We start from the raw sequence: 72089 nt of genomic DNA on the forward strand, positions 1-72089 counted from the left end.
CAAGTAAAATAAATAAATGACTGTAAATAAACTTTTGGCAATGTATGAGAAATTAGAGGTCCTATCCTAGCTATCCTTATCAATGATGATGAGAATTGAATCTTAATTCCACTTTGTTAACCTTTACTAAGATAAAGGAAGGTCAAGGGATTAATTGGTTTGATCTTCGAATCCTATTTATTTCCTAAGAAAAGATTGGGATTATTGAAGTTCAGTTTAATTAACAAAGATAACAATTATCAATCATGTTTGAGTTTGATAACTCCTAAGTTACTGATTTCTTAACCAAGACCAAAAAGGAGAAAAGTAAATCTACTGGAATAAAAATGTCTTTAGATGGGAATAACAATAATGTAAATAAGAGAAAGCAATATTAAACTGAAATACCTCAAATAACATTAATTCAAAGATGTAATCTGTAACATGGAAGAATTCATAAATTAAATTGCAAAAGTAAATAAAAAGGAATATTGAACCTGGGATTGAGAGTCACTCCTAAAACTAAGAGAAATCCTAAATCATAATCCTAAGAGAGAGAAGAGAGAGGAGAGAACCTCTCTCTAAACTAAATCTAAATCATGAAAACTAACTAAAGTGGAGACTCTCCTTGAACAGATGCATTCTCTCACTTCATAACCTCTGGTCTATGCCTTCTGGACTTGGATTTGGGCCAAAAAGGGCTTCAGAATTTGCTATGAGCATTTTCTGTAATTTCTGGTGCGTGGCCTCTGTCACGCGTCCGCGTGGGTCACGCGGTCGCGTCATTCGGAGTTTTTCTTGTCACGCGGTCGCGTCAGTCATGCGACCGCGTCATATGTGTTCTGCTTAAGGCGCGCGGTCGTGTCAGTCATGCGGCCGCGTCAATGCCTTTCCGCGCTGGCATGCGGCCGCGTCGCCCATGCGATCGCGTGGATGCCAGTTTCTCCAAAACTCCGTTTTGTTCTTTCCTTCCATTTTTGTATGTTTCCTTTCCATCCTTTGAGTCATTCCTGCCTTAGAAGATCTGAAACTACTCAACACACTAATCACGGCATTGAATGAAAATAAAGGTAATTAAAATAACTAATTTTAAAGTATAGGAAACATGTTTTTCACATACATCACATAATAAGGAAGGAAAAGTAAAACCATGCAATTAATATGAATAAGTGGGTGAAGGATTGGATAAATCACTCAAACTAAGCACAAAATATATCATAAAATATGGGTTTATCAGGGGGAGAGAGGGGAGAGAGAGAGAGGAAGAGAAAGAGAGGGAAGGGGGAGAAAGAGGAGAAGGGGAGAGAGAGAGAGAGAAAGAGAGAGAGAGAGAGAGAGTGAGAAGGAAGAGAGAAGAGGAGGGGGAGAGAAAAGGAGAGAGATGGGAAGCAGGAAATAAGAAAAAGTTACTCGTATCATTTAGAAAGAAAATTATTTATATTAGAAAAAATTATTTATAGAAAATGCTGAAAAGAGATAAGAAAGAAAAAGGAACAAAAGCAATGGAAGGGATTTCATTAGTTACAAATGTTACTCGTATTATTTAGAAAGAAAAAATTAGATTAAAAAAATTCAATTAAAAAAAGGTTTAAAAATTTGGAATTTTGTATGTAAAAATATTAATTTTTGTGTAAAAATCTATTTTTACATGTAAAAACCGGTTTTTAGTAAAAATTGGTTTTTTAATATGAAAATCGATTTTTCTATATAAAAACCGGTTATTTTTTAAAAATCAGTTTTTAATTTAATAACCGGTTAATAACCGGTTTCATCATGTAAAACCAATTTGGTTAATTAATCAATACTATATTTTTGATTAACCAAAAAACTGGTTTGATTTTTGGATTAACCAAACCATGAATACCCCTAGATAAACCCCAACATTGATGAGATGGAATTGCATGAAATTATATTGAATATTATGTTTATTGAAGCCAAATTGGTGAATTGGAGCACTTGGGAGAAAGCTTTGGTGGCTGGAACTTATTGGAGTTGTTTGGAAGTCTTGGAAGTTTGAAGTTTGGTATTTTGAGATTTGGGAAGAATCAGCCAAGATATGATTTCAGTTGTCTTTGGTTAATATGTAGTGCTTTGTGAAAATTAGGCTAGTTATTTTAGGATAGGTTTGAATGATATGAATTGGTTGATTTGGTTGATTAGATACGATATATGCATGTGATGTGAAGTGTTGATGCTTGATGATAATAAATGTTGAAATTGGTGGAATACATTTTAATTGTTGTTGTTAATAATGATTGATGTTAATAGTGAGAATTGGTTGATTTATAAGGGGAAATCGTTGAATGAATTGAAGATTTTAATTGTTGGATTGAATGTGAAGTGATTAAAGATCATGTGGTGAAAGTGTAGAAGTATGAGTATTGAATTGGTCGTGAGTGGTTTGGTTTTGAATTGTGAGTTTTGAAGATTTGAGGAATTGGCAAAATTTGGTAAAAACAGAATTTTAACCAATTTTGGCGGGTCATATCTTGGCCCTCGGAGTTTGAAATTGAGTGAACTTTGTTTCAAATTAAATATGATCGTGAGAGCTTTAAAATGGTGTAAAGATTAGGGAAATTGGAGTTTTTTAGAGAAAGTTATGAACGTCGGAAGTTAGGTATAAAAAATTGAACTCTATGATGTAGAAAACTAGAAATTCAGGTTTGTGTGCCCACTACCCACGCACACTATCGTGCACACGCACTGATAAACCACTATTTTATGGTTTATTTTGTCTTGAATTGAGTGGATTTTATCTATTATTTACACACTTATTCATATAATTCGCATGTTTTACATTTTCCTTTCTAATTTTGTGCTATGATTGAAAACATGCTTCTTTGACCTTAAATTCTCTAATTTTAATCTTCTCTTATTACCATTCGATGCTGTGATATGTTTGTTAAGTATTTTTAGGTTTTATAGGGCAGGAATGGTTTAGAGGATGAAATAAAAGCATGCAAAAGTGGAAGGAATACAAGAAATTGAGAATTTTAGAATCTGGTAGCGACGCGCATGCGTGGACGACGCGTACGCGTGACTGGTGCAGAAGACAAATGACGTGCACGCGTGGCTGACGCTTACGCGTGACGAGCGTTACGTGCTGCATTAAACAGAAGACGCTTGGGGCGATTTCTGGGCTGCTTTTGGCCCAGTTTCAAGCCCGAAAGTGAAGATTAGAGGCTGCAGAGTGGAGCTAGAAAGGGGGATCATTCACTTCTCATTCATACATAATTTTAGATTTTAGATGTAGAATTCTAGAGAGAGAGGCTCTCTCCTCTCTCTAGGTTTAGGGTTTCTACTCCAATTTCTTCTTAGATTTAGATTTAATTTCTGTTTTTATTTAGCACTTTATTGTTCTAGCACCTTTGTTCTTCAATTCTACTTATTCATTCCTTTATTTTGCTAATTTAGTTTATAAGTTCATGTGTTACTCTCAATTTTCATTAATGCAATTCATGTTTCATGTTTCTTATTGTTCAATTGCTTTGTTATGGTTATTTCTTTGCTTTGGTTAGTCTTAGAATTTCCTATGTCTTGTCAATTTTCTATGCTTTTATTTTGTGCCTTCCAAGTGTTTGATAAAATGCTTGGTGGGATTTTAAATTATATTTTTATATTCTTAGCTTGAATTGAGTAATTTGGAGACTCTTGAATTGTCAAAGTCTCTTGTTGGTTGGTGATTGAAAGTTGCTAGTTGGCTTGAGCTTCACTAACTCTAGTCTTTGATTAGGTCTTGTGAACTCAAGTTGATTTGCTCACTTGACTTTTCTTCAATTACTAGAGGTTAACTAAGTGAGAGCAATTAGCAATTACCACCACAATTGACAATGGTAATGAGGATAGGAATTCCGCTTCTCAACCCTTGCTAGGACTTTTCTTAGTTATTAATTTATTTTCTCGCCATTTTACTTGCTTGTTTCTTATTACAAAACCTAAAAAGATACAATTTCATAACTAATAATAAATACACTTCCCTGCAATTCCTTGGGAGACGACCCGAGGTTTAAATACTTCGGTTAATTTTATTGGGTTTGCTTAAGTGACAAACAATTTAAACATTGACTGAGGTTTAATTGTTGGTTTAAAACTATACTTGCAACGGGACATTTTTATGAAAATCTTTACCGACATTTTTTCTCCGTCACGAACAGAGCAGAGCATGTGATTAGACTTGTGCGTACATACGAGGGGTGTACGCATGAACTCCCTGGGATTTTTACAAGTTGTGCGTACGCACACTATGATGTGTACGCGCACGCTGGGAATTCATTCTGATGCGTGCTTACGCACAGCAATGATCCATACGCATAAGCCCTGTTTTTCACACGAAACCCTATTTTTAATTATTTGACCTTCATGTCAAGCTTATAAACTTCCGTAACACCTGCTTAAGGTACGATAGCTAGTGTTTAGGCCTTGGGACGAGCAAGAGGGTATGGAGTTAAGTAAAAGGGGTAGTTTTTGTTATGAATATAGAGCCGGTGACTTAGGACTGTAAAGCACTGTGGGTAGATTAACTAGAGTGGTTTTGTAGAGTGTATTCAGTGGATTAAAGAGAATACGTCGGAGTATAGTAGAGATAAGTTTGAAGAACTATATGTTAATTATAAATACAAATTTGGACGTGATTTGATTATAAATGTGACTGTTTCATCTTGAGAACTCTTTCTCGAAAGTGTGACCCCAGAGAGACGGTAAAAGGTGAAAATTCCCTTCTTTGTTTCTCGTAGTATTGTAAAATTGCCTCTAGTGAAATAGTGGGAGGTTAGGATCCCCTTATTTGTTTCTCATGGACATATGAGAACGTACTTCCTGGGTAGATGCAAAGATTGTGATTTCATCTCACTTGCTCCAGGTTGGTTAGTTGAGGCTCTCTGAGTAGATGCAAGGGTGTGGTTCACCCCACTTGCTCTGGGTTGAGATGCTTTGAGCCCCTTGGGTAGATGCAAGGGTGTGGTATGCCCACTTGCTCCATGTTAAGGTGATTTTGAGCTTCGTAGGTAGTAGCAAGGGTTGTGGTTCGCCTCACTTGCTCCTGGATGGTAATTATAAATTATTTGCATCTCCCTGGGTAAATGCACTGGCTTGCCCCCACTGCTCCAGGTTGAGATTGAGATTCCTTTGACCCTGCCTGCACGATGAATGATTGAATAATTATATATGCATATGCTTTTGAGAATACGTGCCGCGGGGACTGTCCAGGGTTCGCTGCTGGACTTGTCGAGCTTGGCTATATACCGACAGATGATATCATTGGCCATAGGGCAGACATGCATCATGTGTATTTGTATGATTGGTCTGAGTATGTATATTTTTTGTTTGTCTAATTGTTTAACTATGACTATATGCTAGATGACTTAAATGTTGTATCTGTTTCCTTAATTGTGTATTACTTGTATGCTTTGTATGTGTTTGACTTCAATAGATCCCTCAGGTGGTGGAAGAGATCTGAGGGTTGTTTCACCTGGCAATTAGGAGGTTTGTAGAGAATTGGAATAGAGGAAATATATTAGAATTCTTAAGTAGAATTACCATATTTCTGGTTAGTGAGAACTCTAGGCTCGGATATGGGTTGTAGAAGTTTAGGATTGCCTTCAGTTTCATGGAGCCTTATATCTTATCTATTGGGTACTACTACCATACAGAGAACCGTTGGTTCTCATTCCATATATATTTTATTATTTTTTAGATGCAGGAGGTGAGGCACTTCGCTGAGCATGCTGGAGACTCTTTTAGAAGCAATGATATACTTTTGGAGTTTTCATATTATGTACTTAGCTTTTATATATATGTACGTTCTCCAATGTTGTATTAAAATGTGTATCGTCCCTCTAATGAGGTAACCGTACCTGTAGGTAGTCTGACTGACTTCGTAGCCGTGACAAGGACGTGGCTGCTACCATTAATACTGCTACTATTGCAACCAACTGAGTAGTAGGTAGGATGGGACAGCAAGCTGGAGATGGAAATGAAGGTGGTAATGGACATGAGGGTGGAAATAATGGTCGGAGTGTAGCGGTACCAATAGAGATAGCGAGCTTTCCAGAGTTGGTTAAAACGAGTCAAGTAACGGGAGAATTCTCAAGAAGGACTGTGGTGGCAAGGAGTGACCTCCAGAAATCCTACAAGAAGCAGAAAGGGAAGAATACTACACCAAGGAGCCATAAATTCAAAGGGAATGGTTATATCCCTCCGTATCCTCAGGACAAGAATAATGACTGGAGGAACGACAACCGCCATCAACCTGGCAAGGAAGAGGAGGCGAGGACTCAACTAGATAATTTAAAGTATCCGAGATGCAAAAGGTATCATCAAGACAAGCTGTGTAGGGCTAGGCTAGGTGTATGTTACAGGTGCGAGAAATCAGGGCATATGTCTTGGAATTGTCCACACAGGAAAAGTCGGATGCAGTTAAGTCTGATTCTCTAATCCAAGGTAATTGTGAACTAGTAACTAAAATTTTACTCTCTTGCATAATATTAGAGTGAGGCATTCATTCATATCACGTGATTAGGTTATGAGAATTGTGATTCTTCAAATGAATTATCGGACGATGACTTTCAGCTAATAAGACAAAGCAATTTTCAGTTACCATAGAGGAATGGCTAGGTTCTCGGGGCTAACAATCAGAGTGACATAGCAGAAGCATGTTGGATTGTTTTGAATGATCAATTTGAGTTATATCTAAGGGATCAAAAGTCTTGATAGTTGTACAGAATTATTATCTAAAAATCCAGTGATGGTAAACTACAAGGAAGAGGAATGACACAGATTTAACCTTTAGCTCCAATTGGTTAGGTGGCGAGAGAAGTTGAGGTTCTAATAGACTTAGTGCCAGGAGCCGGACTAGTTTTGATTGCATTACATAAGATGACCCCGTTATAATCGGCAGAGCTTATAATCTAGTTGAAGGAAGTAATAGAAAAGAAATCCATTCAACCAAGTGTTTTCCTGTGAGGAGCACCGGTTATGTCGGTGAAGAAGAAAAACAACAGCAGTAGGCTTTATGCGAGAAAGAGAGTGTGCTAACAAATCTTCGCGACTCGATCTAGCCTCTCTTTTGTAACTTGCATGGGGATTTTATCTCGGATTTCTTCTTGAAAAATGAATGGATCATCTTCCCAATTCTATTCCTTACTTGCATGAATCTTGTCTCTTCTGGGATGAGCCTGAGCTTGTCTTGGTATAATCACGTAATTCTTGAATCTTGGAAACTTGCTGTGAGTGGAGTTGCTCTCCTTCACAAACTGTATTCTTCTAAAATCAGCTATGACTTACTTGACTCTATATGCTTTGTTCCTTCTATCAAAGGTTTTTTATTTGAATTCCTTTCTTGAGATGCACCTTAATTCTTCTTCGTGTGCATTCCGTTATTTTTCTACAACTTTTGTTTGACCGTAATACAAGGCATCCTTTTGATTTCTCGCGAACACCCTTTGTGTTGTTTGTTCTTCTTTTGAGCTTGGTATTTCTTTGAAAATTCAAATCAAGCTTGACTTAGCAACGCATGCGATTCCTAGATATGACCATCGAGACGTTAGTTCCATAAAACGAGACTTTTGAATGCGGGAGATGAAGCGTGTAAATATCCGACGTCATGAGGAGTTGAGAAGCTTTTATTCTTGTAGACCGCATTGCCTATGATTAAGTTGACTCGCAAGGATACGCCGTTCGTAAGGATATCATTGGCCATAGGGCAGACATGCATCATGTGCATTTGTATGATTTGTCTGAGTATGTATATTTTTAGTTTGCCTAATTGTTTATCTATAATATATGCTACATGACAAAAATGCTGTCTCTATTTCCTTTAATTGTGTATTACTTGTATGCTTGGTATGTGTTTGACCTTGAGAGATCCCTCAGGTGGTGGAGGAGAGCTAACGGTTGTTCCACCTGGCGATTGGGAGGTTTGTAGAGAACTCGAATAGAGGAGATAGATTAGAATCCCTAGGTAGAATTACAATATTTCTGATTAGTGAGAACTCTAGGCTTTAATCTGGGTTGTAGGAATTTAGGATTGCCTTCGGTTTTATAGAGCCTTATATGTTATCTATTGGGCCCTGTTACTATACTGTGAACCGTCGGTTCTCATTCTATACGTATTTTGTTATTTTTCAGATGCAGGATGCAAGGAACCTCGCTGAACGTACTGGAGACTCTTTCAGAAGCAAAGATCTACTTTTGGGATTTTTATATTATGTACTTAGCTTATATATATATATTCTCCATTGTTGTATTAAAACTTGTATCATCCATCATTAATACCAAACCTTGTGTAACCTAAATTCAATGCCCACATGTAAACGGATGCAATGTCAAATGCAGATCAAGAAAATGTCAAGCCAACCAATATGGCATGAATTTGAATAATTTCTAAATGAATATGAGCAAAAATCTAGCAACACATCATGTTTTCATTTTTAATAATAATTAACAAACCTGTATGGTATAAAGGGTGTGGCTAAATCATTACGTTTTTCGGCATCATCAAACAAAGCTTGCATCTAAAAGAACAAAATCAAAGATGTTAAAACAATACAGAGACAACAAAGCATGGACGCACTTCAAAGCATTAGTCATCAATGGAAGCAAAACGGTGTGGATTACTACTACTAAAAGAAACACATACGTTAAAGAAAGCAAAAGCAAGGGATACACAGTTTTAAAAGCTCATTTGCTGACGACTTCTATATACTATTACAAAAGCAAAAAGAATTATTAGCTTGGTGCACCAATAATATGCTTCTTTATTTGTCTCCAAAAAAACAAAAATAAAAATAAAAAAAGGATAGAAACACCAAATTAAAGAACTGCATTACCTCATCTTTGAGCATTTGAATTGGTAACAAAACTTGTGCTACTTCAAAAACAAAGAGAATAATTTAAGTTATTACAACATTAATTATAAAATGAAACTCTTTCAATTTTTCTGGATTTATATAGAATCTAGGCAAAATTTTCATCCCTAAAATGCTGCTGGTCCAGTATTACAGAGCAAGACTAAAAAGAAGAAAAAATCAAATTTTTCTTTTATTATTTTATAATTTTGTTTGTTCATAAAAATTTGAATATTTTATTATTTTATTATTTTATTATTGTTTACTGTTGTGCCACATGTCTATTATATAAAGTTCTATTTATCCATCACACAAACTTCCACTTGTGAAGTAAAGACCACTGCTATACTACTATTATATATTAATAGATAATAGATAATAAATTTTCGTTTATGACACCCACTAATTCATTATTAACAATGTAATAATAATGAACACCATATAGAACTAGAGAAAAACTGAATGGCAAATACAAAGCCGGCACAGCTTATACTGAAATAGGAGATTGAAGTTTACTAATTTCGAGTGAGGTTATAATAAACATTGTGCATAGGCCGGCAGTTACTTTTCTAAGAAATAATAATGCATCCGGCGATAGCAGACTCGCCAACTAATTAAAGTGGATCCGTTGGAAGATGAGAAGAGCAAAAGTTGTATTTATTTAGCCCAAAATTGTCACAAGAAAAAATCTGGCAGACAACATCAAAATCAGCTAACGAATTATAATTGGTATTTTTTATTTTAGAATCTTGCTAATATATATTTTACAAGTATATTTGAAAAAAATGATTTCTAACTAATTTTTTCATATATAGAGGATAGATTACTTGTTCAATTGTTACTTTTCTAACTAATTAGTAATTATCTTTTTAACTTTAGGTAATTAAACCAAATTACTAAATCATGGTAAACTCATTTTCCGAATTATAATAGTTTTCAAAGAGAGATCATTTTCAATTTTTCAAAATTTCTACTCTACCTAATTGTTTTAATATGTTCCAGCCATAATAAAATAAAATCAAATCAAAAGCTAAAAATAAAAATTGAAACAGTTAAAAAAATGAAGTAGAAATTGAAAATGGCAAACACCTTCAAATGACGGAGATGTGTATAGTTTGAATCAGATACTTAATTAGTTATGATCAATATCTCAAAGATGTTCATCACTCCTATCCCTTTTGTTTTCACCATCAATTTGTTTTGTTTTTATTTTTTTTAACTTTTATTTTCATCTTTTAATTTTTTTTTTTTTTTTTGGGATTAGAACACGTTAAGAAAATTGGTTGGATTGAGAAATTAAAAAAATTGCAAAATGATACTTTTTAAAACTATTGTAATTAATTTACAAAATGGATATATCATGGTTTAGTGTAATTTTGTTTAATTAACTAAGGTCAGAGACGTGGTTAACATTAATTAGGATAACATAAATAAATTCTTTCAATAACAATTAAATAAGCTATAGAGGGTATTTAAACCCTTTATTTATGATAGAGTTGGCTGCAAACCACCTTTAAAAAATATCATAAAAAATAAAAAATATTTTACAAAAAAGTTGTTTAATTAATAGATAAACTTTTTTTAACTTTTCAATGCATTAACTAGATCAAAAAGTTAAAAATTTTCTATTATTATACATTACTAAAAGTGCAAAAATTCTCTACCCCGTTATTAATTATTTTTACCATTTTAATATATTTATGACAATGATTGATATTAATATTTAAATAATTATCATTAAAATAGTATTTGTATTTATTGCTTAAAATTTATTCCATTTATTTCTCTTTTTTCTCGTCACAGTTGCTTTATAATGATTCAATTTAAAAATTATTTTATGTTTATATCTGTGCATATATTTTAAATGAACTTTAAATACTAGCTCTTTTAAATAAATATTTATTTATGTCTAAATCGTTCATTTTGGTTTCAACTAAGAGTTTAATTTGTAGATTAAACATTTTAATATATTTTACATTAGTAAGTATTTTGGATGCTCATTTTTTTTATCTCCAAAATTCATTCAAATAAGATAAACAACAATATTACTCTCACCAATATGTATGTTTGCTATGCTTTAGATTCTAAGGCAACATAAAAATCACGTATCTCCAAAAAAAAATTGTAATTAAATTTGATAATAACATAATTCAACTGTCACACAAATGAAATGCTAGACACAAAAATCGTATAACATCCGATATTAAATGTTTGGAACATCTAAATAAAAGATATCAATAATAATATCCAAAATTATCAAATTGCACAATCTCTTTAATTTCTTTCATCTTTATTTTGCAGATGACTTAGTCTTTTTTGTGCAAGTTAACCGAAATTAACACTACAAAAAAAAGGTTTTTAGCGATAAACTTTTAGTGGCAATAATATTATTGCCATAATTTCTCTCTTTAAAATAATATTTTAGCGGCAATTGTACATTTGTCATTAATACTATAACTTCTAATGGCCATTTAAACTATTGCCATTAAAATAAATACTAAAATTAAAAAACTAACAAAAGCAACTGCCCCTGAAACTGTGAAACATCTCCCTCTCTCAATGACTGATTGCTTACCTTCACTCAAACTACTCTCTCAGTGCCTGAGTGCTTACCCTCACTCAAACACATTCTCTATGGACTTTGAGAACCATGCACCGATCTCGTTCTTTTTTTCTGGATCTTGCTCTCACATCTCCATCATTCCATCTTCTTCATTGCTCGAATCTCTTCTCACTTTTCATCTCAGTCTTAATCACGATTTGAATCTTTTTCTCGAACAAGTTTGTGCTGATTTCGATTGAAATCTAAATCGCTCTCTAGTCATAAGATACAGGTTCCTTAATCTCCCTCTTAATTATGTTCTTGTACTCTTAATTTGTGTTCTACTGCAATCTTTTTTCATATCTTATCAATTTGTGATTTTATCTAAGTTAATTGTTCTTCCAGATTGGATTCTGCTTTTTTTAGTTCCCTATCGCATGCGCTTATTGTAGGCTAAACCCGTAATTCAGTGATTTAGAAATTCGTTATCAAAATTTTAGGGTTTTCTTCTCTCAGTGATTCAACAATGCTTTATCAGTTTCTGATTCCAGTAATTTGTTTTTTGTTTCGACTTTATCACTTTCCCCTGCGATTTTCCAAACTTCCTTCGAATTCATCCTAGTCGTGGTATCCGCCATCAGTGATGAGCACACCGAGCTCATCAAAGCCTGCCACATCTTCCGGTCATTTCCTCTGATCTCTTTTCTGAGTGACAGATCACTGTACATGAGTCACTGCACCAAGAACAACTCAAGGTATGCTAGAATTATGAATTAATTATTCTTACATTTAATTTTGTGTCTCCCTTATATATATGTTGCTGTGTGAATTTGGATAGTGAGGATTGTGTTTGGTGAATTGTTCGAAATTTGGACCAATTTGTGCTTCGCTCCCCTGAATTTTGAAGATAGATATACACTAAGCTTTTTTTACTTCACCAACTTAAACCTCTTCACAATTTTAACTTATAGTTTGATGTATGATTTCTACAGGTCTCATTTTCATATCATTAGTGATTGATAACAGTGAAGAAAACGCACCAGCAAGATGGTCAGGGCTCAACCATCTATACAGAGCAGCAAGAGATACATGCAGGTTGTTGGTGGTTTTTCGAGTTTCGAATCAAAGAGTGCTCCATAGGAGACATATAGTGATGTATGATAGATATTATTGCTTTTTTAATATTATTGTTTTTTAGGAAAATTGTCAGAAGCCAAGGCCAGTTGAAATCCTATGAAGATCCAGGAAGCACAAGTATATATGGATTATATTTATAGGCTTGTTCATGGTTAGGTTATTATAGTTAATACATTTTTATGTTGGGTTTCATTTTGTTTGATTATTTTGTGATCCAGGACATAGTTGTATTTATGATTCATTGCAACTTGCTCACAAGTGTATACTTAAGAAAAATTTGTGTATCAATATTTTGAGTTTAATGAAATATCTCATTTTGTAGTAATTAATTTCAGTATATTTATATTATGCATAATAATAATAATTAGTGGCACAAACAATTAAGATTCTAGAAAAAAAATAGTTCGTTGTTTCTAAGAAAATGAGTATAATATAACTAAAAAAATCTTAAGATTTTAGCGGCAATAGTAATGGCAACTAAAAGTAAATAATATTACAATTTTAGAATTATTTTTAGTGGCCATATAAAATGCCGGTAAAATGGATTTTGGCGGCAATAGTAATGGCCGCTAAAAATGAATAACATTGTAATTTTGGAATTACTTTTGGTGGCCATATAAATTGCCAAGAAAATGGCCGCTAATAGTTATATACTTTTTGCGGCCATTAAAAAGGTCTTTACCGGCAAATGTTATAATTGCCACTAAAACCTTTTAGCGGCGAAGCATAAGACGGCTAATGTCTAATTGCCGGTAAATGTATTAGCAGCTATTTTTATTGCCGCTAAAAGCAAAATAAATGGCCGCTAAAAGTGATTTTTCTTGTAGTGTAAGCTGATATTATCAAAGAGACGCTAAAAATTTTCTATGAATTTTCAGAACAAAAAATCAACCTCAATAAGTCATGCGTCTTCTTTTTCAAAAATATGAACCATAATATCAGAAAAGAGCTTAGCCAGGAGCTAAGAATACCTCTCATTAGTAATTTAGAAAAATATTTAGGTGTCTTGTTGATCCACGAAAAATATGGTAAACAACATTTTTAGCATATCATTGACAAGATGAAAATGAAACTCTCTAGTTAAAACATGAAAACCTTATCCATAGCAAGAAGAGCTACACTTGTTCAATTTGTTTTGTCTTCTATTCTAACTATAAAAGTTTTGAATGAGGTCTGCAATAAGATTGACAAGATTTGTCAGGACTTTTTTTGGAGTTTGAGTGATCAAGATAGAAAAATTCACCCTCTTAACTAGGACAATCTGTGTAAATCAAAGGATCAGGGACGGCTAGGTATTTGCAAAGCTCAATAAATAAATAATATTTTTTTTATAAAATTTGCTTGGAAATTATGACAAAATATGATACTTTATGGGTTAAAGTTTTTAAAGCCAAGTACGGTTGTGGTAAGAACCTGATTTCCAAAGTTCATAAAAGAGCCAACTGCTCAAATGCTTGGAAAGGGATCGTGAAAGTTTGGAACCAATTTTAAAGGAATATAATCTAGAGAATTGGGGATGAACAATCTATTGCAGTTTAGACTGATCACTAAGTTCTTGGAATTACCAGCCTAAAGGATGTTTTTTGTGTCCTATCGCTGCAGAAAGAACATCTGAGAAGCTCTCAAGTTTTACTAATGCGGATGGCGAGTAGAATTGGGAGATGATAAACAACTATTTTTTGGAAGAAATTACTAATATAATTTGTACTCTGAAAGTCTCTCACTATTCTCTTGGTGTAGATTGTATTAGCTAGTTACCCTCTACTAACAGGGAGTTTTCTATTAAATCAACGTATTCTACTTATTACAATGGAGATGGAGAATCAGACACTAATTTTAAATTGTGTTGGAAAATAAAAAATTCTCAAAGACCAAAAGCTTTCGCTTGGCTAATCTATCACAATTCACTTCTTACAAATGCTAAGGAATGACAAGAGGTCTTATCACGGTGGAAGTTGTCCTAGATGTTCGAATCATGAAGAGGCTCTGCTCCATGTGCTCGCGACTGCCTTTATGCCCGCAGTGTCTGGACTAACAAGTCAACTAATGTTTTTTCTCGAGATTTTTTTAATCAACCTTTACAAGATTGGTTAAGGATAAAATTCTTCAATATCACTTAAAAAAATTAGTAGGACTCCTTGGGTTACCTTTTTTGTTACTATCTGCAACAATATTTGAAAATCTCAAAATTAATTAATTTTCAATAATGAAAATTCTACCAGCTTTCATGTGCATAATAATCTATCCAGTTATTTGACAGAGCAGTATAAAAATAGGATGAACTTTACAGAGAGCAGTAAAAAAATTCTCAACCCCACCAAAATTTATCTAGTCAGATTGGAACCTCCAGCGAATAAGTGTATAAAGCTCAATTTGATGGCTTAGTCATCCAATCTACTAGTTCAAGAACATGTGGCGACCTCCTTTAAAATGGAAATGGTAATCTTATAGCGGACTTCATGATGAAGATTGAAAAAGTTACCATAATATATGCAGAATTTTGGACCATCTACACTGGGATGAAGCTAGCATTTAAGATGGGGATCAACAGATTACAGATTAAAATGGATTCTTCCAGTGCGTTGAAGCTAATTGACGGGTCGTCTAGCAGCCACCGTCACACCCTTTTTCTGATAAGGGCCATTAAAGATCTTCGTAGCAAAATGACTTATTGTCATTCGAGCACGTGTTTTGTGAAGCTAATGTCTATATAGATGCACTGGTGAAACAAGTTCAATTGATCTCAACTGATCTTCAATGCTTTGAAGCTCCACCCCTTTTTTGGTGCCACTCATTGTTGATGACTAAAGTAGAAAGAAAAGTATGAAAGTATTGTCTGTGTAATTTTTTGTCCTTAGACCTTTGTCCCTCCTGTCAATAAAAAAAATATTAATTAAGGCATAATCTTTCTCATTTATATTATTTAAATAAAATTTTAAACATAAATCAATAAAATTATTTTATTATTTTCGTTACATGTTATGAACACGTAATAATTCTTCAATGACATCAGAACCTAATTTCTTATGTTTAAATTTTATTTTCAATGATTATATTTAAGAATTAATATTATTAATTTAGATTTTCTTGATATAAGATAAACAATATAGTTAAGGCATAAGATGCTATGACTACCATCAAGATGGTTATTGAATGGACCCAGAGTTCATTCATTCTTATTTTTAATAAAGTTGAATTTATGTATATATTGCTTCAGTTATGCTACACATACAAGCCTTTTTGGGTTACAAGTCTTATAAGTTGGGCCAAATCTAACAGAAGTTACTCTCACCCACAAAAGCGTGTTAACATGCGCATCACGTTTTCAAAGCGCTCTTTCACCATTATGAACGACTCTTCTTCTTCCTCAATGAAAACCACAACTGTCATTTTTTATTTGTGTTTTTTCTCCTCCTCCTCTTCTTCCTTCTTCTTCTCCTTCTTCTTTGTGTGTTCTCCTCCTTTTTCTTCCCGTGTTTCATCTTAATCGTCGTGTTTTTCCTCCTTCTTCTTTTGATTTTGCAACATTATGCATTTTTTTCTTCTTTGTTTGATTTTTTCCTCTAAAAAAGAATTATGAGAATATGAAATAAGAAAATGAAGAAGAAGAAACAGCAAAAGATGAGGAGGAGGAAGAGAAAGAGTTCTGAATTATGCAGAACTTATCAGAATAACAATACACTTAAATATCTTCGTTTTACACCCAAATTTGCTGCAAATACAAAAATGAGTTATGCTACATGTACACTAAAATCAAGCACAAAAGTCAGCCACTAGTATAAAATATATACTGGAATACAAATATACACTGAAAATAAATTAAACCAAACATGTATTTATACACAAATACATTGGTGGATAATTTTAGTGGCTGATTTTAGTGTACAAATAGCATTTTTGTACAGAAAAATATTTTCTCTAAAGCTGCATTTTTCTTCTTCTTCTTCTTTTCCTTATTTCTTTCTTTCTTTTAGTTAAATGAATGTAAGTTCATCCTCTTCCAAGTAATTTTGCAGTATTATGTGTTTTTCCTTCTTCTTTGTTTGATTTTTTTGTTTTTATTCTTGTTAAGAGAGTAAAACAAGAAGAAACTTGAGAAGGTAAAACAAAAAGAAAATGATGAATAAGAAAAAAAGAAGAAGAAGATGGTGACAATGATGAAAAAAAAAGAAGCAGCAGAAAATGAGGAGGAGAAAGAGAAAGAGTTCTAAATTATGAAGAACTTATCAGAATAAAAATATACTAAAAATTTCTTAAAATACACACAAATATCTTCGTTTTACACCCAAATTTACTGCAAATACAGAAATGAGTTATGCTATGTGTACACTAAAATTAGTCACCAAAGTTAGCCACTAGTACAAAATACATACTGGAATACAAATATATATTGAAAATAAATTAAACCACACATGTATTTATACACAAATACATTGGTGGCTGATTTTAGTGTACAAATAGCATTTTTGTATAGAAAAATATTTCTTCTAATGCTACATTTTTTGCTTCTGAATTGAACCACACCTCAGCCAATTGATTGGATTCAAAACAATAAAAAGAGGAGAAGACTTGTAAAGACTTGTATGAGAAAAATGCTTGTATGTGGAGAACAAACTGCTCATCAATACCATAGAGAGGCTGCAAAATACACCCAAAATACACCATATTAAAACAAGCATAAACTATAGAATGCAAATAGAACTATAAAACAATCATAAAAATAAAAAAAATTAGATTCATGAATCATCATTAAACATAGAAACTAAAACAATTCAACTAAAAGAATAAGACAATTCACCCTCAATGAGATGAAAAGTCATAAACTGTAAATACACCCAAATATTTCTGATTTACACCCGAACGTCTGATATAAAATGCAGAAAATTTATCAGAACTAGTACATTATATTCAATTCAAACAAGGAACAATGAACAACAAATTTCACAGGCAAAGTCCATGCATTATTCAGCTACACAATCATAAACTACTAGCTGGATTCAAATTCAGATTCAATTATTAACTGGAATTAAAACACACCTCAGGAACTTCATTGGATTCAAATTCAAAATCTACTTCGCTCTAGTTCAGATGACAATCTGAAGTTGAATCATCCATTATCTTCAAAACAATTTCAAAAATAATGGAAAATGAGAAAATCGAAGAAAGAAAATAGAGAGAGAAACTTACGTAAACGGCGAAAGAGAAGACAAAGAGAAATGCACAAAAGAGATCGAAGAGTGATGCCAGGGCATCATAGGCTAGTTTCACTAGCATGTTTCTGTTAGTTTTAGTTGTTTTATGCATTTTCTTGAGCTTAAAGTAACCAAAAATGGTTAAATGAAGAACAAAGTAATGAACCATCCAAACAATATGATTTTGATGCAAATTCCATGAGTTTTAGTTATATTACTTAAATGCTATGAATGAAAGATTTCTCATGAAATTTTGCAGGACTTTGATGCAATTGTTTGGATGATTTCAGGGAAGAAGAGGCTAAGCAAGGAAGCAACAAAATCAATAAAGGAAGCTTGAATATCTCATGTGGAGTTTAAGTTCCAGTTTAAGCCTAAACTGGAGTTTAAACGCCAAAATCATGAAGGATAAGAAATGCTGGGATTGAAGTTTAACCTCCAGTTTGACCTCAAACTGGAGGTTAAACGCCAGAATGAAAAGCCTCACTTAAGGAGCATTCCACGTTTAACCTCCAGTTTGACCTCAAACTGGAGGTTAAACGCCAGAATGAGTATGCCACCCAGGGAGGAGTTCCACGTTTAACCTCCAGTTTGACCTCAAACTGGAGGTTAAACGCCAGAACCAGGAAGAGTACCAGGGGCCATTCCACGTTTAAGCTCCAGTTTGACTCAAACTGGAGCTTAAACGTGTTCGATAGTTTTTTCACTCCAGGGTTGCTCTCTCCATCTCCACGTTTAACCTCCAGTTTGACCCCAAACTGGAGGTTAAACGTGTTCGACACCTCCAGGGCCACCATTCCAAGCTTCCACGTTTAACCTCCAGTTTGACCTCAAACTGGAGGTTAAACGTGTTCGACTTCCAGTATGCCTCCACCCTTTTCCACGTTTAACCTCCAGTTTGACCTCAAACTGGAGGTTAAACGTGTTCGACCTCCAGGGCTGCCCTTCCTATCTCCACGTTTAAGCTTCAGTTTAACCTTAAACTGAAGCTTAAACGTGTTCGACTACATGACTCTCCAGGGCTACCTTCTTCCATTTCCACGTTTAAGCTTCAGTTTAACCTTAACTGAAGCTTAAACGTGCTTCTACAAATGGCCTCACTGGAAGTGTCTGGCGTTTAAGTTGCAGTTTAAGCTTAAACTACAACTTAAACGCCACTCTTGAAAAGGGTTTCTGGGCCAAAAATATTGTGATTTAAGTTAGTCTTTGAGCACAATTATTAACTTAAACTTACTTTGGTATGAAACCCAATTGAATATCATGGTTTATGGGATTGGGCCTGAAGGATTGATGAGTTTGAAATCTCAATTTATTGAGTCATGTGTCATTATTTGATTATCACTAAGTTGGCTCAATAAATGTTACAGGATCTGGATCAACAACCTCATCAAGATTATGGATCATAAACCCAAGGCAAAAGGAAAGCAAGGAGAGGCCTCAAAGCCCAAGAAGCACAACTGAAGCTCAATATAGAAAGTGTATAAATAGGATAGAAGTTAAGTTAGAAAAAAAAAAAACTTTTACTTTGACGTTTAGCTAGTTTCTTTTTCTTTGTAATTGAATTCAGAGCTATGATTCACTAAACCCCCTTTCATTGGGTTAGGGAGCTCTATTGTAATTCAATGAATCAATAATAGTTTATCTTCTTCTTCAATCTTTTCTCTTGAATTTCGTTAGAAAGCTTCTCGATCTAATTCCATTGAGTAGTTGTCTTGGGAAAGAGACTACTCATACTTGGAATCCTTCGGAGCCTTGGGAAAGGAATGGAGGATTCATGCTAGAGAAGCTTTCTCACAGTGGATTGGATTGGGGTTTGGATGGATATTGTGACATGTAATCCTACCAAATTGTGGTTCATGAAATTGTGTGGTATAATCAGTGATCAAGCATCATCTCTTCTTATGAACATTTAAACCAAGGGATTGGGAATTTGTTTGTTTTTAGAGAGCATTGGTGAGCCAAGGAATTGGGATCCAATCATATAAGATTGCCAAGCAAAATTCAATGAATGCATTGGTTGAGGAAGAGATTTACATGTTTTGATTCGGAGATTTCAATATCTCCTAAACCCAATGAATTCCCCATTTCTGATTTCCACTTTCTCTTTACATTCTGCAATTCAATTCTTGCAATCATCCCCATTCCCTTTTAATTTCAGCAATTTACATTCTGCTCTTTAATTCATGCAATTTAAGATTCAGCCATTTAATTTTCTTGTCATTTACTTTTCCCGCCAATTTTACATTCCGCAATTCTCATCTCAAATCTTGATTCCGCTCAACTAGAACACACTTCTAATCCGAATTGCTCACTCAACCAATCCTTGTGGGATTCGACCTCACTCTATTGTGAGTTTTTACTTGACGACGATAACCGGTGCACTTGCCGGAAGGAATTTTGCCGATCGTGCAATTTCCTAAATCGTAGCATAACACGTTTATGCGCATCAAGTTTATGGCGCCGTTGCCGGGGATTGGTTTTCGATTGACAATTCTCAAATTGGAAGCTAACTAGATTGAGCAATTTTCTCTTGCTTTGTTAATTCTGTTCTAAATACTTGTTGAATTTTAATTTCTGCACTTGGTTACATGCTTTCCTTCTTTATGCCTTTAAATTCATGCAACTAACTCACTGACTCACTAACTGTTTGAATTAATTCCTCAATTGAGCTAACCATACTCTTCCATTAACCAAGAGTATTTTACTTGTTTGTGTTTGAGCTGTGTTCTTGTATGACAGGTAGGAGAGGAGAGACATCAACTCCTCCATATACCGAACCGGAAAGGACCCTTCATAGAGTTAGAAGGGAAGCAAGAGGGAAGAGAGTAGTGGGAGAAGAGGAATCTGAAGGAGAATCTGAGGACAATTTTGAGGAAGCTCTAGATCTCAACATGGATAGAGAAGTTCACAACCATGAGAGAGCTGATGGAAACAATGCCATTCCCGAGAGGAGGGTTCTTAGTTCATACATAAACCCAACCTCTGGGAATTGTGGTAGTAGCATCCAGAAAACCACCCATTCAGGCCAACAATTTTGAGCTCAAGCCACAGCTAATATCATTGGTGGAAAATCATTGTTCCTTTGGAGGAAGTGCTAATGAAGACCCAAACCAACATCTCACAAAATTCCTGAGAATTTGTGACACTGTGAAGTCCAATGGAGTCCAGGAAGATGCCTATAAACTGCTCTTGTTCCCATTTTCACTTAGGGACAAGGCAGCTAAGTGGCTGGAATCATTCCCAAGGGGGAGTCTAACCACATGGAATGAGGTGGAAGGCAAGTTTCTGGCACGTTTCTACCCTCCACAAAAGGTCAATAGGCTTCGATCTGAGGTCCAAACTTTTAGACAACAAGATGGTGAAACTCTCTACGAGGCATGGGAGAGATTCAAGGACTTGACAAGGAAATGCCCACCAAACATGTTCCATGATTGGGTGCAATTGCACATCTTCTATGATGGGCTCTCTTATGAATCAAGGAAGGCTGTAGACCATTCATCAGGAGGTTCATTGAACAAGAAAAAGACCGTGGAAGAAGCCATTGAAGTGATCGAGACAGTGGCTGAGAATGAGTACTACTATGCATCAGAAAGGCACAACACTAAGGGAGTCATGGAGCTGAACCATGTTGATACAATTCTAGCCCAAAACAAGGTGTTTGCCAAGCAACTAGCAGAGCTTACCAGGCAATTAGAAACAAAGCAAGTGGCTGCAATACACACACAAGATCAAGAGGAAGTAGGCATTGAAGGAGGTGATTGGGATGAGGTTAACTATGTGGGAAACCAACAAAGGCAATCATATGATCCACACTCCAACACTTACAACCCAGGCTGGAGAAACCACCCAAACTTTGGGTGGGGAAACCAACAAACCCAACCACAAAACCACAAACCTTACAACCACAACCAACAAAACAATTCCACATACCAAAACTCCAACCAAAGATCATACCAAGCCACACAAAACACTTACCCCCAATCATCATATCATGGCCAAAATAATCAACATACCCAACCTAATCCGAACCAACAATTTCAAGATCAATTAAACCGGATGGAAGGAATGCTTGCAACCATGAGCCAAGACATAATTGAATTAAAGGCTTTTAAGGAAGAAGTAAATTCTAACTTGCAAAACCAAGGAGCTGCCATCCAGAAGCTAGAAAATCAAATTTTGTATTTGACTAAGCAAGCCCCTGGGACAAGCAGTTCTCATACTGTTAAGGCTATTGCAAGGGAGGAATGTAAGGCCATAACCCTCAGAAGTGGAAAGAATCTAAAGGAGATTTCAAGGGAAACCACAGAGGATGAAGTAAAGGAAAATGTGAAAGACAAAGAACAAGGACAATCTGTTACACCGTTTGCAACAAAAGAAAAAGAAAAAGAGATCTTGAAGCCTTACACACCTAAAGCACCTTATCCTCAACGTTTGATGAAAAGTGAAAAGGATGGCCAATTCTCCAGGTTCTTGGAGATTTTCAAGAAGCTTCAAATCAACATTCCCTTTGCTGAAGCAATAGAGCAAATGCCACTCTATGCAAAATTCTTAAAAGAATTGATGACCAAGAAGAGAAGCTGGAGAAATGAGGAAACTGTGTTGTTAACCGAAGAATGCAGTGCCATCATTCAGCACAAATTGCCTCAGAAATTGAAGGACCCAGGCAGTTTCCAAATCCCCTGTATTATAGGAGAAGTCATGGTGGAGAAGGCCTTGTGTGATTTAGGGGCCAGCATCAATTTGATGTCGCTAACAATGATGAAAAGAATGAAGATTGAAGAGGCCAAACCAACAAGAATGGCCCTCCAATTGGCAGATCGAACTTTTAAATTCCCTCATGGAATAGTTGAGAATTTGTTGGTGAAGGTGGGAGAATTTATATTTCCTGCTGATTTTGTGGTGTTAGATATGGAGGAAGAAGCCAAAGCTTCAATAATTCTGGGAAGACCCTTCCTAGCTACTGCTGGAGCCATCATAGATGTACAAAAGGGTGAACTCACTCTTAGACTCCATGATGAGAAATTGGTGTTTAATGTATTCAAGGCAATGAGCTATCCATCAGAATCACTAAGGGAATGCATGAGGGTTGATGTAGTGGACATTGCAGTACAAGAAACTTTTGAGGAAACAATAAAGGAAGTGGCAGAGGAGGAGCTCACCAAGGATATTGAAGTTAGTGATATCAAGGATGATGACACAACTATGCTAAGCAGGCCAGAGAAAGTGAAAGAAGAAAAGGAAGCACCAAAACCTGAGCTCAAAGCATTGCCCCCTAATCTCAAGTATGCATACTTGGGTAGTGATGAGAGTCACCCTGTTATCATTAGCTCGGCCTTGAGCCAAGAACAAGAAGAAGAATTGATCAAGGTGCTGCAAACTCATCAAGATGCCATTGGATGGACCCTAGCTGATTTGAAGGGGATAAGTTCATCCATATGCATGCATAAAATCTTGTTAGAAGAAGATGCTAGACCCTCCATTCAAGCTCAAAGAAGATTGAATCCCGTCATGAAAGAAGTGGTACAAAAGGAAGTGAGGAAGTTATGGCAGGCAGGGGTAATCTATCCCATTTCTGATAGCCCATGGGTTAGTCCCATCCATGTAGTTCCCAAGAAAGGTGGCATAACGGTGGTGCCAAATGAGAAGAACGAACTCATACCCACAAGAACCGTTACTGGGTGGAGGATGTGCATAGACTACAGGAAGCTCAATGAAGCCACCAGAAAAGATCATTTCCCACTCCCATTCATGGATCAGATGCTTGAAAGGCTTGCCGGACATGCTTACTATTGTTTCTTGGATGGATATTCAGGCTACAACCAAATAGTAGTTGATCCTAGTGATCAAGAGAAAACATCATTTGTTTGTCCATATGGAGTTTTTGCTTATAGACGCATGCCCTTTGGATTGTGCAATGCACCTGCCACTTTCCAAAGATGCATGCTGTCCATCTTTTCGGACATGATTGAAAAATTTATTGAGGTCTTCATGGACGATTTTTCTGTGTTTGGGGATTCTTTTCCCAGCTGCCTACACCACCTTGCCTTGGTGCTTAAGAGGTGCCAAGAGACTAATCTAGTATTAAACTGGGAAAAGTGTCATTTCATGGTCACAGAAGGAATAGTCCTTGGCCACAAAATCTCTAATAGAGGCATGGAGGTGGACAGAGCTAAGGTGGAAATCATTGAAAAACTACCTCCACCAAGTAATGTCAAGGCAGTTAGGAGCTTTTTGGGCCACGCTGGTTTTTACAGAAGGTTTATTAGAGACTTTTCTAAAATAGCCAAACCTTTGAGTAACTTGCTTGTCTCTGATACACCCTTTGTATTTGATGGAAATTGCATGTTAGCCTTTGAACTTTTGAAGCAAAAACTTTCCTCTGCACCTATCATTGCCCCACCTGATTGGAACTTACCGTTTGAACTGATGTGTGATGCATCAGACCTTGCTATTGGGGCAGTGTTAGGACAAAGGAAAGATAATTTGGTACATGTGATTTATTATGCCAGTAAAGTCTTGAATGCTAACCAAAGGAATTACACAACCACTGAAAAAGAACTCTTGGCAATAGTCTTTGCGTTTGAAAAATTTAGATCTTATCTCATTGGATCTAAAGTCATTGTTTTCACTGATCATTCAGCGTTAAAATATTTACTTGCCAAACAAGAATCTAAACCGAGACTTATTAGATGGGTTCTTTTGTTGCAGGAATTTGACATTGAAATCAAAGACAAGAAGGGTGTAGAGAACAAGGTGGCAGATCATTTATCAAGGATACCATGTGAAGAAGGAAGCACACAAAGCACACATGTAAATGAGTGTTTTCCTGATGAACAACTCATGCTAATTCACAAAGCACCCTGGTTTGCAGACATAGCAAACTTCAAGGCCACTGGGAGTTTACCTTTGGAATTTAACAAACATCAAAAGAAGAAATTGGTAAATGATGCCAAATACTTCATCTGGGACGAACCATGCTTGTTCAAAAAATGTTCCGATGGCATACTCAGAAGATGCATATCCGAGGAAGAAGGAAGGGAAGTTTTATGGGACTGCCATGGCTCCACTTATGGAGGGCACTTTGCAGGGGAAAGAACAGCAGCTAAGGTGTTGCAGTGTGGTTTTTATTGGCCTACTATTTTCAAAGATGCAAAAGAATTAGTGAAGCACTGCCCTGAATGCCAGAAAGCTGGGAACCTGCCAAGAAGAAATGAATTGCCACAACAATTCATTCTGGAACTTGAATTGTTTGATGTATGGGGGATAGATTTCATGGGACCATTTCCCTCCTCATACTCGAATAATTACATTCTTGTGGCAGTAGATTATGTCTCCAAATGGGTTGAAGCAATAGCAACTCCAACCAATGATAATAAGGTAGTCATGAACTTCCTCAGAAAACACATTTTTTGCCGTTTTGGGGTTCCAAGAGCAATCATCAGTGATGGAGGAAGCCACTTTTGCAACAAACCATTAGAGGCATTGCTCCTAAAATATGGAGTCAAACACAGGGTAGCCACACCATACCATCCACAGACAAGTGGGCAAGCCGAAATATCTAACAGAGAACTCAAAAGAATCCTGGAAAAAACTGTGGGAACTTCAAGAAAGGACTGGTCGATTAAGCTAGATGATGCTCTTTGGGCATATAGGACAGCTTTCAAAACACCAATTGGAATGTCTCCTTACCAACTAGTATATGGAAAAGCTTGCCATCTGCCACTGGAGTTGGAGCACAAGGCATACTGGGCCTTGAAACTTCTGAACTTGGACAACAAAGCCGCTGGAGAAAGAAGGATGTTGCAAATTCAAGAATTGGAAGAATTCAGAGCGGAAGCTTATGAGAATGCCAAAATTTACAAAGAAAGAGCAAAGAAGAAGCATGACAGCAACATAGCCCCAAGGACATTTAAAGAAGGGCAAAAAGTATTGCTCTACAATTCTAGGCTAAAGCTATTTCCAGGGAAGTTAAAATCAAGGTGGTCTGGACCATTCTTTGTCACCAAGGTCTCCAACTATGGACAAGTAGAAATCATGGAAGAAAAGTCGCAACGAACCTTCATTGTTAACGGTCAAAGACTCAAACATTACTTGGGAGATGTGGAGGAGAAGGACAAAGTTAAATATCACCTCAACTGAGGAAGCTGACCGTCAAGCTAATGACGTTAAACAAGCGCTTGTTGGGAGGCAACCCAACCTGAGGTAATACCTTTTTGCTGTTTCTTTTATTTGTTTCAATAAAAGGGGTAAAGTAGTTTCTGTGCATTGCAAAGAATTAAGTTTGGTGTTTCACACCAAACAATGAATTCATGGCTCCATAAGTCAAAGGGGAATGTGTGACTCTAAGTTTGGTGTTCCACCATAAAGATCAACTGAACACAACAACCTTTGAATTATGTGAAAGGAACAACTATTCTAAGCAGTCACAGAAATGCTTAAAACCCTTAGTAGCAACATCATTCCAAGATAACTCAAGGATTCAAAGAACACAGAGAAGTAAGTGGGAGACTAAGTTTGGTGTTCACACACCAACTTAAGAATCCGATACTTACCCACACATAGTTGAGCTAACCACTTAAGTGCTTGAGGAGCAAGCAACTTCATTACTCTTTGCAGGAAAGGAACAAGAACCTTAAAGCAAGAAGCAACATTTAGGAAGAAGAAGGAGAAATCAAAGTGTTTCCTGACAACAAAGAGAAAACAAGGAATTTCACAAGGTGGTATTATTCCTTGATAATTCTTTAAAATGGTTAAACAAAAGCATGCGTGTTCTGGTTTAAACTGTAAATGTTGAATCTTTCTGGAATGTGTAGTTTTTTTTGTTAATTGCTTTGAATAAAGTGAATGCTTAGATGTTTGGATATAACTTCACCTTCTTAAACAAGTGCGTGCCATGCTTGTTCTGTTTCAAAAATAAAAGAAAAGTTTGAACAACAGTAACTTGGCTAAATTAGTGACAAATCAAGTAGAATTAAGTGGTGGTATGCATGCTTGATTGTTTAGTCACATCACTAAAATTAGAAGTGTAGAATTATCATTTTTTATGTAGAAGTAAAAATTGTCTATGGATCTTGATGAATAAATGTCTTTGGCCATGAAAAAGAAAGAAAAAGGAAAAGAAAAAGCCACGGAAAAAGGCAACCAAAAAGCAAAAAAAAAAAAAAATTTGAGAAAATAAGCTAGGCACCAATGGTTTGAACTTCTGAGACAAATGCCTGTGGTGTTTATGTATTAAGGATATGCTTGGATGAATAGGTTCTGAGGAGTGTTTCAACACTTGGTAACTTGGGTTAACTAACCCGGGATTATCAACCAAAAGTCCATTATCAAGAGCAACCTCAATACAAAACATTTAGTCACACAAAGAGGTGCTGGGCACCAATGTCTCAAGAAGAAATGTGAACTAAAATGCCTAAAGTGGATATGTGTAGTGCACTGATAAGAAAAAGAAAATGCCAAAGGCTTGTGCAACACATGACACTAAGCAAACAAGGAGCAAAAGAAGCTCTAAGAAAAGGAAAAGAAAAACAAAAGAAAAGTGCCAAAGACATAAGAATAACAGGAGGCCATAGCAATTTTTGATGGATGCAATGAAAAAGTGATAATCCTACCTGATAAGTATGAAAAAGTGATGCTGCAACTTTCTGCATAGAACCCTTCTGATGAACTTCAAATGCTTGCTAATATAGCCAATGTAATTACTTTCTGTTCATACTTTCTTCTCAAATAACTCAGGACTTGCTTAGGGACAAGCAAGTATTAAGTTTGGTGTTGTGATGCCAGGGCATCATAGGCTAGTTTCACTAGCATGTTTCTGTTAGTTTTAGTTGTTTTATGCATTTTCTTGAGCTTAAAGTAACCAAAAATGGTTAAATGAAGAACAAAGTAATGAACCATCCAAACAATATGATTTTGATGCAAATTCCATGAGTTTTAGTTATATTACTTAAATGCTATGAATGAAAGATTTCTCATGAAATTTTGCAGGACTTTGATGCAATTGTTTGGATGATTTCAGGGAAGAAGAGGCTAAGCAAGGAAGCAACAAAATCAATAAAGGAAGCTTGAATATCTCATGTGGAGTTTAAGTTCCAGTTTAAGCCTAAACTGGAGTTTAAACGCCAAAATCATGAAGGATAAGAAATGCTGGGATTGAAGTTTAACCTCCAGTTTGACCTCAAACTGGAGGTTAAACGCCAGAATGAAAAGCCTCACTTAAGGAGCATTCCACGTTTAACCTCCAGTTTGACCTCAAACTGGAGGTTAAACGCCAGAATGAGTATGCCACCCAGGGAGGAGTTCCACGTTTAACCTCCAGTTTGACCTCAAACTGGAGGTTAAACGCCAGAACCAGGAAGAGTACCAGGGGCCATTCCACGTTTAAGCTCCAGTTTGACTCAAACTGGAGCTTAAACGTGTTCGATAGTTTTTTCACTCCAGGGTTGCTCTCTCCATCTCCACGTTTAACCTCCAGTTTGACCCCAAACTGGAGGTTAAACGTGTTCGACACCTCCAGGGCCACCATTCCAAGCTTCCACGTTTAACCTCCAGTTTGACCTCAAACTGGAGGTTAAACGTGTTCGACTTCCAGTATGCCTCCACCCTTTTCCACGTTTAACCTCCAGTTTGACCTCAAACTGGAGGTTAAACGTGTTCGACCTCCAGGGCTGCCCTTCCTATCTCCACGTTTAAGCTTCAGTTTAACCTTAAACTGAAGCTTAAACGTGTTCGACTACATGACTCTCCAGGGCTACCTTCTTCCATTTCCACGTTTAAGCTTCAGTTTAACCTTAACTGAAGCTTAAACGTGCTTCTACAAATGGCCTCACTGGAAGTGTCTGGCGTTTAAGTTGCAGTTTAAGCTTAAACTACAACTTAAACGCCACTCTTGAAAAGGGTTTCTGGGCCAAAAATATTGTGATTTAAGTTAGTCTTTGAGCACAATTATTAACTTAAACTTACTTTGGTATGAAACCCAATTGAATATCATGGTTTATGGGATTGGGCCTGAAGGATTGATGAGTTTGAAATCTCAATTTATTGAGTCATGTGTCATTATTTGATTATCACTAAGTTGGCTCAATAAATGTTACAGGATCTGGATCAACAACCTCATCAAGATTATGGATCATAAACCCAAGGTAAAAGGAAAGCAAGGAGAGGCCTCAAAGCCCAAGAAGCACAACTGAAGCTCAATATAGAAAGTGTATAAATAGGATAGAAGTTAAGTTAGAAAAAAAAAAAACTTTTACTTTGACGTTTAGCTAGTTTCTTTTTCTTTGTAATTGAATTCAGAGCTATGATTCACTAAACCCCCTTTCATTGGGTTAGGGAGCTCTATTGTAATTCAATGAATCAATAATAGTTTATCTTCTTCTTCAATCTTTTCTCTTGAATTTCGTTAGAAAGCTTCTCGATCTAATTCCATTGAGTAGTTGTCTTGGGAAAGAGACTACTCATACTTGGAATCCTTCGGAGCCTTGGGAAAGGAATGGAGGATTCATGCTAGAGAAGCTTTCTCACAGTGGATTGGATTGGGGTTTGGATGGATATTGTGACATGTAATCCTACCAAATTGTGGTTCATGAAATTGTGTGGTATAATCAGTGATCAAGCATCATCTCTTCTTATGAACATTTAAACCAAGGGATTGGGAATTTGTTTGTTTTTAGAGAGCATTGGTGAGCCAAGGAATTGGGATCCAATCATATAAGATTGCCAAGCAAAATTCAATGAATGCATTGGTTGAGGAAGAGATTTACATGTTTTGATTCGGAGATTTCAATATCTCCTAAACCCAATGAATTCCCCATTTCTGATTTCCACTTTCTCTTTACATTCTGCAATTCAATTCTTGCAATCATCCCCATTCCCTTTTAATTTCAGCAATTTACATTCTGCTCTTTAATTCATGCAATTTAAGATTCAGCCATTTAATTTTCTTGTCATTTACTTTTCCCGCCAATTTTACATTCCGCAATTCTCATCTCAAATCTTGATTCCGCTCAACTAGAACACACTTCTAATCCGAATTGCTCACTCAACCAATCCTTGTGGGATTCGACCTCACTCTATTGTGAGTTTTTACTTGACGACGATAACCGGTGCACTTGCCGGAAGGAATTTTGCCGATCGTGCAATTTCCTAAATCGTAGCATAAACTTGATGCGCATAAACGTGTTATGCTACGATTTAGGAAATTGCACGATCGGCAAAATTCCTTCCGGCAAGTGCACCGGTTATCGTCGTCAAGTAAAAACTCACAATAGAGTGAGGTCGAATCCCACAAGGATTGGTTGAGTGAGCAATTCGGATTAGAAGTGTGTTCTAGTTGAGCGGAATCAAGATTTGAGATGAGAATTGCGGAATGTAAAATTGGCGGGAAAAGTAAATGACAAGAAAATTAAATGGCTGAATCTTAAATTGCATGAATTAAAGAGCAGAATGTAAATTGCTGAAATTAAAAGGGAATGGGGATGATTGCAAGAATTGAATTGCAGAATGTAAAGAGAAAGTGGAAATCAGAAATGGGGAATTCATTGGGTTTAGGAGATATTGAAATCTCCGAATCAAAACATGTAAATCTCTTCCTCAACCAATGCATTCATTGAATTTTGCTTGGCAATCTTATATGATTGGATCCCAATTCCTTGGCTCACCAATGCTCTCTAAAAACAAACAAATTCCCAATCCCTTGGTTTAAATGTTCATAAGAAGAGATGATGCTTGATCACTGATTATACCACACAATTTCATGAACCACAATTTGGTAGGATTACATGTCACAATATCCATCCAAACCCCAATCCAATCCACTGTGAGAAAGCTTCTCTAGCATGAATCCTCCATTCCTTTCCCAAGGCTCCGAAGGATTCCAAGTATGAGTAGTCTCTTTCCCAAGACAACTACTCAATGGAATTAGATCGAGAAGCTTTCTAACGAAATTCAAGAGAAAAGATTGAAGAAGAAGATAAACTATTATTGATTCATTGAATTACAATAGAGCTCCCTAACCCAATGAAAGGGGGTTTAGTGAATCATAGCTCTGAATTCAATTACAAAGAAAAAGAAACTAGCTAAACGTCAAAGTAAAAGTTTTTTTTTTTCTAACTTAACTTCTATCCTATTTATACACTTTCTATATTGAGCTTCAGTTGTGCTTCTTGGGCTTTGAGGCCTCTCCTTGCTTTCCTTTTGCCTTGGGTTTATGATCCATAATCTTGATGAGGTTGTTGATCCAGATCCTGTAACATTTATTGAGCCAACTTAGTGATAATCAAATAATGACACATGACTCAATAAATTGAGATTTCAAACTCATCAATCCTTCAGGCCCAATCCCATAAACCATGATATTCAATTGGGTTTCATACCAAAGTAAGTTTAAGTTAATAATTGTGCTCAAAGACTAACTTAAATCACAATATTTTTGGCCCAGAAACCCTTTTCAAGAGTGGCGTTTAAGTTGTAGTTTAAGCTTAAACTGCAACTTAAACGCCAGACACTTCCAGTGAGGCCATTTGTAGAAGCACGTTTAAGCTTCAGTTAAGGTTAAACTGAAGCTTAAACGTGGAAATGGAAGAAGGTAGCCCTGGAGAGTCATGTAGTCGAACACGTTTAAGCTTCAGTTTAAGGTTAAACTGAAGCTTAAACGTGGAGATAGGAAGGGCAGCCCTGGAGGTCGAACACGTTTAACCTCCAGTTTGAGGTCAAACTGGAGGTTAAACGTGGAAAAGGGTGGAGGCATACTGGAAGTCGAACACGTTTAACCTCCAGTTTGAGGTCAAACTGGAGGTTAAACGTGGAAGCTTGGAATGGTGGCCCTGGAGGTGTCGAACACGTTTAACCTCCAGTTTGGGGTCAAACTGGAGGTTAAACGTGGAGATGGAGAGAGCAACCCTGGAGTGAAAAAACTATCGAACACGTTTAAGCTCCAGTTTGAGTCAAACTGGAGCTTAAACGTGGAATGGCCCCTGGTACTCTTCCTGGTTCTGGCGTTTAACCTCCAGTTTGAGGTCAAACTGGAGGTTAAACGTGGAATGCTCCTTAAGTGAGGCTTTTCATTCTGGCGTTTAACCTCCAGTTTGAGGTCAAACTGGAGGTTAAACTTCAATCCCAGCATTTCTTATCCTTCATGATTTTGGCGTTTAAACTCCAGTTTAGGCTTAAACTGGAACTTAAACTCCACATGAGATATTCAAGCTTCCTTTATTGATTTTGTTGCTTCCTTGCTTAGCCTCTTCTTCCCTGAAATCATCCAAACAATTGCATCAAAGTCCTGCAAAATTTCATGAGAAATCTTTCATTCATAGCATTTAAGTAATATAACTAAAACTCATGGAATTTGCATCAAAATCATATTGTTTGGATGGTTCATTACTTTGTTCTTCATTTAACCATTTTTGGTTACTTTAAGCTCAAGAAAATGCATAAAACAACTAAAACTAACAGAAACATGCTAGTGAAACTAGCCTATGATGCCCTGGCATCAAAGAGAGAAGGCAAGAAAACGCAGAAGAAATTCGAAAAAGGAAGTTATATATTTGCACGTTGATTGATTGAAAAATCTGTTAAGGAGATGCGTGAAACATACATGCCATAAAAAGCGCGTTTTAGGGATAAGTGATATTGAGAACTTGTAAGACTTGTATAGTGAAAAGGCTTGTATGTAAAGATTAATTAATATTGCTTTCTTCCATGGATTATTCATGTTTAAGATTTGAGATAAACAGTTTATTCCTCTCATTAGTTTCTCTCTCTTTCTATCATGTTTGTGAACGTGTGCATTCTTTTTATCATTGAATCTGTTTTCGAATGAATTAAGTGGTGATTGAAATTTTTTTTTTATTGTTAAAGACAGTACACAAGATCTCGACTCCACTTAGGGAGGAGAGTAACAAAACATGTTTGAGAATTTATGAAAGCTAAAGAAGTTTATGTATATCCTCTAAATCACCTAAATATCTATATTTTCTACCAACTCATAAGATTAGTTAGTTACAGCTACAACTTCATGCAATCATTCAAGGCCTTTTTTGCAATACCATTAAATCGAAGAGACCTGCAAAATTAAACACATCTCCAAACAAACAATTTGGTATCTAATTTTATTTTACCCACCGTATCCTCTGATCCACTTGTTGATTAGCCATTTCTTTAATTGTTCAAAATGTGTGAATTCCTTTGGATCTGTGTGTTTTAGGTGTATTGTTCCCAACTGTTGGAGAAAATTTTTGAACTTGTTCTTTTCAAAATTGAGACTCCATTATGCCTTGTTACTTTCACCTTGCCAACTGATGAAATGTTGCTAACTGGTTATGAAAATCAGTTCATTGACTGGACTAAGTGACTCCTCGAGCACGAATTGGATTGATACTTCCACTTCTTCAATAGCCGCCTTTAATCTAGAATTTGCATTAACAAGTTCACATAACAACACCAGCCATTTATGGTTTTTATCAATTAAATATCCTCCTACTGCAAAACTATGCTTTTTCTAGATAATTTCATAACACAACCACCATGTCCTCTGACTTGAGACAATGCGGAGACAATTGATCCTGTTTGGAGCTTTGTGTGTAGTATTCTTCCACTTCTCTAACTGGTTTTTAAAATTATTCCACTCATTCCAATGGCTCAATGAGATTTTCCAAGCTTGTTCCCATGCTACCACCTTATTCTCAAATAGCATTAGGTTCCTAAATCTCCATGTTGACCATATTATAGGAAAAAACAAATTTAACCAGCTTCTTCTTGTCATTCCTTTTGCTTGTTGATTGCACCATGCTTGAAAAAGTTCCTTCAGCTCTGCTGGATTTACCCAGGATATACCCGCTAAATTCATAGCACTCCACCACAATTTTCCAATATAATAATCACAATGTATAAATAAGTGGTTTTCGTCTTTCTCAACCTGTTTACACAGAATACATTTCACTTCACTTGCATCTTTGATATTATGCTTAGTGAGCCTTTGCTTGGCATTCAATCTGCTAAGAAATGCAAACCAGACCATAATTTCCACCCTCGGTGGAACCACTCCTCTCCAAATTTTATCAAAAACATGTCTTGCCTCTGCCACTCCTAGCTTTACTCCTTCGGCCATTTTTATGAAAGACCTTACTGAATATCCTCTGTCTTCAGAGAATGTCCACACTAAATCATCCTTTGTACCTGCACATATAACAACACCTAATAACATAATGTTAAGCTCCTCACTGTGTTTACATTCCCACTCAAAGAAGCGTTTTCTCCACTTAAAGTTCCAGTTCCAATGCAGCCTATCCCAGAAACCACACTCACAGATCATCGCAGTTTTTTGCATAGATATCTCAAACAGCCTCAGATATTTCTCCCTGAGATTATCTTCGCCCACCCATGCATCCTCCCAAAAACCTGGTATTTTCACCATTACCTACACACATTTTCAGTCCTTTAAGTACCATTCCCTTCAAGCTCGGATCTTGGATGATGGCTCCTATGATGTCTCTCCATGGCCTAACCGATTTTGGTACTAACAAGTCATCAATGTGTGATAAAATTGTGAAAGAATAAGAAAAGAAAAGATGAAGAAATTTTTATTGATTGTTGATTGATTGAATTGTATTGTAAACTATGAGGGTAAAACTAAGTATATATAGAGTATTATCCTATGAAAGATAAAAGCAAATAAAAATAAGATAAGAACAACTAAAGATAAGATAAAAAAAAGATAATAAAGACTAAAATTGTAATTGAATTTATGTATTCTGTTGGGCTGAATTTGTGGGCCACGAGACTTCTTTATTATTGTCATGGGCTAAGGTGAAAGAGTAGTTTAATACGCCCCCGCAAGCTGGTGGATGGAAGATGTCAATAATCCACAGCTTGGATAAGTTCCGATGAAATTGTTGAGTGTCTGACGTGGTGACGCGGAGGAAGATGCGTGTGGCAGAGTTTGAGCTGCCGGCGGCAAAAATATAAAAGGAGATGCTGTGCTTGAGCAGCGATCTTCAAAAAATGCGTGCGGCGGAGCTTGAGAAAGGAGATGCTGTGCTTGAGTAGCGATCTTCAAAAAAAAGAAAAAAAAGAAAAAATAAGCGCGTAGAGAGATTGATCTTCAGAGGGCGCGTATGGCGCAATAAGATTGGTCTTCAAAGGGCGCGTGGAGCGCAATAAGAGTACAAATGGAACTGCTAAAATAGATGTAGATTGAACTTGCTGAAATAGAATGCAGACATGACTGCTAAAACAGAATGCAGACGAAACTCTCGGAAGAAGGTGCAAATGAAATTGCCGGAAAAAGGCGCAGACAGGCCATAGTAACTATTCCATGAATGATAGTTGTTTCCTGTTAGAACAGGTGTGACCAAGACTGATGTTGGATTTTTACTCGGATGGACATAATAGAAATTGGTTAGATTCTGAGCTAAATTAAAAGATTGATTATTTATCGTGGGAGAAGGTTGAAAAAGTAGGGTGATTTTTCACTGAAAAGATGATAACTTATATATCCTCAAGGAGGATACTATGGATCTGATACCATGATAAAATTGTGAAAGAATAAGAAAAGAAAAGATGAAGAAATTTTTATTGATTGTTGATTGATTGAATTGTATTGTAAACTATGAGGGTAAAACTAAATATATATAGAGCATTGTCCTATGAAAGATAAAAGCAAATAAAGATAAGATAAGAACAACTAAAGATAAGATAAAGAAAAGACAATAAAGACTAAAATTATAATTGAATTTATGTATTCTGTTGGGTTGAATTTGTGGACCACGAGACTTCTTTATTGTTGTCATGAGGTAAGGTGGAAGAGTAGTTTAATAATGTGTTTGTTCATTTGATATCCATTGTATGACACCATTACTATCTTTCAAAGTGGTTTCTCTTCATTCGCAAACCTCCATCACCATCTAGTAAAACTACATTTTTTATTGTTATATCCCTCACTCCTAGGCCACCATGCTACTTAGGCTTTTGGATTTGACTCCAGCTTATCATTGGTAATTCTTTTCTCCCATTCTTGGTTCCCTAGAAAAAATCTGATTGTAGAGGTATGATTTTTCTTGCCATGATCTTTGGTAATTTGAACAAACAGAGGTAGTAGAGTGGTAGATTTTTTATGACCGTTTTGATCAGAATTAATCTGCCGCTTTAGAGAGTAACCCAACCTTCCATTTACTTAGCTTTTTCTCAATCTTTTCAATAACCGACTTCCAAGTTTCAATACTATGTAGGTTAGCACCTAAAGGAATCCCCAAGTAAGTTATCGGTAAACCACTGATGGAGCAACTTAGAACCCCCGTCATTCTAGCAGCTGCCATATTTGAGACATCGATCAAAATTAGAGTCGATTTTTTGTAGTTAATTGCTAATCCCAACATCAGATAGCATGCAAGAATTCTTCTGTAATTTTTTAGCAATTTACATCCTGGCGGGCAGAAAATTATCGTGTCATCTGCGAATTGGAGGTGTGTTAGAACAATTTTATCTTTTCCAATCTCCAATCAATCGACGAGTTTTAAATCTCTAGCTAAAAAATCATCCGGTTTAGTACTTATGCTACCAAAATAAAAAGGAAAGGGAAGATTGAATTCCCTTGTCGGAGTCCCCTCTTCATACCAAATGGTTCTGTTGGAGATCCATTGACGATCACTGACATAGCCGACGTGATTAATAATCCCTTAACCCAGCTTCTTCAAGTTAAATCAAAACCTATCATTTCCAAAACGTGATCCACGAATGACCATGTGACTTTGTCATAAGCCTTTTTGACGTCAAGTTTCACTATTGTTCCTCTCTTCTTGTTCTTTTTTTAGCCATGATACTGTTTTGCATGCTATAAGAGCCCCATAAAAAATCTTTCTTGAACAAATGCCGCTTGAACTTCCCCTACGAGGTTTGGCATGACCTTCTTCATTCTTTTGATGGCTTTAGGGCTGCTATGATGTGAAAACGGAGTTTTGAGATATAAGATTGTTTCAAGGGTTGATGGAGAATTGAGAAATGAGAAGTTGAGATAGGAAGGGCTACTCTCGTCCATTTTTCTTTTAGTGATTGAAATTTTGAGGGCAAAATTTTTATTAAGGAAGAGTAAAATGTAAAAAACTAGTTAAATGTTAAATAATTAATTAATAATTAATAAATTAATTAATTATAAGCAAAAAGGGTTTAGAAATTAAAAATTTATAATTTGAAAATTTACCGATGAGGATTTAATTTAAAAAATAAAATTAAGCGCAAAAATATATTAATTGTGGAAAAAAATGTGTATCGGCGTTAAAAATTAACTGTATACTACGAGTGAGAAAAACTAAACTGTAAAAATGATAAGAAAAATATTTATAATAAAAACTCGAACACTTATCTTAAAGATTTTGGTCCCGGATGGGGCCAAACGGGCCAAAAATTGCATTGGGCCTGACGGAGGAAAAATGTCGGTAAAGATTTTCATAAAAATATCGCGTTGCAAGTATAGTTCTAAACCGACAATTAAATCTCAATCAACGTTTAGATTGTTTGTCACAAATACAAACCCAATAAAATTAACCGAAATATTCAAACCTCGGGTCGTCTCTCAAGGAATTGCAGGGAAGTGTAGTTTATTATTGGTTATGAGAAAGTATATTTTTGGGTTTTGTAATAAGAAACAAGAAAGTAAAATGGCGAGAAAATAAACTAATAACCAAGAAAGCGCTTAGCAAGGAAAGAGAATTAGAAGTCATATCCTCATTATCATCGTCAATTGTGATGGTAAATGTAAATTATTTTCACTTAGTTAACCTCTAACCAATGGAGGAAGGTCAAGTGCATACAATCAACTTGGGTTCATAAGTCCTAGTCACATCATAGTGAGAGACTAGATTTAGTGAAGCTCAAGCTAACCAACAATCTTCAATTACCAATCAACAAGAGAATTTTGATAACTCAAGAGTCTCTAATTAATCCATCCAAGTCAAGAACATAAAAATCTAATTTAAAAGCCAACCGAACATTTTATCAAACACTTGGAAGGCACAAAATAAAAACATAGAAAACTAACAAGACATAGCAAAATCTAAGACTAACACTTGCAAGAGGAAACAATAACAACAAATTAAAGAAAGCAATCATAAACATGAAAACATAAATTGTTTTAATGTGGATTAAAGGGAACAAGAAGAATTCATAAACTAAATTGGCAACATAAAGGAATCAACGAGAGAAATGGATAAACTAAAGTACTAGAACAAATAGAAGTAGAAGAGAAACTAAATTAAAGTAAGGTAGAAATCTGAATTTGAGAAGGAATAAGACTAAAAATCCTAAAACCTAGAGAGAGGAGAGAGCCTCTCTCTCTCTAAAAACCTACATCTAAACCTAAAATGTGAATGAATGAGAAGTGAATGAAATTGATTCAATGATGCCCCTTCCAGCTTCACTCTGCAGCCTATAATCTGTATTTTCGAGCCTAAAACTGGGTCAAAAGCAGCACAGAGATCATCCCCAGCGAATTCGCTTTACTGAGGCATGTGACGCTCGTCACGCGTACGCGTCAGCCATGCGTACGCGTCACTGAATAAATTCCTGGTCACGCATACACGTTATCCACGCGTACGCGTCACTTGCCTGCTGCACCGGTCACGCGTACGCATCACCCATAGGTACGCGTCGCTACCAACTTCTGAAATTCTCAATTTCTTGTGTTTCTTCCACTTTTGCATGCTTCCTTTCCATCCTCTAAGCCATTCCTGTCCTATAAACCCTGAAAACACTTAACAAACATATCACGACATCGAATGGTAATAAGAGAGGATTAAAAATTAGCAATTTTAAAGCCAAAGAAGCATGTTTTCAATCATAGCACAAAATTAGGGAGGATTTGTAAAACCATGCAATTTATATGAATAAGTGTATGAATAATTGATAAAATTCACTCAAGTCAATACAAAATAAACCATAAAATAGTGGTTTATCAATCTCCTCACACTTAAACATTAGCATGTCCTCATGTTAAGCTCAAGAGAAGCTATAAAAAAGGTGAAGAGGAATGGTAGAATTTATGAAATGCAACCTATCTATATGAGTGCAACTACATGCAAAATACTTTTACCTACTTGGTTAAAAGTAAATAAATCTTCTAATAACATATATAAACTAGATTCCACTAATTCAAATCTCAAAATAAAGTACAAGTAGACTTGTAAGAAGAAAGCTCGTGAAAGCCGGGAACAAAGAATCGAGCATCGAACCCTCACCGGAAGTATATACACTCTAATCACTCAAGTGTTTAAGGTTCGATTCTCTCAATTTTCTACTAACCTTGCTTTCTAAGGCTTGCTCTTCTTCTACCAATCAACACAAATTTAATGCACAAATACACATATCAAGAGGTCTTTTAAGGGTTGTAATGGGGTTAAGGTCAAGGTAGGATTGTATTTGGTCAAGTGGACTAAAATCTGAATCCTTGATTAACCTAAACTTCCCACCTAACTTAAGACAATCCATATAATCAGAATATAAAATCTAACTACCCATTAACTATGTTGTCCACATATTCATGCATCCCAATTTTGAGTACAGTACATATGCATTGCTATCACTATTTACCTTGGAGCATTTTGTCCACTTTTTATTTTTTTTCTTTTTTTTTTCATTTTTCTTTTATTTTTTATTTTTCTTTTTCTTTTGTTTTTCTCAATGCATACGATTAAGGTATTGAATGCATGAACATGTGCTTAACATTCTTTTCACATTTTTACAGAAAAGTCTAACATACTCAATTCCTAAACCAAATATTTCCACTGGTATTGAATAATAATAAACTATGTGGATCGTGGAGCTATTGCTAGCAACGGTGTTAAGGGAAACCTTGAGATTTATGACGCTTTTGGTATTTGCACTGCCGCTACTAGAATTTAGTAAGCTTCAATTTTGCTTTTTTTCTTCCCTAATTATTTTTGTTATTGTTGTTATTGTTAACATCATCTTCTCGGGGTTGATATAATTTTATTTTCATCTCAGGAAATTTTCACTTGAGCAATTTTTATCTTGGGGTTTATTTTCATCTGCATTTATGGTTGGACTTCTATTTGCTTCTCCAATATTTGCTTCTCTTGCTAAAAGGTGATACTAACTTCGTCTTGTTGCTAAATTGAAGTAGCTTAGAGTAGGAAGAGTTAACTATATGAGACCGGTCCTACATGATTCCCTTTCAATTGCATGGTTTTTTAATGCATTTTTATGTTTTGAAGTCACAATCTGTTTCGTCTTATTGGTGTTGGATTGTCAGTTTGGACGTTCGCCATAGCTGGATGTGGTAGTTCGTTTGATTTTTGGTCTATTGCAATATGCGGAATATGAAGGAATATATTTTCAACTTGTCAAGGCCTTAATACTTTGCCATTTGCTAGTATTATGTATTGATTCGAGAGTCAAGACTGATGCCATGGTTTTGGCAGGCTAGTTGGTATAGGCGAAGCATCGTTCATAAGTCTTGCAGCACCTTTCATAGATGACAATGCTCTTGTTGAACAGGTTAGTCATAGCTCTTTCATTCCCATCAGAATTAGGTGAACTTAATGTCTCCACCAATGCAGAGTTGCAGCTTGTATTTTTATTGATGGTAGAAAACAGCACGACTTGCTACCTTCTATATGTGCATACCAGCTGGGACAACTTTGGGCTATGTTTTTGGTGGACTTGTAAGATTAATACTCATAAAATCTAGCTTTTTAGATGTTTCTCTTATTGTTTTCTTAGTTTGCTGGTTTAAATAATCATTTTATTTGTCATGAACTGATGTTGTTTGAGTATTAGTATAGTTGCTTATGAGTTAATTTTATGTACATATATGAGCTTGTGTAATGCTAACTTAAAGAACTATTCATTGGAAAATTTTCTACACACTTCGCATCCATTATTTTTTTTGAATGTGTCATCTGCAAATGAGTCAGCTTCAAAAATTCAAATAATGTGTAGGTTGGAGGCCAATTTAATTGGCGTATTGCATTTTGGGGTGAGGCAATTTTGATGCTTCCTTTTTCCATTTTAGGTTTTATATTGAAATATTTGTAGTTAAAGGGTAACCATTTTTTCTGAATGACTTGTTTCTAGAAGTTAGTCAATTTTCTACTCCTTCTAATAGTATCACAATATTTAATTTCTCACCATAGATTTCACTCCCATGGAATCCAAGCTGATACCGACATCTAACGAATGTGGAGGTACTGAAAATCTAATAAATTTAGAGAAAGAAATTTATTAATAGAGTAGATAATATTAACAATAAAGAAATTTTTTATAAATTTTTCATGTATTATAGTTTTATTTTACAATCACTGTGTAACCCATAAAAAGTTATTGTAAGTTTAAGACAACAATGGCACTTATGTTGCAGATAGACCAGCTAAAATATTATATTTTACCTTCATGATTGATATTTATGTTTCTCAGGTCACCATCCATATTGAAGAATTACATCACCAGGTTCTCAAAAGATATGCCGGAACTTTTGCGTGACCAAGTGTATGTCATAAATTTTTTTTGAACAAAAGAGCTCAACACGATAAGTGGAGCAACAAGGTCTCTAACCGTCTCAAACCAAGGTACAAAAGTAAAAAAATTAGCACCTACAAATAATCCCTTGTGTCATCTCCGGCATTGCCATCAACAATAAAAGGGGTCCAAGTTACACCAATCCCTGTAACTGATCAAAGATCTGTGGAACACCTCTTCTATTCCAGAATCCTTGTTATTAAAATTCCACTCATTCCTCTCTAGCTAGACATTCCAAATAACTGCAAAAAAACATATGAACCACTTGTTCTACTCCTCTTTCCTGTTGACAACTCCTGTCTAACTCTCAAAATGTTCTTTCAACGAACCCGGGAAAGCCCATTGCCGCCCAAGGTCAGATAGCCAAGCACCCCACACTTGCCAGGTAAATTTGCAACCAAGAAACAAGTGATAGATGTGTTCAACATCTTTCTTGCACAATACACACATGTGATCACCCTGGCTAAGAATTCCTAGCCTAAACAACCTTTCTTTGGTATTCACTCTGCCTATAAGAACAAACCAGACAAACAACTCCACTCGTGGCGGAACCAAGCCTTTCCATACTGTTTTGGTGAAACTGTAGCTGGATATGTCCTCCGGGATTGTTTCTGCTTGCATCACCTGCACAAAAGAGTTAGTTGAAAAGATCCCTTGCTTGTCAAACTTCCAAAAAACTCTATCCTGGTTATCACATGCTAACTTTACGGGCCGTAAGGTCTCATGCAAATGATCCACTAGTTCCAGTTCCCAATGGAATAATTCTCTCCTCTACTGGAAATTCCAAATCCACTCTAACCCGTCCCAAAACCCACATTTTCCTATGATGGATCCTCTTTGGTTTGAAACAGAGAAGAGCCTCGGAAAGCTCGACTTTAACGTCCCACTTTGTAGCCAAGTGTCTTCCCAGAACCGGGTTCGCATTCCATCACCCACCTCCATAGACATTCCAGCAATCATCTTATCTCTCACATTGCGGTCTTTGATCTGCAGCTGACAGATATCTTTCCAGGGACCTCCTTTACTAAGCAGTGTCTGCGATTGCAACATCACATTGGGGTTCAGGTTGTGGTAGAAACACACAATCTTCTTCCATAACGAACACTCCTTTTGAGAACTGCCACCACCACTTGAAAAGGAGGGTTGTGTTCCTAACCACGGCATCACCTACTCCCAGTCCACCCAATTTTTTAGGAGCCTGGACTACTTCCCACTTAACCAACGCCATACCATGCCTACCTTCCTCCTTACTCCATAGAAATTTTCTCTGTAGTGAAATTAGCTTCTCTGCCACTGCCTTCGGCATTTTATACAGGCTCAAGTAGTAGACCGGCAGGCTATTCAGAACAGCTTTAATAAGAACTAGCTTACCTGCTTTATTGAGTACTTTCGCCTTCCACAAGCTAAGCTTCTCCTCTACTTTATCAATTATCGGTTTCCACGTACTTACCCGCCTTGGGTTCGAACCTAAAGGAATACCAAGATATCTGACCGGAAGGTTAGCCTCCTTACATCCCAACAACTCACACATGTCTTGAGTCCATGGGGATTCGCAGTTGATTGGAATTAAGCTTGACTTATCAAAGTTGATGCTTAACCCTGACATCAGCTCAAAACTCCTTAGTAACCTGACATAGTTTCTAATGGTCTCCTCCTCCGATGGACAGAATAGTATAGTATCATCAGCAAACTGGAGATTTGATAGCACTATACTATCCTTACGAATCAGCAAGGGTGAAATCCGTTTGCTCCTGACTGCCTCCCCTACCATCCTATGTAGGACATCAACCACAAGTACAAAAAGAAATGGGGATAGTGGATCACCTTGTCTCAGACCTCTTTCCATCTTAAATGACTTTGTCGGTGAGCCATTTATCAATATCGACATTGAAGCTGTACCAACACACTCCTTCACCCATTCCCTCCACCTCCAACAAAATCCCATCTTCTGAAGTACAATATCCACGAAGCTCTACTTAACCCTGTCATACGCATTCTGGAAGTTCAATTTTATAATCGCTGCTTTCTTTTTCCTCATCTTTAGCCATTGTACTGTTTCGCACGCGATAAGTGCCCCATCATGTATCTTCCGACCCTTAACAAAAGCACTCTGCGTCTCACCTACTAAACCTGGCATCACTGCTCTCATCCTTTGAACCATGACTTTAGAGATTACTTTATAAACGCAACCAACCATGATAATCGGTCTGAGGTCCTTAATCTCCTTAGCTCCAGTGAACTTTGGTGCTAGGGCCACCCAGGTGATATTCGAATCAGAAGGCAACCTTGATGTATGAAAAAAAGTCTAATACAGCTGTCGTGAACTCTGTGCCGATCTCGTCCCAGCATTTTTTTAATGAAGTTCATGTTGTAACCATCGCTTCCTGGAGCTTTAGATGACTCACAGTCCCAAACTACCTCTTTAACCTCCTCCATCGTCGGGACCCTCTCCAAAGCTACTGCCTCTTCTTCATCAATTCAATTTACCAAACCATCCATAAACCCCACAACCGGCAATCTCTCCTGACGATACAAATCCTTGTAGAACTCTCTGATGGCAATTTTGATCTGGGCTTGATTTCTTATCAGTCTTCCGTTTATTACCAAAGCATCAATTATGTTATTCCTCCTTCTTGCCGATGCCAAGTGATGGAAGTACCTTGTGTTTTTATCCATGTCCTTCGCATGCCTAGACCGCGACATTTGTTTTCAGTGTATTTCTTTTCTCACATACCACTGCTTGCAACAGCTTACCAGAGCCTTTCTTCTAGCCTCGACTGTACCATCATAAACTCCATTCCCAGCCATCTCATCTAACTTTTTTATCTCTTCCTCAAAGCGTTGAATCCTCTTGTCTATATCACCAAATTTTTCCTTATGCCATCTCCCCAAAGGCAGAGTTAGAGCCTTCAACTTTTCTGTAAACTCGATTTCTCCAAGATTCCTCCACTCCTCCCTAACCGTTCTTAAGAATCCCTCATGTGTAAACCAAGAATCTAGACTCCGAAAAGGACGTGGACCATCTCTGAATTTGGAATTCTCCACTACAATTGGGCAGTGGTCAGACAAGCCTCTCGGTCCACCTTTTAATCGAATTTCCGGAAATTCCTCAAGCCATTCTACACTTAAAAGGACCCTATCAATCCGGCTGCAGGAGCGGCCTCTGAACCAGGTAAATTTCCGATCATTCAACGGTAAGTCCACTAGTTGCATATCTTGGACCCAATCTTTGAACTCTGTTGCCGATGCTGGTAACCTGTCTTGCCCTTTTCTCTCTCCAACCTGTACGATCTCATTAAAGTCTCCTATATAGCATATTGGATCCTGGCATAACCCAGCTACAAAGCTCAGTTCCTCCCACATAGCTAGTTTTTCCGTTCTAGTATGAGCACCATATACCAAACAAATTGCACAGTTAAACTCGTTCTTTAAAAGCACTCCCTCCACACATATCCATCTTTCACCTTTGTAACAGTTATTCATTTTAAATTGCATGTCATCCCACATTAACACCAGACCCCCAGATGAGCCTTCCGATCCTACAAACTCCCACCCAACACTATCGCTCACCCAAATACGAACTACGTCAAACTTGGTCACGACTTGCATCTTAGTTTCAATCAATCCTAACATATTCAACTTTTGCTTATTTTTTAGATTTTTCACCATACTCACTTTTTTCAACACCCCTTAACCCCCTAATATTCCAAGCGCTAAAAATTATTTTAAAACTGCTTTACACACCTTTTGAGATTTTTGGGTCTGCATCGTCGTGCCTTCTCTTTCTGCTTTGCTAACTTCTTCTTTTGATGTAAGACCCGTTCTGTTCCTAAAGGATTGCCATGATATCATCTTCTTCGTCATATTGCACGGCCCCTGATTCAACAGCCAGCTCCCACGTCATCCTATTCTCCAGCATCTGCTCCTCCCGTTCCTTGTCCTTCCCGTCGCTATTCGCCAGATTATCAGCACTAACATCCACAGCAAGTTCAGCCCCACTACTGCTTCTGTCAACCCCTTCAGCAACCATGTTCAATCGGTTCCCAGGTACATCATACGAATGCTTCAACAAGCCAACCTTTGAACCAGTGTCAGAACCCAGAGGTGCTGAACAGCGCAGCTCTGCTTCCGGTCCAGGCTCGTCGTTCCTGGGAGAGCGCGGCGACACCATCGCCGATGTTGGACAGAACCCCGGTGTAGCTTGAGCTTCCATGGGAGGTCGTTGGTCGCAGTTTGAGGCCAGTGTCACGGATCCAGCAACGCCCCTGCCTACGTTACCATGATCACCACTTAGACCTCTCTCCTCGCCGGCTTCAGTGCCGCCCTTCATCCGTGAGTTTGTCACGCCATCAATCCGCGAGAGCTGCCCCTTCCTTTGGTCTTGCAGCGCGGCGCACGGATCAGGATCCGGTAGGGCTTCAATCCGGATCACTCCTACCCGACCCGGAGTTCGCAGCCTTTCTCCTGTTGCATCTTCAGCGTGGGCAGTACGTGCTGGGCTAGTTGCTGAAGGATTAAGGCCCAAGCATACTGTCTTGGCACAGCTTTCACAATAATTCATATTGGTCCTCATAATAAGCCCTGCTTGGTTTCCTTTTTTCCTTAGCCAGCCGTTTTTCTTCGGCTTCTTATTATTATTGTAATCCCAGCTCATTGTTTTTTCAGATTCTGCATCATTAACACTCAAATCATTATTTCCCATACATTCCTCATTTTCCTCTGATTCAGAATCAGCCATTTCCCTTACTACACGCATTTGAACGGGATTGTAATTAATCCATTCATTCAAAATTTCCTCTGAATTTACGACTCTACCCTTATCCCATTCCTCCTCCCTTGGCATCACCATCACTAACTCATTCATCGAAACTATGCTTTCTTCCTCATCCATGGCCTTAGAGCTGCTAGCAACCATTTCGCATGCTTTAGGGAGGCACAGGCTACCTACTGCTTCAAATTTGCACTCCCCACTATAACTCTCATGACCAAATTCTTTAACCATAACATCAAACCCGCTCGTGCCAACTGTGACATGGATCCATTCATGAATGACGTCCATGATACATGTATCAATTTGCACTCGTCCGATGCTAAAAGAGAGGCAGGACTCTGTGGCTTCGTCACATCCAATCACTTCTCCCCATTGGCTTCCTATAACCTTGAACGTCTCTGCTGACCGCGTATGCAACAGAACACCAAAGCATTCTAGCCAGACCCTTCGAGTTTCACTACGCTCCTCCTCATCCCATCTCCATACGTTGTGAAAAAAATGCAGCATGTTGCTCATTTTGAACGTGTAGGCTTCTTCTGCACTCAAGACACTATAAAATATCATGAGAGCTTTGTACGGTCCTAGTTCTCGCACTTGCACCACTTGAGGCAGATTCTTCCTAATCATAGACTTTAGAGATGAGAAGTTAATAGCCTTTGTCGTCCCGCCTATGAGGCTCCTCTGTAGCCAGTCCAGGTTTACTTTTGTCACCAGAACTTCTATCTTCTTTGTCCACCCGTTGCCATGTGGATCTTCCTTTTTCCCCTCCTTACTCATCTCTTTAACATTTTTTCCTAGAAACCTCGTGCTATCCTCAGGTTGAGTTTGAATTTTCACAACATTCTGAGCATCACCCGCCACTTGAAGCCTCTTACTATTCTCATTTTCATTCTTGCGGCGATACCTAGCTTCTCTGACCGAGACAATCTTTCCTCTTAGCCTCATTCTATTCATCTCTGCAATGGCCTTCAAAGCTCCACCCTTTGTTGTATACCTGATGAATGCAAACACGTACGTATTACCATGTTTTTTGTTTTCGTGAGATATAGATATCATTTATGCGTCCAGTCCAGTTGAACAAGTGGAACAACTCCCTTTTTGAGATATCATCCGGGAGATGATCTACAAAAATTGAGAACGATTCGTTTTCCAATCGATAGTACTCTTATCGGTTCCAAACCCTTGGATCTCTACTGATTTGCCTAATCCCACCCCTCTCGGTGTTTCCCACCGTCATAAATGTTCTAGGTATTTACTTTTTTACTAACTGGGAGATAATCAATTTTTTTTCATGAAAATTTTATTGACAATATTGCCTGAGGAATCAAAACAGATTTTCAATTGAGGATTTGATAATTGAATCGTCAATTCAGAACAATTTCAAATATTATGACTTAAAGAGTTTAATCATTGTTAGGTTATATATCATACAATTTTATTATTTGGGCCTACTCATACTGGAGATCGAAGGCAGGATACAGCATTTACCATATGGTATGATAATGCGTCTAAATATCATATGCTTCATGTAAAATATTAGGAGAATTCATTACAAAAAGAGTTTAGTCAAAACAGTTCTATTGAAGACTTGGTTATTGATAGAGTCGAGTTGGGTTTTGATTATATGAAATCAACCTCGTCTAGTAGATTAAAGCTTGATTATTGTTCTAGTTGTGCATTTATTAATATTTATGAAAATTTTGCTTCTTTGACAATTTTGTTTTTGTTTTTTTTTTTGGACAGAGTAATGCTGACTTGTTGTTTGGAAGTATTACAATTGTTTGTGGGATTTGTGGTACGTTAGCTGGAGATTTGATTTTTGATAAAATGACTTCAAAATCTCATTTTTAGAATCTCATTTTCTTAACTGTACACAAGATTAACATACCAATTAGTACAATTAATAAAAGCACACACAAAAAATCATTCTAATTTCCCTCATTAACATACTAACTGATGCAACTAATAAAATTATCCAAAAAAAAAAATCTAATTTCTATTAGGATAAAGTACTGTTTTAGTCTTTAATGTTTAAGCTAATTCTTGATTTTTCTTTATTTCGTTCCTGATATTTAATACGTCCTATTTTTATTCCAAACGTTTTATTTCATCTTATTTTATTCCTCAAATTTTTGTCTAAAATACCCTTTATTCCAAACGTTTTATTTCATCTTATTTTATTCATCTTATTTTTGTCTAAAATTTTTGTCAAAACATACTACACTACAACACTATGATCTAATTAACTTGAACATTATTCGGTAACAACACTATTAATTACTAAAAAATTGTTACCGAAAAATAAAAATAAAAAATAAAAATTTACATATTTGGAATGACTAAAATACTAAATAATGTGATGTTTTGAATGATCAATATCTTTATTTATATCAATTTAGACATTTTTTTTTGGTGACTTGACATTTCTTTTCTCTAGATGTCACTCGTTGCTTTCTTAATTCTTAATTATTTTTTTTTTACTAATTTGAAACACACCATATAGTGAGACTGATGCAAGAGACGAGAGAGTGAGAGTGATTTTAACATCATTCTCTAATATAACTACATACAAGAGTAATTATCCGTGTCATATACGTGATAAGATTAAAATTATAATTTTAAATTATTTTTTTAAAATTAATTTAAATTATAATAATTTGATTAATAAAAAAGTAACATGTTATGTATTGTTTATTTTTTTTAATCTAGTGTTAATTATATTAACTCTAAAATAGTTATTAATCGGTTTTAATAATCTATTTTTTTTTCATTAAATCAGACATATATACTGAATGTGATCATAAATAATATAATAATAGTTAAATCCACCAACAAATATATTGACTATTATCACACTACAAAACAAATCAAATATAAAGGCTATTAGCACTTAGAATCGTAGTTAGTAACCCTTAGGTATGAAAAATAATAAACAGAAGAAGATCTATATCTGAGGTACAAATTTTCTAGATGATTAATAATTGTAACAATTCACTATTACCCCTTATATATATATATATACACACACATACACTAACTATACACGGTAATAATTAACAAATATTTTCAATGGAGATACTTACTACAATTAGGTGAAATTTATGTCATTATATTTTATTAACCTTTATGGTTAATTCAATAGAGATATTTACTCAATATATATGTTATCTACATTAATTATATACCAATATTTTTAAAAAAGAGCTAAAAGAGAAGCATACATAAATTGCTATATTTTTTTATTATATTATATAACTTAAAATTATAGTATCTTGCTATTATTAATTCTAGATACTTGCTATAATTATATCAAATTTAATTATGACTCTAAATAAATAAAATAGATAACATTCAATATTATTTTTTTTATATTCAATATTTACTGTAAATATAAAAAGTAAAATAATTAATAAAAAAATATGAACAGAAAATAAAACATATTAATTAAAATTCAATTTGTTATCTAATTAATCTTGTATTCATACGATATAACTTTACGAAAATGTTATGAATTACAATCTTTTTTATTCTACAAAAAAAAAATAAACACTATATGTAGTCTTTAATAGTACAAAAATAATTATAAGAATTAATTATTGATATTGATATTAATCAAAATTAATTATTGATACCCTAATTTTTTTAAAATATATTTTATCTTTTTAAAATATAATGCATGTATTGTGTAGATCTTATTATTATTATTATTATTATTATTATTATTATTATTATTATTATTATTATTATTATTATTATTATTATCCACTAATTGATATCAAATTAAATGGGTCACTATTAATATGTGCATCAACTATATCATAATAAAATTATTGCACTTGAATGAGAATTAGAACTATATCAATTAATATAATTAGAATGATTAAAAATATCGATGATTGATAAGTAGTTTAATAACGCATTGAATATTGATTTGATATAATTATAATGAAGATATTTTTTAAATTAATATAATAGTACATTATTCATGAGCTAATTATAATATAATTAGAATAAATTTATTTGAGAGAAAAAAAGAATTCCTGTGTAATTTTCAAAAATTATAATAATTTTTTATTTATGTATACGTATATATTAATTTTATTATATATATATATATATATTACGATAGTTTTTCTTAATATATATACATATACATAAATAGTTTTATACATATACATAAATAAAAAATATATGAATTATATTTTGTTAAACTCCATGTTACCGGTTATTAAAAATATTTAAATTACATATATTAATTATTTTTTGTTATAATTATTTAGTTTAATATATATGATTATTTTTTATTCTATAATCGTGCAATAATTTTTTTATTTTTTATATCCATATATATTCCTCAATCCCGATCTCATTCATACGCATATTAACAGTTTTTTTAAATACTGATGTTTTAATTTTTTGTTTTCTTTTTTCTCACGTATCTTTCCTTTTTTTAAATAGTGATGTTTTAATATTTTTTTTAAATATATTTTTTTAATAATTACATTACTAATCTGAAATATCAAATGATAAAAAAAAGGTGATACATATATCCAAGAAAGAAAATAGACTGCCAATGAGTAATAGCTCAAATGGCATAGTCTCCCCATACGAAATTAAGAGGTTGCAGGTTCGATATATAAATTGAGTCAACAATTTAAATTTCTCTAAAACTAATTTAATCAAATACCAATATTAGAAATAAATTGCTTAAATAATATTTAATCTATTCTAGTCCTTAGACACGTATAGATTAGAGTCATTCTCATAACGACAACCAACTAAAATAACATCATAAGTTCGAACATTTAGAATTCGTGCAAATTCAGACCATTCTCTTGTTCTTTGAAAACCTTCTGTATCCCTAATAGAGTTGAATCGCAATTTCTTTTATGGAAAAAGAGTTACGGAGGTGGCTTTGATGTGTTAGAGACCGAAATCCTAAAGTCACTATTTATATTTGAGTGTGACACCTATTAAACCCTAAAGGCCAAATAAAATAGTATCTTTGGTTTTATTCTCATTTAATTATAAATCAAAAGTAATAATGACTTATTTAATTCAACATTTATGATAATAAATGAGATGACCATTATATAAGTCATTTAATATAAAATAGCTTAATTTGCGATTATAATTAATATATATGTTACCTATAAATAAATTAGGAAATAATAATTTCATAACAAAATAATCATTCAATTTGAATTACAATTAATTGATTGATTGATAGAAATTATAATAAATTGTATGATATTTAAATAATTAACCAAATCAATTAGTTGATATCATTAATTTATTATAATAAATTGAATTTAATGAGTTAAAAGAAATAAATTAAAAAATACCATTAAAAACATGCCACGACAATTTTATCATTAAGTGTAGAAATTTAATTTTTATATAATAAAATAGATATTTATAGATTATTATATTAAACACAGACTAAAAAAAACACACTAAACAAAACAAAAGCATCAATGGTAAAATATAACCTAAAAATTCACTTAAATTCAAAAAGAACATGTGATGAATTATAATTAATCTTTATATGAGAAGTAAAAGTAAAATAAATAATTAAAATAAAATAAAAAAAGTAATTAAAAAAATAAAAGAAGATAGAATCAATAATGTGTAGAGTAGATAAAAAATGTATTACAATAGAAGATTAATATAATTAATTAATACAAAGGATGAAAGAGAAAAATTAAAATACAATCTTATTAAAAAAATTACAAAAAATTTATTTTAAAGAAGAACATGTTAATCAAATTTTATAAAAATATTACAAAAAATTTAAATTATCTTTAAATAAAATAATAATACCGTTAAGAATTATTAATCAAAATAAATAAAAAAAGAATTAATATAAAACAAAATCATAGAAAAATATTAGCAAAATTAAGATAAAAAAATAAAAATAAAAAATTATAAATATTTTACCTGAAGTACAAAAAAAAGAAAAAAAAAGGGATATATAAAATAATAAGATAATAAATTGAATTAATTTGAGTTTATTTATTTCATTGCTTTATATATTATTTATTAAATAATTTAATATTTATCTCGATAAAATTAAATACTAAATTAGTTATAATTAATTTGATTTAATGAATCAAACAAATTTTAAAATAATATGATATTTACTCTAATTAAATTAAATATTTAAAATTATGATTAATGTAATTTAATGAATCAAATAAAATATTAAATGATGAAATATTTATCCTAATTAAATCAAATTACATAATTGATTAGTTATAATTAATACAATTGAACGAATTAAACACGTTAAATTGAAAAATAATTTAGTTAGTTTGTGTCTTAAGGACACATTCTAAAAATATTTATTTTTCAACAACTTTTATAAAATATTTTTCATAATATTTTTAACCTTTGGTCTAAAGGCACAATTATAATAACCCATTAAAAATACTTAATTAGTTAATACAAATAATTAGTATAATTAATTTAGTTCAATAAATTAAAAGAAATCAATGTGAAAGGAAAATATAAAAAAAAAAGTGAAATTATAAAAACGTGTAGCCATTAAAAAGTAAAAAAATTCCCTTTTAATTTTTTATTTATTAAGTATTAATTTATTATAATTAATTTCACAACATTTATTATACGTTATTCATCTTACAAATTAATACAATCAATTAATTGATATCAACTATCGATAATTAATTTTAATTGATATAACTCATTTCGCTATACTTTCTAAATAAATAATTAAAAATGCATGTCTCAATTTTTTGTTAAGTAGAATAAAATAAAATACATAAATTAAGTAGATATAAATATAAAAATTATAAAATTTTATTAACCACTCAAATAAATTAGTACCATAAAAACTAAATTTAACGTCTATTTTAAAAATAATTACTAACCTTCTATTCTTTTAATTATTTATAATTTAAATAAAATAATACCATATAACTTATTTTGTTATCTATTTTAAGTAATTACTAACAAATAATAGTATATTTATAAATATTAATAATAAAAATAGTCTCACTAATGTAAATGATCAATACAATAATTATATGAAAAAACAACTAATTACATAATTGCATAATTTTCAAGATCTTATATAGTTGAATAATCTAATAGACAAATAAAAAACTATCTATATGATAATATCTTAATATTTTATTTTAGCATAGTATAAATCATATTATAAATTTATATTTTATATTATAATTTTAAGTCAACTCTTTAAACACATTATAACATAAACCATCTAAAAAGTTACACCAAATTAACGAATATCACATGGGTCACAACATACACTCTAAATTGTCACAATATTTCAAATAAAAAGAGCATCAATACAAAGAAATCAATGAATATAACTAAAATAAAAAGAGCAATAAAGAGACACACACAAAAAAAATAATAATAAAGAGAATCAATAAAAATATTAACACAAACAATGTATATATTAATTGTAAATCACAAAAAAAAGACAATATATATATATGAATTGAAGTACACATGACATAATAGAATATTACAAAACAAAATTATAGTAAGATTATTTAAAAACAACGTAAAGATGACATATCTTTTTTGTTAATCATAAGCTAAAAGTAAAAAAAGTATACACCTAATAATAAGCAATTAAAATACAAAAATATAAAAAATAAAATATATAAATAAAAATAAAAGAAACAAAAATTAGATAAATACAAAAATTGTATCCTAAACATGAGAGACAGAGGAATGGAAGGAGGGAGGGAGGGAGACAGAGAGAAAAAAGAGAGCAAATGAGTATAAAATATTTGATATTGTATAAATAGATAGTATTGAGAAAAATAAACTAATTAAATTAATTCATATATTTTGTTATCATATTTATTATTTATTAAATAATTTGATATTTACTCCAATCAAATCAAACAATTAATATAATTAACCAAATTAATTAATTGATGTAATTAATTATAATTAGTCAATTCATATAAATTATAATAAATGGTGAGATTTGAATGTCTAATCAAATTAATTAATTGATATAATTAATTAATTATAATTGATTTGCTTTAATGAATTAAATAAAATAAATTAGGAAACACCTCAAGAGTAAGTCACACCAGTTCCATTATTAAGTGCAAAAATCTGATTTTTATATAATAGAATAGATAGATAATAAAGATATTTTCTTAAATTAGTATAATTATGTATTATTTATTAAATATTAATTATAATATTATAATATAATTTTAATAAAGATATTTTTCTAAAATAAATTTATTTAGAGAAATATAAATTAGTTATTAATAACTGGTGCCATTATCATATAATTATCATATTATTATTATTATTATTATTAAAATAATTAAAAATATTTTCGATTGATAATTAATAAGTAGTTTAATAATGTATTAAATATTAATTTTATATAACTATAATAAAGATATTTTCCTAAATTAGTATAATTATGCATTATTACTTAAATGCTAATTATAGTATAATTATAATAAATATATTTTTATAAAATAAACTTAGAAGAGAAAATAGTGTATTCATTTTGGCGAAAAATAAATTCATGTGGAATGGATACCTCAATTCCATTAGATGGGAAAAAATCCAATTTTAATATATTAAGTAGATTTTTAAAAATGATATTTCTCTAAAATATTTTATTAGTATATATTTTTCTTCCTTGAAAATAAGATTATAAAATTTATATAATATAAAATTCATAACATATATCGTTTAGTAATATATGAATAAAAATATCTGATCAAAATATTTGTTAAAATTAATAAATATCTTGATAAATATCTTTAGTATTTAATGTGATTAAAATTATAGTTATCATGTGATATATTTTATAGGGCAAAAAACCATATTAAGCCACATGCAGAAAAGTTTAACCAAAATACGCCAAACAGAAATTTGTTTCAGCAATAAGCCAAGAGGCATTTTTATATAAATCGAACCACCAAGGTTCGAACTGTATTAGCTAGTAATTCGAACCAAGTTGGTTTGAACTAGTATTGGAAAATTTTGAATAATTCGAACCGGAAAGGTTCGAACCAAGAAAGCATGTAATTCGAACCTGGTTGGTTCGAATTATGTGGAGAGAGCTTGCTTGTAGTAATTCGAACCAGGCTGGTTCGAATTACATGCTTTCTTGGTTCGAACCAACCTGGTTCGAACCAAAGAGAGGTTGATTGTAGTAATTCGAACCAGCTTGGTTCGAATTACGTGTATCATGGTTCGAACCAGGTTAGTTCGAATTAGTACGAATCAGAGCTCTATATAAACGCTGTAAACGTGAATTGCTCTCATTAGAGGACGTAAGATGGCTAGTGAGGAGGAGAGTTTTGCTGTTTTGGTACACCATAAAGGATCCATCAAGAGGAAAACTCGGTCCGGAGTGAAGTTCACAGATAAGAATCCTCTCTATATTGTGGTGAATCGAACGACAAGCTATGATGACTTGGTTAGAGCTGTGCTGATGAAACTTGGCCTGGAAGGTGCGAAGCGGATTAAGAAGTTTTTCTATCGCATTCCAGTCACGATCCTGCCCGATACAGTGAAGTATGATTGTCTGACGATTGGTAGTGATGAGGACCTCCAAGTCATGTTTCTTTGTCGGAGACAGTTTCCGGAGGTCCGCACACCAGAGTTGCTGGCAAAGCTGGTTGATGTGGTATCCAGCTCAGGGGGTTCGAACCGGAATACCGCCAATGTAGCCACGGCAGCTGGCTCCAGTTCGATGGCTGCTGTGGCTTCTTCCTCCGTCCCAGTTTACGAGCCAGCGGCCCAACTTGTCGCCTCTCCGTCATTTGCTGTTGATTTGAATGACGGCGTCCGCGACGAGGTAGGATCCTTTGATGTTCTGGCAAACGCTTTACAGGGCGTTCCACCGGTTGGCGTCGGAGACGGAGAATTGGGTGATCCTGATGAGGACGACGTTGAGCCCGAAACGATTGAGGACGATAGCGGGGACGAGGTTCAAGCGGCTGGGCCTGCATTGGCTGGCGGTGGTTCTAGCTCTGGCACACAGCAGTATCCACCATATTTTTCTTCTCTGGACCTGGACGCCATGACGCATGAGGTTGCGCTAGGTCACCCTGTTGGATTCGGAGCTAGAGATGCGGAAGGAAATGCTGGTCTCACAGAGTTCCAGGTTGGTCAGCAATTCCAGGATAAAGATGAGGCCCTGTTAAGTGTGAAGACTTACAGCATCCGGCGAGGGGTACAGTACAAGGTGGTGGAGTCCGATCACCGCCGGTATGTGGGCAAGTGTTCCGAGTTCGGGAATGGGTGCACATGGTTGATTCGGCTCAGTCTCCGGAAGCGGAAGGGCATTTGGGAGGTCAAACGGTACAATGGCCCTCACACTTGCCTGGCCACATCCATATCAAGTGATCACAGAAGTTTGGATCATTCTGTGATTTCGGCGTTCATTATGCCAATGGTCAGGGCTGACGCATCGGTTAGCATCAAGGTGCTCCTCAACGCCACGGCAGCGCATTTTGGTTTTAGGCCGACTTACAGGAGGGTTTGGATGGCGAAGCAGAAGGCCGTTGGCATCATCTACGGTGACTGGGATGAGTCATACAGCGAGATACCTAGGTGGGTGTTGGGTGTCCAGCTGACGATGCCTGGTACTGTTGCGGTCCTCAGGACGAGCCCGGTTCTAGTTGGAGGACAAGTTGACGAGTCTCAAGCTTATTTCCACAGACTTTTCTGGACTTTCCCTCCGTGCATCGAGGCATTCCGGCATTGCAAGCCGCTAGTCAGCATTGACGGCACACATCTATATGGTAAGTATGGGGGAACGTTGCTCATTGCGATTGCACAGGACGGGAACTCCAACATTCTACCTGTCGCATTCGCACTAGTAGAGGGTGAGAATGCGGAGTCGTGGACATTCTTTCTCTCGCATCTACGGCAGCACGTGACCCCGCAGCCCGGTCTGCTGGTTATATCGGATAGGCACAACGGTATCAAGTCTGCGCTTGAGGCCCCGGACGGAGGTTGGTTACCACCATCTGCGTACCGTGCATTCTGCATACGACACGTAGCGGCTAATTTCGCCCTTACCTTCAAGGGCAAAGACGCTAGGAGGCTTCTCGTGAATGCAGCGTACGCGAAGACTGAGGTTGAGTTTGATTACTGGTTTGATATACTGCGGTCTGAAGACCAGGCGATGTGTGAGTGGGCGAACCGTATTGATTACTCCTTGTGGACGCAGCATCGCGATGAGGGGAGGAGATTCGGTCACATGACGACGAATATCTCCGAGTGTGTGAACTCAATCCTAAAGGGTGTAAGAAATCTTCCTGTAGCATCCCTGGTGAAGGCAACATATGGTAGGCTGGCCGAACTATTTGTTCGTAAGGGGCGAGAGGCTGAGGCCCAGATGGGCACCGGACAGCAGTTCAGTCAGCATTTGGTGAAGTGTATTGAGGCCAACTTGAAGACGGCCAGGTGCTTCACGGTGACGTTGTATGACCGTGATAACTCCGAGTTCACCGTAGCGGAGACCACTCCGACTGGTACTTTCTCATTGGGTACTTACCGAGTATCGCTTGCCTCCCGGACATGTGACTGTGGGTACTTTCAGGCGCTTCATTTCCCGTGTCAGCACGCACTTGCATGCTGTGCCTACGCGCGTGTGAGCTGGAGCTCCTATGTTCATAGCGTCTATCAGATTAGCTCGGTGTTCAATGTCTATCGGATGGGATTCACACCTCCAATCCCGGAGGGCTTCTGGCCACCCTACGATGGGCCCACGGTGATTCCGGACCCAAACAGAAGGCGTGCGAGAGAGGGGAGGCCTAGATCCACAAGGATACGGACGAATATGGATGAGGCAGATCCAAACAGGCCAAAACGGTGTGGCCTTTGTCGCCAACCCGGACACACTAGACGTAGATGCCCACAGGTAGTAGGATCGTCTCAGACAGGGCGAAATTAGTTTCCATGATGTTATTGTTAGTGTTGTTTACATTTAAGTTGTCTTGTTAGATGCATTGCTTGACCACGAATGTACCTTGTTGAGATTAATGCATTGAACTTTGGTATTTGTGAGTAGTAATGAATATGTTGTCTTTCATTAGAAGTTATGCTACAAGACTCGTTCATCCTCATTTTAATAACTAAACGAAATCATTATATATTATCATGTTTCATTTAATACAAATAGTTAGGAACAACATACATAAACAGAGCACTACATAACAAGAAAACTACACCTAACTATCATACATGACTGAAATAGAGGAAACAACATACATGAAATGTGACTCATCTAAACAGATGCGAACCAGTACCACAGCGACGTGCTACCCGTGCCCTCTGACCTCGACGGATAAGCGGCTCCTCATCCTCTATCTCATCCTCCTCCTCCTGCGGAGCAGGCTGTACTGGTGGCGCAACACGCAACGGTGCTGCAGACGATCCTGCGATAGACTCTGATGCAGCGGTGAAGGCGGATGTAGGGGTACCTCCAAGACGAAACTGCCGACCAGCGGATGAGGATGGAGGCTCGTTCAGATCAACATCTAAGGGGGCCTGGATCCCTGAGGTCTGGCCAGCTCTGCGGGGGGTCACCTCAGCCTGCATGATGGCGGTGATCTCATCTAGGAAGCGTGGACTCCCGAAGTCCCCAACAAACGAGTCTGACCCAACAAAGTCTGCCCACTGTGATCCTGATATGCGCCAAGGTGTACCACCCTGCTCAGCCTGATCATCCGCTGGCACACCAACGAAGTAATCTCCAAGCGGGCCCGGTCCAGGTCCAGCATCACCAGTATCAGCCCCGTCACCGAGCCCTGTGCCATACCACTCACCTCCATGACCGCCATCGTGTGTACTAGTACCTCCATCGTGTGTGCATTCTCCAACGTGGCCCGGCTGGTCGTCATCGTCGTCCCCATGGTCAGCACCACTCCTCGCCGTATGATCCGGCCACCTGAACTGACGCTGACTCCTCCGTGTCCCTACACCCATCCTCCTCTCAACCCTGCGCCTGTCAGGCACGTCATCCGGAGGATCCATGTCAGGCACTCGCCCCGGACCCCGCTGTGAGGCCTCAACTGGTATAGGAACTGATCTCGGATCCCCCAGCTCAATGTCCGGGGCCAAGAACCTCTTCCCAAACTGAGTCCACCACTGAAGGAACTGATGAGATGGTCCAGGGTCGGCAACAATCTCGAACCTCAATACACTGTCATGACGAGCGTCCCAGTATGCATGCCACTTCGGCATGGAAGAGGGGAACCATCGATCGCCGCCTCTCCCGTCCTTAGACATCAGATAGTCGATTTTCAAGGCGGGACGCGGAGGGGCCTGTACCCCTCCAAACTGAGGAAGAACACGATCTATCTGATGCCACTCTATGACAGCAAAGTAGATCAGCGCGGTCACACTGCGCCACACCGCCATGTGCCGAGGCTCCAAAACCTCCGGGTGCAACACCTGAAGTACGTCGGGGCTACTGTACGGCATCCATATAAACTGCAGAACAAACCCACCCTTATCAGGGCAACTGTACGACCCAAGTGTAAAATATTTAACTAAAATGCATCAGTTATTAATTAGAAGACTAACCTCCCTGGACTGTAACCGGTCTATCCTAAGCCTCCACGACCGCACTCTTGGACCCTTCTCGCTACCGGAAGGGTTGTAACCTGCCCATCTGCACCATACACATGAGTTACATATACTAATATCTGTGTTAACATTATGCAATAGAGTATTAACATACACGCAATTCTCTAAGTCATATTGAAAAAGAATAGGCCCAGTATAGTACCTAGACGCCAACGGCCAGCTGAACGTCTCATATCCTGCAGGCCGAAACTGAGGAAACCGCCAAAAGATCCAAGACTGCAGTAGCTGGAGCGGGCCCGCTAACTTCACAACATGTCTGTTTGCCACCCTGCACATGCACCGGTACAACCAGGCCAGTGCTGCCGAACCCCAGCTGTACGTACCCAGCTGCTCCAGCCTCGCTACATAGGGAAGCCATCTAATGTGAATCCGGTTGCCAGACTTGTCCGCAAACAACTGCGTGCCTAGCAACATCATGATGTACGCACGGACATATCGACGAACAGTGTCATCATCTGCATCCTCAGGGCACTCACCAAAGGTCTCCTGAAACCAGCTGCAGTTCACTGCGTACTTCTGAACCTGACTGGGAGGAGGTATAACTCCAAGCAACTCCTGGAACCAGACCCAGGGTGGACGGCCTCCATCGATGTATATATGGAACTCTGACAGGCACCCGCTCACGTAACGGCCATCGACTGGCAAACCCAGCTGGTATGCCACGTCCTGGAGTGTGATCGTGCACTCTCCGAACGGCATATGAAAAGTGTGCGTCTCGGGACGCCATCTCTCCACGAATGCACTGACGAGCGCCTCGTCTAGCCGGAACCACCGGTCGTTCAGCCTTGCAAGATGGTATAGCCCTGCCATCTGCAAGTATGGAACGTATCTGTCATCAAGACGCATGCCCTGCTGCCGCCTCATGCTCCTAATGCATCGCTCGGGCTGCGCATGAAAAGAACCGCATACTGAGATATATAACTACACAGGTTTTACAGTAAACCGGTTCACATAAACCGGTTCACAGTAAACCGGTCTACGTAAACGGGTTTACATAAAACGGTTTCCATAAACAGGTTTACATTAACCATTTTTCTAAATTAAACAGCATAACATTACATGAAGGATAACTAACTGGAAAAGAAACCCCTAAACCACACAACTAAACCGCTAGCATATACCACAATTACCGAGACCCATTAACAAGAAACAAATTCAATAAACCGGCTTACTTAAACCACCTAGCATTAAACAACTACCATAAACCACATAAAAAAACCGCTTGCAAAAACCGCTAACAAAAACCGCTAACATAAACCACCAACATAAACCACTACCAAAAACCACTGACTTAAACCACTAACAAAAACCACTACCCTAAACCACCACCCTAAACCACTAACATAAACCACTAACTTATACCGCTAGCTTAAACCACTATCATAAACCACCTACAAGATCCCCTCACCTAAACCGCCTACATAAACCACTAACATAAAGTACCATCTAACTAAGATACAAAACCACTAACGCACAAGTAACGCTAGGATCAAAAAAAATTTCCGTACTAACCTCTATATGAGCGACTCCGTCCAACCGATATAACCGTGCCGGATCGTCCTCCATCAGCAGACTCGTCCGTTCAGGTCTTTCTCGGAGAGAATCTGGGTCGTTTTCTCTGGGATTTTGTGGGGTAGGGGGAGGGATAATGGTTCGAATGAGGGTGATTCGAACTCCTTTTATAGTCGAATCACACATAATTCGAACCAGCCTGGTTCGAATTATGAAGGAGTGCATTAGGAGTAATTCGAACCGACCTGGTTCGAATTACATGGACTCGAATACAAAGCATAATTCGAACCACCCTGGTTCGAATTATGTGTTATTGAAGTTCGAACCATACTGGTTCGAATTATGTATGGGAGAAGTTCGAACCATCTTGGTTCGAATTATTCAAAAACGTAGAACATTAAATCGAACCATCTTGGTTCGAATTATGAAGGAGTGCAATTCGAACCAGCTTGGTTCGAATTGTATTAAAATACACTTTGGCTCATTGCTGAAACGAAATTGGATTTGGCGCATTTTGGTTACAAGTTTCTTGCTCTGGCTCAATATGGTTTTTTGCCCTATTTTATAACCCGATTATTTGTAATATATCATAAAAGATTATATTTTAATTAAAGGTTTAAAATATATCACGTAAAAGATAAAAGGTAAAAGGGTAAAGGTTATATTTTATCAATATTATTATAATTTAAATACATTTTTTCTTAAATATTTTTTGATAAATATTTATTAGTATCACTTGATATTAATGATATAATTATTTTAGGTTAAAGATTTTAATATATTTCATTCAAAAGGTTATTAGTTTTTTTATATTAATCGGTTTTAGTAATCTATATTTTCAATAAACCAGACATAATAATAATAATAATAATAATAATAATAATAATAATAATAATAATAATAATAATAATAATAATATTTATTATTATTATTATTATTATTATTATTATTATTATTATTATTATTATAAATAAAATAATTAAAAATATTTTCAATTGATAATTAATAAGTAGTTTAATAATACATTAAATATTGATCTGATATGATTATAATCAAGACAATTTCTTAAATTAGTATAATTATGTATCATTCATTAAATACTAATTATAATATAATTATATTAATTAAAGATATTTTTTTAAAATAAATTTAAAAAAGAGAATAGTACAATCATTTTTGAGAAAAAATGGACTCACAAAAAAGTGACACCTCATCATTGTAAATCGAAAAAAAACCCAATTTTAATATATTAAGTAGATAAAGTTAAATTTAGAGAATATTATAAAAGTATTAAATGAGAATATTATCAAAGAATAATAACCCGTGTTATGCACATAAGATTATATTATCACGGAAAAAATTATTAGATAACTGTTGAAACTATTAACATGGGTTATTATTCTTGCCACGGGTAATTACTCTAAATTATATCATGTACTGATTATTACTTAATTAATATACTTAAAGTTAATTATTTTCAATCTTATCAAATAAATTATAATCCGTGTAATCTATATAATTTATTTGATAATTTAATCCGTATAATTACTAAAAAAAATAACTTAATTCATAACTCTTGATTCAATTTTATCAAGAATAAATAATACGAATTTTTATGATAATTTTTTAATCTTACCTAGTTATTTAACCTAGTTATTTACCCCTCTCCTAAAAAATTTAAAATAAAAAAATTTAAATATATTACCAATTGTTAAAATTGCATATTTAAGTTTGTCACGAATTTAACAAAATTAAACTTAAACAGAGGGAATTCAATTTCATTATGTGCTCCATTTCAAAAATTTTCGGGCAGACGTAAAAAGCATGGAGGGGATGGAACTTGAACTTGGTCTACAAAGTTCTGTGAAAACAATTCCTCAATCAAAAATCGAGCTCCTCCCAAGAAAGCTAACTTTAATCACATTCTATTAGGAGGTTGGTCATAATAGGTGAGTAGATCTAACCATCCTTCGGTAAAGTAGAAATTATTGCCCCTTCTTTGAACGCTTACATCCATGTAGTTGGAACCCGAATCAGTGAAGACAACTCGATGAGGTATTTCATGGATATGATGCATTGTAAACGATTGTGTCAAAAGACAATCGAACTGGAACATTAGACGATAAGAATAACTTAGAGTAACACAATTAATAAATTATCAAAAGAATAATATAATAGAATGAGTATATAAAAAATATTATAAAAAATTATAAATTGTACCTTAAAAGGATTAACTTCAATAAAAAACGAAGAATACATTCTTATTCTATGAAGTAGTAAAAAAAATATAAAATTATGAGTTGACTCTTAAATTTAGATTCATGTACCACAGAAAAACACTATATATAGACTTTAGTAAAATAAAAATAAATATGTAAATTACTTATTATTAATGTAATTTTTTATTATATACAGTAATTACGCATTAAATATTGATTTGATATAATTATAACGAAGATATGTTTCTAAATTAGTATAATTATATATTATTCATTAAATATTAACTATAATATATTATAATAAAGATATTTTTATAAAATAATTTAAAATAGAAAAAATTGCATTCATTTTGAAGGAAAAACGGAGTTACGAGGGATCGACACGTCACCTTTATTAGTTGGGAGAAAACCCAATTTTAGTATATTAAGTAGATAGATAAGTAGATAGATGTGACACGTATTTTATTTTCTAAAAGTCTGTATTATGTGATTTCTACATATCTAATTTAAACTATTTATTTTTTTAGAGTAAATCAAACTATTTGATTTGCCTGAAATTATCCCCATATGCTGATGGTTAATCACCTATTTGGCAAATATATATGCTAATCACACATTCAACTTTTAGTTTTATTTTAACACGAGTTAAATAATGAAATGATCCACAATGAGAATCATACCTTAATAATAATAATAATAATAATAATAATAATAATAATAATAATAACACATCTCTCAATCATGTCATAAGTACATTAAAAAAGATTAATCTTTCAATAATATTTGTGAAAATACCCAAAGTAATAATTAAAAAGAAAATTTTATGTCATGAATATACATTTAAAATTTGTAGTAGTTTTTAATTTATATTAAAAAAAATTATCATTAACTAACAAATTACTGTTATTTATATCCATAAAATAAGATTCGAACTTTCAACATTTATTTAAGTAAATTAATAAGTTAATTATTAAATTAATACAACCTAAGTGGATTTAAAAAAAAAAAGATAAAAATCGAAAACCTTGACAAGACGGTTTCCTTTAGTATAAACAAGTGGTACATGCGTGAACACCGTAATCCCGAGGATCAAAGTAATTAAAAATTGTATTAAGAAAGAATTCAAACTTTCATTTCAACAGCGCGGACGTTAACACAAAATATAATGAAATATGAGATAAAATATACACTAGTTTCAATATATATGTATATATACATTGTAGATAAATTCAATAAAATTTTAATATTTTATTTATATTAAAATATAAATTAATTTTTAAGTGTTTTTAATATTTTTAAATTATATCAAATATTTAAAATAATTTTTTTATTTTAATATATAATAATATATTATTTTTAAATTTATTTTAAAAATATAAGAAAAGAAGAAGGTTAGACAAATAATAATATTTAAGTATTGCTAAACGTATTTGAAAACTTTTTTTTTATCAAATGAATATTGAACAAATCTTGTATCATAAATGTTTCTAACGTATAAATACAACAAATTATTGAAATATATTCGGAGATGTTACACATTCATGTAACCAAATTGGCCCAACATAAAAAAAATTTAATATCATTAAATGAAACGTGAAATACACGCGTCTAACAAAATCGTTCTTGTCCAACGCTTCTTCTCCTCCACGCTTCTTCTTCTTCTTTTTCTTCTTCTTCTTTTCACGCTCGTTTACGCAGGGAGCGTTTTCTTCTTTTTCGCGTTCCTCCTTCTCCTCATTCTCCTCCTTTTTTGCGTTCCTTCTTCTTCACGTGTTTTCTCCTTATCGTCATTCTTTTGTTATTGTTGCTGCTGTATTTTTTTTGTCTTTTCCTCCTTCTCTCTCTGGTGAAGAAGCAGTAGAAGGTGAAAAAGAAGAGTTTTAAATAGTGCAGAATGAACTGAACACAGTACTCATGATAAATCGAACACAGTACTCATGGTGAACCGAACATAGTACTCATGGTGAACCGAACACAATACAATTGTATAGTACTAAGTGAACGAAACATTATCCATTATATAAAATCAAATTCAAACAGCTTTCTACAGAATGAACCGAACACAGTACTCATGGTGAAACAATTGTATAGTATTGAGTGAATGAGACATAATCCATTATATAAAATCAAATTCAAATAACTCTGCCTACAATTTACATCTTATCAATTCAATTCAATTCAATTCAGTACACCTCTATCCATTTAATTCAATTCAAATTAGCAATTGCATTCTATTCAATTCGATTCAAAATTAAATAATCCAAACTTTGTCAATTTGATTCGTTTCAGAAGAGTAATCTAAATCACTCTCCTCCTGTATGTTTACCAAAAAATTATGAACCCCTAAATACTGAACCCTAAACTCTAAACCCTAAACACTAAAATCAGAACCCTGAGGAACTCTGAACCCATAAACCCTAAATCCCTAAAATCCTAAAACCTAAACCCTAAACCCTGCACCCTAAAACTTAAACCCTAAAACCTAAACCCTGAACCCAAACCCTGAACTCTGAACCCTGAACGCTAAACCCTAAACCTTAAACACTGAACTCTGAACCCTAAATGCTAAACCCTAAACCCTAAACCCCGAACCTGACCGTAAACCCTAAACTCCTAAAATCCTGAACCCTAAATCCTAGACCCTTAAACCCTAAACCCTCAACCATGAACACGGTGAACCGAAATTAATATATGGGGTGAACCGAAAGTTTGAAACACACTGAACCCATGTACACTGAACCCTGAACCCATAAACCCTAAACCCTAAAACCCTAAACTCTGAAACTCTATCGTCATTCTTTTGTTGTTGTTGCTGCTGTATTTTTTTGTCTTTTTTTCCTTCTCTTTCTGGTGAAGAAGTAGTAGAAGGTGAGAAAGAAGAGTTTTGAATAGTGCAGAATGAACCGAACACAGTACTCATGGTGAACCAAACACAGTACTCATGGTGAAATAATTGTATAGTACTAAGTGAACGAAACATAATCCATTATATAAAATCAAATTCAAATAACTCTGCCTACAATTTACATATTATCAATTCAATTCAATTCAATTCAGTACACCTCTGTCCATTTAATTCAATTCAAATTAGCAATTGCATTCCATTCAATTCGATTTAAAATTGAATAATCCAAACTTTGTCAATTTGATTCGTTTCAGAAGAGTAATCTAAATCACTCTCCTGTATGTTTACCAAAAAATTATGAACCCCTAAATATTGAACCCTAAACCCTAAACACTAAAACCAGAACCCTGAACACTGAACCCGGAACCCATAAACCCTAAATCCCTAAAACCCTAAAACCTAAATCTTAAACCCTGCACCCTAAAACCTAAATCCTAAACTCTAAACCCTGAACCCGAACCCTAAACTCTGAACCCTGAACGCTAAACCCTAAACCCTAAACACTGAACTCTGAACCCTGAATACTAAATCCTAAACCCTAAATTCTAAACCATGAATTCTACCGTAAACCCTAAACCCCTAAAATCCTGAACCCTAAACCCTAGATCCTTAAATCTTAAACCCTCAACCATGAACATGGTGAACCGAAATTAATACATGGGGCGAATCGAAAGTTTGAAACACACTAAATCCATATACACTGAACTTATAAAAGAAATTATTTAGTTAACAACCATGTAAAAAATACATGGATGCAGAACTTTTCCGAATATATTCTATGCTTCTTAGTTTTCCACACGAGTCAATGTCACAAAACGACTATAGACTTGTCTAATTGAAGCAAAGAATCGTCATTTGTCTATTGCGCAGAGTCCAACTAAGAAGCAAACAACAAGCAACGAAACAACAACTAGCTGTTCAAACATGCTGACCCTTCCATGACACCTATCTATTCTCCCTTTCGGACTTTCCTATTAATTCTCATCAGATTTTTAACTAAAAGAATGAAATAAAGTTATACTATCTGATAGTTATTATCTCACATATGGACATCATTTACAATATAAATTAAATAAGAGACTATCAATATATGAGTACTAATATCAGATGTAGTCCAAGTAGTCACCGAGCTTAATTTGTTTGTATATTTAATAAGTTTGACTAGTATATATATTATTTCTAAAAAAAAAAATACAAAAATTAAATTTTTTAATATATTTTTAATTTATGTTATTAAGATACATATTAATTAAATTTTTGTATTTTTACGAAATTATGATGATACCAATATTTGTATGCGCAATCACCATTAGTTAAATCCGAATATAAAAATACATTTTTAATGCGCAAACATTACAGAATTTCTGTCATCATGAGAAACACATCACATAGAAGTATAGAACTGATAGAAGTCTTCACCCTTCAAGTCAACTTCGCCACATGTACGATGATAGTGCTATATTAATGCCACCCCATCCTAATATCAATCCCAAATTCCCAATCACATAACCAAGAATCAAGCCAATCTTACCACAAATTACACAACCCAAGATGCTTATTCAATCATTGCTCTCATCACTTCTACTTCTACTTCTAATGTTATGTCTATCTAGTAGTACTGCCAATGTAGTTGCAACGTATCACCGTAGCATAACAAAAACTGTTACAACCACTAACATCAACGTGTGGCCAAAACCAAGAAACCTCACATGGGGCCCACCTCATCAATCCACCCTCCTCCACCCTTCATTCACCATCACCACTACCGTCAACCACCACACCAACAACCACCTCTCTGCCGCAATCAACCGTTACATCAACCTCATCAAAACCGAACACCACCGTCCGCTTGTCCCCATAGCCACAAACCTCACCAAAAACCTCCCTCCGCTTTCCACCCTCACCATCACCATAACCAACCCCTCCGCCCCACTCCACCACGGCGTCGACGAGTCCTACACGCTCTCAATTCCTTGGAATGCCTCGACGGCAACGCTCTCAGCTCCCACAACATGGGGAGCCATGAGAGGCCTGGAGACATTCTCACAGCTGGCATGGGACACTCCCACACGTGTTCCTGTTGGGGTTCACGTGTGGGATGCCCCACTATTCGGTCATCGCGGTGTCATGCTTGACACCGCAAGGAACTACTATCCAGTGAGAGATATCATGAGGACAATTGAGGCCCTGAGCATGAACAAAGTGAATGTGTTCCATTGGCATATAACTGACTCCCAATCTTTCCCTCTTCTTGTGCCATCTGAGCCTGGGTTGGCTGATAAGGGTGCTTATGATAGTGACATGGTGTATTCGCCTGATGATGTTAGAAACATTGTGGAGTTTGGGCTTGACCATGGAGTTCGTGTTCTTCCTGAGATTGATTCACCTGGTTAGTCATCAATTTTACAATTCCGGAAATTTTGTTTATTACTAGCAATTTTTTTCTTCACAATTTTGGATTTTGAGTGATGATTAGGCACAGTATTAACTCCTCATAATATTTATTGTCCTTTTTCTAATTACGATATACCAGTATTATCGGACTAATTAATTTCTCTCGTCCCTTTACACAACTCTGAAAATAGCGAAAAAAGTTCCAAGTTCTAACTAATCGTTGTATTCTACCTAGTTTTGTATACATGTCGTTGTATTTTGTTTCATTGTAATTATTAATGATTAGTGATTTTTCTATTATATCTTGATTGTTTGCATCTTTTTGCGAGCTCAGATTGTGTTGGATTATAGCACTAGTCTTATCTTGTTTGATTTCTAGAAGATGATTTGCAGAGAAAACAGGCCTAGTAGTTAAACAAATAGAATATTGTTATTGACTTTGAAGATAAAATGTTAAACAAAAAGAACCCCTGGTTCATTTGAAAGGACTTTGATACCGAACAGTTAGGCTAAAAGTTATATCGAATACCAAGTTAGGAATTAATATTCTCAATTATATTAAAATGAATCTACTCAACCATGTCAAGTGTATATCTTTTACCTAACTTTACCTCCTTAGAACAGGGCAAAGTCCAAATTTGTTAACCAAATAATGTAGTTTTAAATTTCAAAGAAACGGAAAAATGATTATAAATTGTAATGATTGAGACATGGTCTTTTTCAGAGTATTACTGTATTCTGAATTCTCACTGATCTCGCACATAATTCAGCAATAGAAGATAGTGATCAACATAAAAATGAAACATTTGCAGGGCATACAGGATCTTGGGCTTTAGCATACCCTGAAATTGTAACATGTGCTAACATGTTCTGGTTCACCCCGGGATCCCAGATTCTGGCTGCAGAGCCAGGGACAGGGCATTTGAACCCTTTAAACCCAAAGACATACCAAGTTATGAAGAATGTAATCCATGACGTGACCACATTGTTCCCGGAACCTTTTTACCATGCCGGCGCCGATGAGGTAGTGCCAGGTTGTTGGAAAACCGATCCAACCATTCAGAACTACCTATCAAATGGTGGAACTCTTAACCAAATTCTTGAAACATTTGTCAACAACACTCTCCCTTTCATTATGTCTCTCAACCGGACCGTCATTTATTGGGAAGACGTTCTTCTGAGTGATTCAGTCCATGTTTCTTCAACTATTCTCCCTAAGGAGAATGTAATTTTGCAGACATGGAACAACGGACACAAAAACACCAAGAGGATAGTTTCGTCTGGATACAGAGCGATCGTGTCGTCAGCAGACTTCTATTACTTGGATTGTGGTCATGGTGACTTTGTTGGGAACAACAGTGCCTATGACAACCAAACCGGAAGCGATGCGAATAATGGTGGATCCTGGTGTGGACCATTTAAGACATGGCAAACAATATACAACTATGATATAACATATGGGTTGCTTGAAGAAGAAGCAAAGTTGGTTTTGGGTGGGGAAGTGGCATTGTGGTCAGAACAAGCTGATGGTACGGTTGTGGATTCGAGAATTTGGCCCAGAGCTTCTGCAATGGCTGAGACTTTGTGGTCCGGTAACCGCGACGAAAACGGTATGAAGAGGTATGCTGAGGCCACGGATAGGCTCAATGAATGGAGAAGCAGAATGGTAAGTAGAGGCATTGGTGCTGAGCCAATTCAACCACTTTGGTGTGTTAGGAACCCTGGCATGTGCAACACACTTCAACCATTGTAGCTGTGCATTTTCTTCTTTTGTTCTGAAACCCAACCTCCCAATATTAAACCATGAAATTAGCCCTCCCAAATGATCATATTGATGACAATTTGGCTCTTAAACAATATGTACTTATGATCCGCAAAATGCCTTTGACAAAATCATGAATGATTTGCGAAATGAAAAATATCTTTTGAGGGTTACAAGGGACTATAAAATTTAGGGGATTATATTGTGTGTGATATGCATTATTCAGTGACCAATTTGGCGGTTTTTTTTTTCTTGGGAAAAAAGAAAATTCAACAATTCAGAGTAAACATTTATGTTTTGTTACTTTTGATTGGGTGTAGAAGGTCACTTTTTAATTTAGATATGGAAGGAAAAATGGTGTAGGAGGCAATTATGGAGTGTATGGATGCTTTACACAGTTATGGTGTCAAGAGCAAATCGGACCTTCCGATTTATGTTTAAAAAATTAAAAAAATTTACAGTACACAAATCAGACTGTCCGATTTGTGTTTTAGACAATTAAAAAAATTTTAATATTAAAATCAGACCATCCAATTTTTGTTTTCAAAATAAAAAATATTAAAATTACAAATTGGACCCTCCGATTTTTCCTCCCATATAAATCGGACAGTCCGATTTGTGTTCTTAATTTTTTTTAATAAAGAAATCGTACAATCCGTTTTTTTCACTTTCAAAAAAAACTGTCTCCACATTCATGTCTAGCACCACCCACTTTCATAACTATGCACAACACACACAAAATTTACATATCCAAACAAATGAGCCGTAGAAGAAGGTTGTGTAGGCCTCTTGAAAAATTATTCATTTTTACGAGTGATTGTACACTACAAAAAACATCGTCTTTACCCAAGGTTTCAACTGTGGCTAACTATGAAGAGTACAAAAAAAAAGCCTATTCCACTTATTTAGCCTTGTTATATCAAATTTAACAATTGACGAAATAGCTACAATTTTTTTGTTATGAGACATCATTTTGAAAACATTGAGATAAACAATCCTGATTCAGTTACAGATCCCCAACTCTAGATGCTCCAATTGCTTGATTATCTATGTAATTATAAGAAAAATTAATATTGATGGTTTTCAGTGGCTAAGAGAATGGGGGTTGAATCTTAGCCCTCCCTCTTTTTTTTTTGTTCAGTAACACTTACTGGTCTTTGAAATGACTTCAGGAGATTTTTTTATTTTTGTCTTGTCCCTAGCCACGAGACTTTTATTTTTGTCTCGTCACTTGACACGAGATATTTTTCAGTTTTAGCTCCTGTGCAGTAGAAACAGAAATGGAGTAGAGAAGAGAGAAAATTACACCCAGATATATCCTGGTTCAGCTGCTAAGTGCAATGCAGCCTACATCCAGTCTCCATCAAAACAATGATGGAATTTCACTATAATCTTCTTGATTACAGACTGTAAAGTGCTAACCCAACTTACAAGGGGATTCCTACAGAATCATGAAACACAACATAGATGAACAAAAGAACTCTAGGGACATCTATGGCTTTTTCTTTTAATTTTGCACTCTCTACCTTTTTTCGCTCTATGGCTTTTTCATACAAACCTCACTGTTTGCCTTTTTCCATGAGACTCAAGACATGACAAAATTAAACAAAAAATTACAAAATAAAATACATTGAAGGAGAAGATAAATCTGTTAGCTCAGGTAGCTCTGAGA

The 72089-nt window shown here is 35.4% G+C and overlaps 1 protein-coding gene, 1 long non-coding RNA gene, 1 other non-coding gene and 1 pseudogene across 3 annotated transcripts; 3 read left to right on the plus strand and 1 right to left on the minus strand.

Moving 5' to 3' along the window:
- Positions 1-11377: 11377 nt before the first annotated feature.
- On the plus strand, positions 11378-12443 carry LOC107611964 (uncharacterized). The gene is made up of 3 exons (XR_001613546.3): positions 11378-11656; positions 11987-12119; positions 12357-12443. It is a non-coding gene; the product is annotated as an uncharacterized LOC107611964 (long non-coding RNA).
- An 8568-nt stretch (positions 12444-21011) lies between these two features.
- LOC148549305 (small nucleolar RNA R71) lies at positions 21012-21115 on the minus strand. Its single transcript, XR_015898667.1, has one exon. It is a non-coding gene; the product is annotated as a small nucleolar RNA R71 (small nucleolar RNA).
- Positions 21116-33649: 12534 nt separating this feature from the next.
- LOC107611301 (putative sphingolipid transporter spinster homolog 2) lies at positions 33650-47838 on the plus strand (annotated as a pseudogene).
- A 19799-nt stretch (positions 47839-67637) lies between these two features.
- HEXO2 (beta-hexosaminidase 2) lies at positions 67638-70593 on the plus strand. The gene is made up of 2 exons (XM_016316200.3): positions 67638-68650; positions 69468-70593. The coding sequence occupies exons 1-2, from the start codon at positions 67813-67815 to the stop codon at positions 70406-70408; spliced, it is 1779 nt and encodes a 592-aa protein (XP_016171686.1). The 5' UTR covers positions 67638-67812; the 3' UTR covers positions 70409-70593.
- The last annotated feature ends 1496 nt before the right edge of the window (positions 70594-72089 follow it).

Source organism: Arachis ipaensis, chromosome B8 (assembly GCF_059453495.1).
Source record: "Arachis ipaensis isolate K30076 ecotype BB chromosome B8, ASM5945349v1, whole genome shotgun sequence".
Lineage (NCBI taxonomy): Eukaryota > Viridiplantae > Streptophyta > Magnoliopsida > Fabales > Fabaceae > Arachis > Arachis ipaensis.

Coding starts and splice junctions, on each gene's coding strand:
- HEXO2 (XM_016316200.3), top strand. CDS start 67,813: ATGCTTATTCAATCATTGCTCTCATCACTTCTACTTCTACTTCTAATG. Junction 68,651..69,467: donor TCCTGAGATTGATTCACCTG/GTTAGTCATCAA, acceptor AAACATTTGCAG/GGCATACAGGATCTTGGGCT.